This window comes from Bactrocera tryoni, unplaced genomic scaffold, assembly GCF_016617805.1.
Source record: "Bactrocera tryoni isolate S06 unplaced genomic scaffold, CSIRO_BtryS06_freeze2 ctg7180000182913_QRY, whole genome shotgun sequence".
NCBI classification, from domain to species: domain Eukaryota; kingdom Metazoa; phylum Arthropoda; class Insecta; order Diptera; family Tephritidae; genus Bactrocera; species Bactrocera tryoni.
The window spans coordinates 1-72089 of NW_024393695.1; the positions used below are offsets into that span (position 1 = coordinate 1).

Consider the following 72089-nt stretch of genomic DNA (forward strand, 5'->3'; position numbering starts at 1 on the left):
CACCACGTCATCAACACGATTTATATTCGTTCAGGTATTAAAGGTATTTAATTTCTAAGTGGTGTTCGCGCACGCTTTCAACGCATTAATTTGCTATGGTTATTTGATAAACTGCCTGCGAGCATGATTCATGCTTAATCCTATTCATAACTTATCTGGTCCTTCCTGTTTCATCGCCTGGTTGCCGCAGAAAAAAAACAAAAAGCAGACCGTTGGAATGGTTAGACGGCATGCGAAATACGATACTGACAGCTAGAAATAGGTGAGAGTGAGATGTTTGTAAAATTGTTTATTCTTAAACACTGCATTTGGTTTCGAATGGCATGTGTGGACAATGAGCTTATTATGTACTTACCAGTGCATGCGAATGCCATAAATAACCATGCATTTAGGTTAATTGTTTTTTAAATGCCTTTAGTTAACTTCAATAATTTTTGAAAGGGGGAAAATAATGCGAAATATTATTAGATTATTTTCCATATTTTAGTAATTACAAAGGGGAGTATTTTATTTTAAAGTATTTTTAAATTTATATAAATATAAGTATATTTTATAATATTCATTGTGATTATTGTAATTAAATTCGAAAAGTGAATTTTATGAACTTGTGATGGTTATTTTTGAGAAACGAAAATTAGTTGGTGAAATTTTAGTTTGAATGAAAAAACCAAAATTCCTATGTGAAATGTATGGGAACCTAAAAAAATATAGCGACCACTTAGAGTTAAGCTACAGCGCCTGGCTTGATGGAGGATTTTTTGTTAGTCAATCACTAACATTTGAGAGGATAATAGTTGAAAAAAGAATTAAAATTTTTTTTTAAAGCATCCTAACGTACATATGTATATTACAAACCAATACACTTAAAGGCATTTATATTTGTTTTTGCCTTTTCTGATATTTACTTGATGATTTTTATTGTAAATTGAACCGCAAACAAAAGGGAGCGCAATCGAAATTGTCAAAGTTTGCCTTCACTACACTTAGTGGAGCACTTCGTACCCTTTACTACTTTACTTGTAAAAACCCTTCTCAATTTTGACGATATTTTTCTTTCTTCAGTTGCTTTTTTTTCAGTTTTTGGATTCTGTTGCACGCTCCTTTCTGGTCGCGGTTGAGAGAAGTTGCACTTTATGTACACCGTAGTAAGGATGTTTACAAATTGCATGTCTTTATATTGTTGTTTTCAAATATTGTGTCGCTGTCCTCGTTGTCATTGTTTTAATAGCGTTTTGTAAGGGAGCAGATAACAGAGTTTTATGCAATATCGCACTAAGTGAGCATTTTATGCACTTATATTTACAATGTCATGTAATATTTGCAGACAGTGTAACAACCAGAAAGAAGGAGATTTGAGTTATAAAAGAACAGCACTTTAGAATCGGAATATCGCTTTGACAACGACGAGTATCGCAGTCGATGGAACAATGAGCTGTATGAGATATACGACAACATTGAAATAATTCGGCGAATTAAGAGACAGTGACTATCCTTTCTAGGTTATGTCTTCCGAGTTGACGAAAACACTGCAACTTTGAAAGTATTCGACGCAGTACCCGCGGAGGAAACAGAGGAAGAAGAGAGCCATTGAAAAGATCAAGTAGAAAAGGACCAGGCTGCGGTGTCTACGCCAGTAAAGAAAAAGAATAGTGTTGCAATCTAGGTCGAAGTCGTAGACTGCTCCGAGATGAATTTCATAAAGGTTGTCCAAAATCCCTTTTGGTTCCGAAAACCATTGATGCTGTGCGCAAACTGTTATTATAAGACGCAATAAACTGTTTGTGTTTTCAGATAAGCACTTCCGAGCATATGTTTGCCTGTTTTTTGAAAATGTATCACTCGAACAACGCACAACAGTAAATTTTGAATTGCTTGCCGGTTGTCTTTTTAGTATTCAGGAAAACCAATCATTGAAGACGGAACAAACATCACTCTGACTTTTGGATGAAACAAGTGCATTTTGCAGCACTTAAAACATCACTTTGATGAGTCATATACCTTATAGTTCTGACTTGGTACCGAACTTATTTTTATTCCAGTACGCAAAACATGAACTTATAGTTTAAGGATTTTCGTTAGCTGAAGAGGCGGTTGATGCGTTCATAACACATTATGATTAATTTCCTTAGCACTTATGCTTCATTAATTTCGTATACTTACACCCGTGGTATTCAATTGCAACAATTGAATGAGATAAAGCCACGCTTTCACACAATGGCTCTTTAACATAGCATTTTACAGCGCATTGTTACAATTAATTATATTATCTCTAACCTTTTCAAGCCTTTCCTCAATGTTGTTTCCATTTTATACCGAACACTTTTTTACCCGCTTTATTGTTATGTTTGGATTTAAACATTTGTGTGCTCTGTTCAATAAGCGTGTACTTAATATGTTATCGGCCGGTCGGTCTTATTTCCATTCGCTTTTCCTCGAAGTTTTTATAAATCTGTGGCATCTCTGCACTTTCATGTGGAGGGGGATAAAGCGCAAAAATGCTTCTTAGAATGATTGTTATGGTATATTCGAAATATATTGAATATCTTAAAAAAGAAAGAATATGATAAATTTATTGATTTATTCCACAGAACTTCAGTTATTATATAATAAATGAAAGAAGAGAACTTGAATAGCCCAAAGTACACATAAATTATTATTTTTTCAGTTCTTGATTCATGATTTTCATTTCTTCTTCGTCAAAACTAATCGAGTAACGATATACTTAGCACTATTAAACTCAACGATTTGGTGTCATGGTGACAAAATATGTCAGGAACAAAAAGTATAAATGCCTGATCATCGAAATTATACTTGAAACACTGGCGGATATGTAATGGAAATAGAACAGAATTTGAAATTAAAACTTTATTTGGATTATGGCTTAAATTATAGTTGTTCAAATAAAAGGCAACTGAAATGATTTAGTTAAAATTATAACCACAGCAAAATAATCTGTAAATATCATATTTAATTATGTAATTTTTCTTTAATTTTTTTTTTGTTGTCTTGGCAATACAAACATAAACAGCTATGGATTTTTCCACTAGCATATGATACAGCCCAAAAACTTGTCACAAGGCCAATAAACTTAGCACACAAAATACATTTTGTGGGACCTCGGCAAGGGGGTGATTTATTGTCGTGCTTTTAATTGGCCGGCAGGACGGCAATCCAAATACCTATGCATATTGCTTCTGTTATTTTTAACTTATTTTGTGTCGTTTAAAAAAGAAAATACTGATTACCTTGGATTAATGTGCACTTTACCCGTAAACATACTCACCCAGTCTGTCGCATCGATTTAAAACATGAATAAACTTAAAGATATTTGCAATAGGTATTGAAGTTAAAATAGATGTGGTTACGTACTTGTCTATTTAATGTTAAAGAAAACTTGAAATGCCATTATGGTATCAGCACCACATATTTAATTTCGAATATAAATATATAGTTCATATCGGCACCTAAAATCCAAATCATATCATCAAAAAAATTGAAATTGATGCTTACGACGTCATATAAAATATATGTATGTAGAATAAAATTTTGTGTTTTCTCTGTCAGATATAACCAATATATAACCACTTTATAAACAAAAATCAAATTTTTTCAATATTAGTGCTTTCTATTAAATCGTTTTTCTTCGTCTGTAAACTTACGAAAAGGGATGTTACGTTAATTTGCATTTTAGGTGACGATATGTCATACCCACAAGAAAGTAAAATATTACCCGATTTAAATCAAAGCTTATAATTAGAATTTAACTTCAATTACTGCCTCCCAAAAAATATTTTAAAATGATTGTATTGCTCGTTTTAAGATAAACTGACTGTGAATTAAATGCAGAAGTATTCAGTATAAAACGAAAAAGTTTTACAAACTTTTTAACTGCTTCATAACTTGCAGCATGTGAAACATATTTAACGCGCATATATGCAACAAAATATTGGCTTATGTTATTTATGTGCTTACGCAGCAAATGCTTAATATCACGCTCCAGTCAACACTTCTCCTCATTTTCCATTAAGCCTGAACAGCAGCAGAGGTAAGTGCCCACCCGCTTTGCAATTTATGGGTAATAATAAAAGAGCCGGCAAGGCTTCACAGTTCAACGGGTTATAATGATGACACTCAACTGGAAAAAGCACGAAGGCTGAACGTAGTTTAACTATTTATAAATGGCAAAAGGGCGACAACGCAATCGGAGACTGAAATCATGCGCGCTTCAAAAAGTATTCTTGTAAATTGTAAGAATCACAGACGAGATGATCATTTTGAGTTCCCGTGAAATTTTATGGGGACTAAAAAAATTGCTACGTTAGAGGTAGTAAAATGCCAACTGTTTTCTCTGAATCTCCTCTTTTTGTTACAAAATATCCTTTTAAAGTAAATCTGTGATGGAAAAAGTTTCACTCTTTCGACCAAGTTTTATTCAAGTCTTAAATATATATATTTTTTCTCACGGTTTTGTTATTTGAATACTATTTATATATTGTTAGATCCTTATATTGAAAGTGTTCATAAAACATCCTGCACCTGACCTAAGATTTTTTATTTATAAATCAATAATACTAGAACGCTTTAAGGCGCATTAAATTAAGTCCGCTTATGAATGAGCAAATACAAGTATGTGGAATCTAAGTAATTCATTCTTAGAGTTTTTGGTCATTGCACTCAAACTAATTACAATTACTTTATCACTCACGATTGCATGTTACATGCTACATAAACACTTACAAGAATGCTTTCAGGGACTTAATTTCAAGTGTCACCTTAGCGCAAAGTTTAGAAAGAGCTGTTTAACTTTTTAAATGCTTCACCAGTGAGTATTTGAAACTTTTAACATTCTATTGTTATTTTCCCTTTTGCTGATTGCACTAGAATAAGCCGGGGGATTATGAAGACGAGCTACCCACACAGGTATTTTTCAGCATTTCGCTCTCCGAAGCAAAGAAAATAGGTGAAAAGATACACAACTTCATATATATTTATACAGCCGGTCAGCGAAAGGTTTAGCTCTGATAAATCGGAGTCATTGCATTTTACAATAAAGTTCTCAGCGCCATTGCTCAGCATACCTTTTAATGCAATATAATTATAACTTTTATATGAATTCCGTGTCTACCTCAGGGATTTGAGTCAAAGTCGTTTTTATATGTAAAATTACATTTGAAAGAAAATTTTCTTTGACGCAAATGACACTTTTTCGAAACAATGATCGTATGACAGTGTATCTCAGAAATGTTTATCAGGAATCTACAACCAGAGGTCTGTGCTCATTACTTTTGAGGTGTAATTTGAAGTTCTGAGCAAATTTACGTAAAGTACTAGATCTTCTAATCTATATTAGTAAGTTTTTTTGTAAAAATATATTTTTTATATGAATTAATACGGAAATATAATAATTTACTAAATCAATTTGGGAAAATAAAAACCCAAGCAATATCACTCATACGCACTGCCGCAACTGCGTCGTTTTCCAAAAAATGTGTGATATTTAACCGACTTATGCCCAACTTATATTTATACACACATATATTTGTTTGCGCCAATATAAAAGATGGCAAGCAATTGTACGAAATCTTGAATCGTGTTTGCTTGTCTTCTAATCTCTTGCACAGGCATATCCTTAACCACACTCCACACTTTACGCTTCACTTTCAATCCTCAGCCTTGCAAAATGTATTCACTGAGCGCATATATATACACTCGCTTTTTGTACTTTCTGCTTCATAGAGTGTGGCACTTGCACATCCAACTTGCAATACGTACAATATGCATAAATTATTTAAGTGCCGAAAATGGATACCCCGGTTGCTAGATTTTACATCAAAGCGTTATCTGGCATATTTACTTTTGCGTGAACACCGTTAAGTAACGTGAAAGCTTGCGTGAACTTCGATGCATATATTTTTACTCCAATTAAATTGTTAACATACAAGTATGAACACAGCCTTTCGAAAGCCCATATATATGAAGGTACGTCGTTTCAATCTCCTTTTTTATTACAAGAATCTCAATCTACTTCGCACAACTTTTAATTAGGTTTTGGTATCTGCAGAAAAATGTCTCACAACCAAAACTAACTGACAATTGACAAGGCCTTTAAGTAACTTGAGTTCATTCTGCTTTGAGTGCGGCCACTTAATTAATATTAATTATTTACGCGCAGAGAACTGACTTGCCTCCTGTCAACTACAAATTCGACATAACGTTTCACCTATATATTTTTAACAGAAAATTTCACCACCTACACGCATTCTGTCGTTTCGTAAGTGCACACTTTGTAAAGCAAGCATTGCTACGGTTATTTATGCAATTAATCTACTATTTCATTTAGGACCAATGTCAACAGGTCCGTAAAAGCTGATGTAATCATTGGGCGGCTTTTACTGGCTCTTTCTTTGAATTTCTTTTTGATGTGACCACTTAAGAACTTGCAAATAAAAGCACCTTTTGGTAAAATGAATTCAAAAGTCTGGGGCAGGCTATCTCTCAAAATTCGTTACCATTTGCGACACTTGAAGTGGGCTTTCGCGCTGTCTCATTTCTTTATGTTGTTGAGATGTAAAGCTCTTCTTATTTTTTTAGTTGCCAACTGCGAATTATATCTGATATTTGGTTATTCTGAAGAGCTCAACTGTAAATGCGGGCAATAACTTGCATAAGGTCGCTTAATTCTTTTTCTAATTGTATGTATTTTTCCGTTTTTTTCCAAATTTTGTATACATTTTTAATGTTGGTCCTTTTCATGCTTTAAATGGTGACCAAGTTCCGTGAAATGAAATGTCAACAAAGTTTGAATTAATATATTATTTTATATACTCTACTTTACTCTTAATTTTTTTGTTGGAGATACTCTTATACAGTCAAACAAAGTCGTGATGATTTACTTATTTCCGCCATATCATTAGCAGAGAAAAGGACATAAAAAGAATCTTTCCCTTATACTAGTCATTTAACTGTACGTATCACGAAATGCAAAAAAATTTTGGGATCGATTCCTTATCTAGCACCAAAGAATGACCAAACTAACTTAAAAGCGCTCATTTAACCTTCTCAGTAGAAACTCTTCCTTGAGATTTAGTAATATATTTTCCACATATATAAAAAAATTGGCCAGATGATTTAAATATTTGCGGTGGTCACTTTTCTCCATGACTTTCGATAAAAGTTTTATGATCCCCGAATAAACTGTTAGAATGATCTTAAGAGCTTTAGAACTTTTAATTTACGACTGTACGACTGTTCAGTATTGAAACAAATCTGCAACTAGCGACGTTTGATCTTTTGTGAAGGTACCCGTAAATAATATTCATTAAGTATACTAAGAAATGTGACGTGTCAGACAACCATATCAGTAGACAAAGTTTTCAACAATGGAATAAGGAATTCGAAACACGTAATCCCATTATTGTTAGAAAAATCGTGTCGCATTAGTCTGATGTGAGGGAATGCCATCTACCCTGCACGTAAAACAATGACGACAATCTGGTTATTTCTGAGCTGCTAGTGTGCAAACAAATATACAATGCTACTAAGGGCGGAAGTATGTGCAAGTCACTGTAACAGCAATTTTAGTGTTTTACCAATTGCAAGTTTACTTGTAGTCACCCGGTGCGGCAATCAAGTCGGCTCAACGGCGCTCAGCTCAGTTTAAGTGCTGGTGTTCGAATGCAACTCATTTGCCTCCACCAATTATCGAAACAACTCTGCAAACATAAACCAAACCGCACCTAAACGAAGGACATATATTATTCAACTACGATTATGCTGGGCCTTATACGCTGGAAGTTTTCCTGTTGCTGCTAATTTTATTGCAATCATCTTTATTGCAGCAATTATATATTATAATTACTATTCACTTTTTAATAGTTTTCGATGTCGTTGCTCTATTTTTATTACTTTATTTCGCTTAACTGTTGTTGCAATTGCTTAATATTGGCAATAAAAATTTCAATGTAACTGTACACGCAGTTGCTATTATTTCTTTATTGCGGCTATTGCATTCAACCCGGGCAAAAATTTGTTTACAATTTATTTATTTACTATCGACTTTAAACTGTTGAATTGGCTTCAACATTCAGCTTTATGCCTTCAAGTCTTAAACAAAACACCCTATACATGCCAAAGCACAAACACATCCTACAAATTCACGTTGCTGTGTTGTCTGTTCGCAGTTGAAATTTGCTAGAAGCAATTAATTGGAGAAATACTTCGGTCAAGGAAATAGTCGGGCATTATGCACAGTTCGATGCGAAATCGAGTTTCAAGGCTTATAAGTGCGCACATGCGTTCACTTTTTTTCGCGTGTGAGGATGTGTATTTGCTTTTATGGCTATCTCAGCAAAGCATTATTTACTCGCAAAATTCTAGCGGATTTGTTATTGGCAAAATGTGTGAGTGATTGGCACAGTAATTGGCGACCCGCATGCAGTACTATGACGCCATACGCCATCTCCACTTTATTACTGGAAAACTACAAATATCTTCATCAAGTTTTTAGTATGAATCCATCAGTTTTGAAAAACTATATAAATTTTGATCCATTTTAGAATAATTTCACATAATGTTGTACTTATATATAAAATATTATAAAATTTACGCAATTTCATATGTGTGAGTCCAGTACCTTGCTTAATTTTCCAAGCTTCACGACATTGTTATAAATTTATCAAACGCAAAACCAATTTAAAACGGCAATATACCTAATTAAAACGTGCCAACGGAATACTTTACCACAATTCATCCATCAAAACCCGCATTAAGACAGTGCACAAAGAGAACCATTGCGCCCCGCCTTCACAAATTTACCTCAATTAAGAAAATTTTGCACCGAGTTCATGATTTCTTACAGCGGTGGTGTTGGGCATGGCTATGTGGACGGATACACGCTTCGCATCCATTAGCCTGAAAATGAAGAAAAAAGACAGAAATGAGTTACGTGCACATTCCTGTCTATTGTGTTCTACTCACAACTGATTGTTGTTGTTGTTGCTGTTTTAATTCACGTAATCATTCATTTTAGCTGCGGGGTTTGCAGATCCACGCAGTCATTCATAGTTTCTATTGTATGGAGAGTTGAAAAATCACTGTGTGCGGTACTTTTGTTCGGTTATTTAGAATGAAAGCGAAATGGGTTGAATTGATCCGTTAGTTGCTCTATTGATTGTCTGCTAACCGCATACGATTCGAACATAGTATTCATACTTACATCAAATCCAAGATGAGATCGTAATGAGTATGCGTACAGTGACATAAATGGCAATTTCTAAAAGAAACATTTAATCGTTTTATTAACATATTTCCTTAAAATATATTTTTTGTCATGCTTATCTCAACCCAAAATATATTAATTTATACAAACCAAATAAAAACCGCAAAAAAAATTTACTTCGGCGAATTTTATTAAAGCTTCTTTTCTCATTTTCCAAGTGACATACATTTTTTGAGCTACGAATGCATGCTTATTTCTGGAACGTCTAACAAATCTCAAATTTATGAGAACCAGATGCCAATTTTCCCTTATTCATGGCTAAACTAGAAAGAAAATTAGGTCAAAAGGGTTAAGTTTGGGAAAGAACTTAGTTAACTCCTTATTCACTGTCTTAAATTATGTAGAGAATAATATATGCTCCCTTATAAACAAAAAGCTTTTAAATTATTCCTTTATTGCGTTATTATTGTCTTTTCATTATGACAACACAGTCAAATCGCATGCATAAAATAACAGTAAAACAGCAAATAACATCTTCTTTGATGGCGTAGAAACCATTTACGCGGTTATAGCCGAATTAACAACAGCGCGCAAGTCTTTTCTTCTTTTCGGAGAGTGACGCCAATTGGAGACTCCAAGCGAAGCCTTCTCCACCTGGTCCTTCCAACGAAGTGGAGGCCTTTCTCTTCCTCTGCTTCAACCGGCGGGTACTGCGTCGAATACTTTCAGAGCTCGAGTGTTTTCATCCATTCAGCAGAGAACATACCAAACTTTGAAATGCCGAATTTGCACCTTTTCATAAAAGAAAACCCCACGCATATCCAAATAAATATCTGTAGAACGTAAGGTATATAATTTTGGAGTGCAATCAAAAATCTTCTTCTCTAATATTCGCCGTTTAGTTGCTCAATTGTTTGTTGCACACAATTTACATGCCAAAGCAATCAATTTCGACCAAGCACACACATAAACTCCTTTACATTGTTCTGCCATTTCATATTATTTATTCTTTTCTTTAAATATCTTTTGTGCTTCCTTCTTGACCGCAGTCCTTCCTAAAAGCACAATTCACTACAAACAAGTGTACAACAAAAAAAAACGGTAACTTCGTACCCTAATACCTTCCACATGTGAATTTCGTATAAGATATCTTTACCTTAATTTTGTCTGGTCTGCAAAGCTAATATAGCCTGTCCAGGGTAAATAACGGGACCAGCAACAAGACGAACCGAAACCGGCCGTAGCGAAATGCTAAATGTTTTGGTTTACATTTGGGATGTATTGAGTTCAATTAAAGTCTCATGTTTTTATAAAAAAAAAACAAGCCACCGTACATATATCTGAATATGCTTACATTGGTATACAATATTGTGTGAAAATAAAAATGTATTTTATGCCTTCTGTCAAAAGGTTTGCCGTTACTATGAGACTGTAATAGGTTCATTAAACTATTGTAGCAAAAAGAGGTGTCGAAAGGAGAAAATGTTGTATTCGTGAATTGATGATAAGCCTTATAAAGTCTGTTGAAATGCAAAAATTCTTTCAAAAGCACAAAATACTTTTTTTTTTGGTTTTTCTAAAGTAGGCGAAAAGTATTAAATCGACTTTGCGGAATATAAAATAAATTGGCTGTCTGCCAGAATTGCCTTGACGTGCACATTTATTCTCTCAAGTATTAGTATATACTCATAAAAAAGCATATCGATATATGTATGTTATACAAATCTCAGTAGAACCATATTTCCCGCCATACACGCTATCACTACCACCATTCTCTTGGGCGGTAGGCTTTATTGTCTTAGGCAAATAAGATTTTGGGTATCCAAGCACATATTCGCCGTATTGCAAATAAACAAATTTGTGTGTTGATTTTTAGTAGGTTGAAAGAGCTCTCAATCAGAAATAAATTTGTTCTAAGAACTGAAATCAAACTGATTTCCACAAGATTTTCCGTCTGTGTGATCGACTTTTGTGTGGCCACATGTTTCTTCCATTGTGGAGGTTAGTGTAGTTATTAGCAAAATATATGATAGCTGGATTTGTAGTGGCATCGCAGCCATGTTTAATATACATTTCAGTCTCAGTAGCAGCATGTTAATTTTTAATACGCGTGAAGCTATGATCCATAATTTGTTTATCATATTCAATGTTTGTCGTCTACCGCCAGAGCCATGTTGCTTTCAGCAATATTTCGGCGAACCACTCACAAATCCTCGTAGCTCTCAGAAATCGTGAAAGATTATACCTTTTGAATACTAACGATTTTTACAGACCAAACCTCAACTTTCTGAATTACTAAATGAACACAGAAGCACAGAATATGATGCAGTGAAACTTTAGCACAAATATTTTTAGACACGGAACTCATAAAAAAGTGTTCAGTAATTACATTAATACAACTATATGGCTTTTATTACAGTTTCTACAAGCTAAATCACGTCAGGCGCTATAGGCAAGTGGAGTAGAAAAGATTAGTGAACGGAGAGACGACGCGACTCAGACCAACAGAGGTAAGCACAAATGCAAACAGGAATTGAGTGAGCATAGAAAAAATTCCCTCAAAGGGTTATACGCCATCGCCACATGAATTTGCATACTTTGTTGGAAATAGGTAAGCACATGTTTGCGCTTCTATAAAAGTCAGTCACATCCACGCAGACACCACACCAATAAAGTAAAACATAAAAAATGAGGTCTAAAAGCTCATGTTATTACAAACCGCGCTTACATTAAAGTTGATTAAAGCATCCATAGAAAATTGCGATGCAAATTCTAACAGAACGGCTCACAAATACTGGTATATACATAGTTGCCTGCTAGTTAAACACGCACCACTTTGCGTAGCAAACAAATAGAAAATCACGAGCAGATGGATGCAAGAGGTGGCAACGAGTAACTGCGGAGTGAATTTCTCATCGTAAAATTTTTGTAATTCTATGTAAATGCCACTGCAATGAGAATTAGAGAGTCTCTCATTCATTGTGGCTGAGTAATTGAAATAATGTTGGAGTTGAGCTGCGCAAAGTTAAAGTATTTTTATTGCGAAATTTAAACTTCTACGAAAAATTCGTTTGAACAATTTCAATTAAAAATTTTATTCAAACAAATTTAAATTTTTCAATATAAATTTGATCCACTTTTGGAGTAGTTGTGGTGCAATTATAACTGAGTTGTGATTTAAATAGTGCAAATTATTAGGCATAGAGAGATAAAAGTCTGGTTAAATTAATCTTTTACTTTTCTTAATTACCTAATTTTTTAAAATGAGCACATGCGAATATTATTATATTAATGTTGTTATTTTTATTTTTGTATTTTTTGGGCATGCAGCCAATTACGTACAATAGATATATTGTATGTATATAAGCAGTTAATATTTTATTTTTATCAGATAAACGAAATCACTTAAACTTTATATTTTCAGAACCATGTATATGAAAAAAGTATACACATTCCTTACTTAAAGCTTGTTCAGATTTTCATTTCCATTTCCTGATTCGCAGAACTAAACAAAAATTAGTAAATTTACTCTGAGTGTATAAATTTAAACTTTGCCGACTTTTTCAACCTGCTTCTGGAGAATATAGTTCGAGCCGCAGAACTGAATAGAGAAGGTACCATCTTCTATAAGAGTGTACAGCTGCTGGCGTATGCCGATGATATTGATATCATCGGCCTCAACACTCGCGCCGTTAGTTCTGCTTTCTCCAGACTGGACAAGGAAGCAAAACAAATGGGTTGGCAGTGAACGAGGGCAAAACGAAATTTCTCCTGTCATCAAACAAACAGTCGTCGCACTCGCGACTTGGCACTCACGTCACTGTTGACAGTCATAACTTTGAAGTTGTAGATAATTTCGTCTATTTAGGAACCAGCATTAACACCACTAATAATGTCAGCCTGGAAATCCAACGCAGGATTGCTCTTTCCAACAGGTGGTACTTCGGACTGAGTAGGCAATTGAAAAGTAAAGTCCTCTCTCGACGAACAAAAGCTAAACTCTATAAGTCGCTCATAATTCCCGTCCTGCTATATGGTGCAAAGTCTTGGACGATGTCAACAACGGATGAGTCGACGTTGCGAGTTTTCGAGAGAAAAGTTCTGCGAAAGATTTATGGTCCTTTGCGCGTTAGCCACGGCGAATACCGCATTCGATGGAAGGATGAGCTGTACGAGATATACGACGACATCGACATAGTTCAGCGAATTAAAAGACAGCGGCTACGCTGGCTAGGTCATGTTGTCCGGATGGATGAAAACACTCCAGCTCTGAAAGTATTCGACGCAGTACCCGCCGGGGGAAGCAGAGGAAGAGGAAGACCTCCACTCCGTTGGAAGGACCAAGTGGAGAAGGACCTGACTTCGCTTGGAATATCCGCCACGTAGCGAAAAGAAGAAACGACTGGCGCGCTGTTGTTAACTCGGCTATAATCGCGTAAGCGGTGTCTACGCCAATTAAGAAGAAGAAGTATAAATTTAAATTTGCCTTCTGCCATCGTCAAGGTAAATGCAAATTTCCATTTATTCGATAGCAACGAATTTCTCACAAAACAAAATGAGCTAAACAATCTGCAAATAGCTGTCAGCAACAGCTGCCCCTTTCTTTACGGACGTTAAGTTAACTATACTACTCCATTATATGTCTATTAGCATGTGCCATGATATTATGAGATTCTCTAATTTAACCTTACCACAATTTTTTTCATTCAAGCATCTAAGGTTTGAAGTTTCTTATAAAGGAAATTCAAGCGCAACTTGGTCGAATCCAAATCCTGCAGTTCAAATGAGTTTAACATGAGCACCGGCTGCACTATTTAAATTAAAAATTTGTTACAGTTGTGCACTTCATATGCTGAGCAAATATGTACATGGTTCTGCAGCCTCTTCGATCTTGTCGGTACCTACTACATCACTTAACAATCTTGAATTTCTACGACTATTAACAAACAATTTGAAAAATATGAAGGTCAATAAGAAAAATCGTTAGGTATGGCTGCATTGAAGCTAAAATATTCTCCACAAGTGGTGATGAGGCTATGTCTAAAAAAAATGTTTCCAAGTGGTATAGTGAGTTCCAAGCCGGCCGTGAACGTGTCGAAGACGAAGAGCGTCTAGGGCGACCATAAACCTCAACCGACGAAGCTCACGTTCAACAAATCAAAGATTTGGTTCTGAAAAACCGTCGATTAACAATTAGAGACCTTGCTGATGAAGTTGGCATATCGAAAGGCTCAGCCAATACCATTTTGAAGGATGTTTTGGTCCTCAAGCGCGTCAAATCTCGACTGGTACCGAAAACATTGAATTTTTTGGAAAAAAGGCGTCGCGTTGAAGTGTGTGAAACGATGCTTTCCGACTACCAGGGTGTCATGAAACGCATTATAACTGGCGGTGAGACTTGGTCCGATTAATCGAGCGAATATCGTGCCAAAAGAGAGCCCAGACCAAAAAAGTTTCGCCAAAGTCGCTCAAAAATCAAGGTCATGTTGACTGTTTTCTTCGATTATCATGGTGTTGTGTATTATGAATTCCTTCCAACCGGTCAAATAGTCAACAAGGAATATTATTTGAACGTTATGCGTCGTTTGCGTAACGCTATCCACCTAAAAAGCCGGAATTGTGGAAAGACAATTCTTGGTTTTTACACCACGATAATGCACCATCCCATACTGCCCTCGTAATTCGTGATCATTTCGCCAAAAACTCAACCCATATCGTTCCGCAACCACCGTATTCTCCTGATCTGGCGCCGTGCGACTTCTGGCTGTTCACTAAGCTCAAAAAACCGCTCCGGGGACACAGTTTTTATACGATAGAGGAGATTCAAGCCGCTGCGAAGACGGAACTGAAGGCCATCCCGGAAAGTGACTACAACCAGTGTTTCGAAGATTGGAAAATCCGTTGGCATAAGTGCATTGCGTCGGGAGGGGATTACTTTGAAAGGGATGAAAATGATTTGGAAGAATAAATAAAGAATTTTCAAAATAAATACAATGTGACCTTGTTTTTTGGGCACAGTAGTATGTCGACTGATGCGTTAGAAGCTGCTATCTTCATCGATTGTCCAGTAAGAATTGCTAATTGCCTATCCCGTAGCAGTGTGCACGAGTGGTTTCAATATTTTCAAAGTGCCGAATCAGCCGAAATCATCATTGAAATTTATGGAAATGGAATTGAACATCTCCAAAGCATCGATTTATTGCATTTCGAAAGAACATTTGGGCTTACGAAAGTTGTGTGCACGGTTTGTTCCACACAATCCAGCCAACGAGCTAAAACACTCATTCGACATGTTTGTGTGCCGTGCACAAAACTGTATTGACGCAGAAGGAGACTTTATTTTTATAAAATAAATTGATTTTACCGAAAAACCCATTTTTTCTGTTTTGTTTTTTTGAAAGTCTTGTTTACTTGTATGTAAATTCCATATATAGGTATAGCCGCTATTACTCTCATAGTTTCTGCAGCAGTACGCTTCATTTTCCATGGGGTAAATATGTATTTAGTCCATTTATCGGTTATCAGCTATTTTATTTTGAAAAATATAAATCGACAGAATACGAGCTAAGTTAATAGTAACTGAAAAATCTGCCAACATCAAGATTTTGTAATGATACTAACAAAATTGCTTTGTCAAATAGGTTTTGAAAATAATTTAAATGAAAGTTTCTTCTTATTCTCTCGAAAGCGACATTTAATCTTTTTTGTTAAATAATTGGCTTCTATTAGTAAAATAACTTCCTCCCAGATTTACTTTTTCAATGGTATTTTCCTTAATAATATCATTTAAAAGTAATTTGCATAATATTTCACTACAATTTCACATATTGACTGATTTATACAAACCGCAGATTAAATTAAGTCAGGCAGATTATCCATCATGGCTTATAAGCGGCGGCAACCTGACGGCTCTATGTCCTTATGATTATTTTTATCTCTCTTTCTCTCTTTCAAAATTCCAAAAGTGAACTCAGGAATGTTGGTTAGAGCAATTAGCATTGATATATTGCTTTTGGCGTGTTGTTAATTAAATTATGATTTGCCGCAATTAACTTTTATTTTTATAAGCGCTCTTCAAGTCATCTTATTTGGCGGAAAGTGATTGTGTCATTCGAAAATAGAGATATGGTTTTGACAACCTGCTCTATTCTAGAAAGTTCACTTTGTTTAAGTGACTCACGTACAGCATGTTCTTCAATTTTATTTTTAATTTATGGTACAACCGTTGAAGTCGACTTCAATACTTCACAAATCTAGGCTTTGTTGATATCAGCAAATGCCCGAGAAATCTTCCAAAATCATTAGTTTATTTTCCTTTGCTAAACGCTTTTGACCTTCCCATCCACTTTCAGATCCCAACAAAAAAACACCTTGAACTGAAAATACGCATCTACCGCTCATGCTCTCTAAAGCATTTTTGCCACGGTGGCAAACATTCAAAACTCATACATACATTGCACGAGTTTCTGATTTTGGTCCTAGAAGGGAAATGCGACAACCTCGCAAAACGCAATGGCACAAGTGGCAACATAGCACTTTTTTATAGCATTTTTCTGCAACAATTTCTTGGCATTGCCTTAACTCCGTTGTTGATATGCTTGCATGTTTATAGACATGCATTTACGTGTCTATTTTCTTTCCTAAAGTCATTTCTTGAATGGTTATATGCTCGATTATAGCCATGTTCATTTATCATATTTACTTAATTATATTTCAGAATATATTCAACAATAGGCCAGAAGTTTGTTGGGTGAGGCCACCAGAAACGTTTATTTAGATAATTCTTTATTATTAACCACAAACTCAGGCATTATAAAAACTTTTAATTCCGCTGTATAAGAGTTGTTTCAAGAATATATCTGTAAATAATATGTGTATGCAGGCGTTAGCTCATGGTTTGAAAGCAAATCTGTAAGCTTAAGTTAATACTTGCATTGAGAGTAATATTATTTCGCTCAACTGTGATATTTTCAAGTCCGCTGATGCTAACTGTGATGAAATGCGCTCACCTTTTTCAATACTACTGCGAAAGCAATAATATTTCTTTCTCCGTATCGGAAGTTTCTGATCGATTGCTCTTAAAATGAAGAGTAGAAGAAAGCGAGAGAGAAAGAGGAAAGAGTTTACTCAGCCTGAGAATACGGGAATATCAAAAATATCTCTGGTATTTCTTATAAGAGCTTTTATTACAAGATATATATTTATTAATATTGTTCATTTAGTTCGACGTCTTCAGGCGCAACAAAACAGGAATGAATACTTCTTTCGGGTAGTGAGCACTTTTGTCCCCAACGGTCATTTTCCTCGTCATATAGTGATACGTATGTCTTCCTAGGAAAGAGCTTGCCAGTAATAGCGCATAGTTTATTGTCTAGCAATACGCAAGCTATAAAACCACCGTAAACTTCCAAAGAGCAAATCTGCGAAATTTTGTCAAGAATATTTAGATTGACATCAAGCGATAGGCAAAACTCAACTTAACATACCTTGCACCATATGTTTCGTTGTTACGAACTCCCAACCATCGGAAGTCGTATATCTGGAAATAAAAAAAAAAACATTGAAGAAAGAATGCTTATCTCTAAACTAAAACGACAAAAGTGACATTTCGACACGTTGCATAGTCTATTTATAAAAAAGTAGAATTATTCTAAAGAAGTCGCTGACAATGTCAAAGAGTTAGAGTTTTCTAAAGTCAGAGTCATTCAGATCATAACGTATCACTGCATTCCCTTCTTCTTAAATGTAGAGGAACCTTATTTTTTTATAACCGCCAATAAATTATATTTGAATGTAAAATATCTCCCTTCCGCCTTTTAAATTTCGCGGCTACGTAAGTATAAAGCGCTATAGAGCTTCTATCTGGCAATACTATACATCTTTGAAAGGTCTTGACATAACCTACAAAACGACGCTAAGCATGATTAGCGGACGACCAGTGACGACTAATACCGATCAAATCATGGAAAACATCGAGTTAGACCGGCGTGTGGCATCTCGTGACTTCGCCCAGAAGATGACACATTTTTAAAGCGGATGGTGACTGGCGACGAAAAATGGATCACATACAACAATATCAAGCGAAATCGGTCGTGGTGGAAGGCCGGTGAATCGTCCCACACACTGGCCAAGCCGGGTTAGATGGCCAGGAAGGTTTTGCTGTGTGTTTGGTAGGATTGGAAGGTAATCATCCACTTGAGCTGCTACCATATGTTCAGACGCTTAATTCTACCATCTACTGCGAACAATTAGACCGCTGCCTGTTTTTGCCCATAGCGATCGCCATTGTTGGTGTAAAGTTGAACTCAAAAGTGATTGTCCGAGTTCTTCGCAAATAAGGAGGGGGCTTCTACGAGGGGTATTATGAAGTTTCCGTTTAGATGGAAACAGATTATCTAACGAAACGGCGAATATTTGAGCTACATCCGATCACTGAAACACTTTTTATAAAACGTTGAATAAAGAGCAAAAAAGCGGAAGGGAGATATTTGACAACCTACATATTATCATTCTTTAAAATAGTTCTATACCATTGCTAATCAATTTCTATACTCGCGTATTCTTGCCACTTATTCTCAGCTTTGTTATATTGCAGCAGCTTGGGATTCATCTATTCCAAAAATATTGTCATACATTAATTTAAGATTATTATATTTGAATATAAGCCACAGTGTACGCTTACCTCTGTTTCCTCTGAGCAAACCGCCAGCAATGTTTTCTTCATCAGAATAAGCAGCACCGATCCCACGTGGTTCTGTAAATCGCATATTTATTTTTGATCGCGGTGCAGGCTTTCTGATCCACGGCCAGCAGCTCTCAACCAGGTAGTGTATGTATGTGTGTCAACAGAAAGTTCACTTCGACTTGGGTAAGCTGGCGACAAGCTATTAAAAGTAGCAGTTGTCCATGACGCTCAAGAACATTGTAATCGAACCAACGGTTAACGGCATCGAAATCATCTTCCTCACGAGTTATATTCAAATTATCAGATTCCAGAATACGTTGCATTTTTTCAACATCGAAATTTGGAAACTCATCGCTTTGGCTGACTAGTATTATCAGAAATAAAAACGCTTTTGTGAGACATTACGTGTATATTTTTCTACTCACCTCCATGAAATTCTGTATTTCGTATTCTGTGATTTTTTGCCTAAGAAGTTCACATTTCGTTTCACGCTCCAGCGTGTAAGCACCCTGTAAAGGGTATTCATCGATATGTATCATGAGGTAGTCCACACAACTTGTAATCGTCCAATTGCAAGACGATTGCTGCTTTCAGAATGGCACCGATATTGTTAACGGTAATGAAGATCTGTCCGATGTAACAAAGGGTAATTAGACGCAAAATATCGCTATCTACATCACTTATCTCTAAGACAGTAGTATTGTTTTGACAATGTCTTCGCCATGGCAGCAATCGTTTTGCAATTGGACGATGCCATAAACAGTTGTGTGGACTATCATGACACATATCGATGAATACCCTTTACAGGGTGCTTATACGCTGGAGCGCGAAACGAAATGTAAAGATCTTAAGCAGAAAATCATAGAATACGAAATACAGAATTTCATGGAGGTGAGTCTTATTATACAATTTTGTTTCTGATAATACTACCTCATGGCACATATCGATGAATACACTTTACAGGGTGATTATGCTTCCATACAACTTTTCAAGGCATGACCGTAGAAACAAAAGGTTTTGGACGCAAAAACATATCGCTATCGATATCATTTATCTCGATGACGGGATTATTGCCTTGAACGCCATTGGAAAGGTTCTCGAAGTAGGGACCCGCTGCTGCGAGTATCAAACGATGCGCGGGTACACTAAGCAACCCAAAAACTAAAAACATTAAGTTATACATATAATTTAATGTAAGCTGAGGACAAAGTAATACTTACAGAGCCGTTGGGCTTGAAATTTTAAATGTCACATCGGTCAGAGACTGTTCGTCGAAGAAGCAAATTTTTCGCCATTCATTTCTCCATCAAGCGGTTCTGCTCACTGTAATTAATTTGTAGAGCAGGTCTTACTGGTTACTGAACTTTCCTTTCGTAATAAAAAAATGACAATATTAAACGGAATGCTTTAAATTTGATATGTATATAAAAATGAACGCATAACTCAACAACGCCCGGACCAATTTGGCCAATTCTTTTTTTTAAATGTTCGGTGAAGTACAAAGATGGTTTTTACGGCAAAAAAAAATTTCAATAACTGCCGGAAAACCCCTAAAAAGAGATCTTTTCTTGATGCTGAATGTTTTTTTTTTAGTTCGAGAACGGATGCACCAATTTTGATGAAATTTTCAAAGCATGTTCGTCGTGACTCCGGGAAGGTTAGGAAATTAGAAAAAATTTAAAAGGTACTCTTCATGAGGAAAATCCGCAAAATTGGAAATTTCCAAAAAGTAACTTTTTTCACACACACTTTTTTCCCATTTTTTTTTGGTTTTGTTTTTCAGTATTTTGATTTGTAAATTATTTGAATCGTTCAATTTCGGTCGCTTACTTTTTTATTCCGGCTTTTCAAAAGAAAAATTATTGAAAATTATTCAGGGAAAGCTTTATGTGAGTTTCAGACGAAGTGATCAATTACAAATTGAAATTTGTTACGAAGCCACGAAGAGGTCGCGCTAATATCGGTCGGCGGGTCCGTCAACACCCATTGGCATCCCAAGACACATGACCGAGTACTCCCAGGATGTGGTGACATATGTGTGGAATTATAAATCGCGGTCAATCAGCAAGCGATTATCACGATGTCACAATACTACTTTTCAAACAACAGTTACAATGTTTGATGGATTTTATCTTGAAGCAATTTATGTATATATGGTGCAGTCAGATGCTGGATGTACTCTGTTGAGTTGCAAAAGAGAGATTTGCCGCACGCACACATTCTTCTTTGGATGGTAGAAGGTGGTTACACCAGCACAAATTGATGAAATCATTTCTGCGGAAATTCTTGATGCAGAGAAAGATCCAGTATTATACGAAGTAATGAAAACCAATATGGTCCATGGACCTTGCGGACAACATAATTGCACTTCGGTTTGTATGTCTACCAATAAATGCAGAAACACTATCCACGTGCTGTTTTTTCGGAAACACGACCTAGAAATCATGGATATCCACTCTATCGGCGCCACTGGCGACAATGGCAGAACATTCAGCACTCAATTTAGAAGAGTAAATATCGAATCGACAACACACGGATCGTACTATATTCACCATTATTGTCTAACTCACATTCAAAACTCATATCAGTGTTGAATATTGCAGTTTGGTTTATCGATAAAATACGTTTGCAGGTACGTCACCAAAGGAAGTAACCCGGCAGGTATTGGTCGTGAATGATACAGTCGATACGTGAACTGCAATAAAGCGCTTTTTAGGGTATTTACTTTTGCAATTCATGAACGTTTACCGACTGTTGTGCGCCTCGCAGTTAATTTGGAGAGTGTATTTTAATACAGAGAATACAGTACAGTCAGTGGAAACACCGCCAGCAACAAAATTAACATTTACGAGTTTTTTCTCAACTTTCGTCAGTGATCCGTTTGCGAGAACTACCTTCGGTTGCTATTGATTAATGTACGCGATTCAACTTCATTTGAGTCATTGCGTGTTGTGAATGGTACGATGTATGCAACTTTTTGAGAAGCATGCCAGCAATTACAATTGCTGCAACATGATGATCCATGGAATCAAACGATGGACGATGCGATAGCTACTTCGCATGCCACTGCAGTTCGTACACTTTTCGCGATGATCATTTTGACATATCACCCTTCAAATTCACGTCAGTTATGGGATATGAACAAAAATTACAAGAAGACAATTTACATCGTATTTGCTAAGTATTGGTAATTGGTAAATTCCGGTTCCTGCCTTTTGTCAATTCACTTCAACGAAAGCTGAACTCATCACGAATGTTTATCCGAACATTGGCTAAATTATCGTAACTACCATTGCTTGAGTGCACCCGCAATTTTAGCTGCCAAAAATATCGATCTTAATGACTTAAACTGGAAGATTCAATATCAAATTCCGGGGGTTTTGCACTCATACAAATCGATCGATCGTTTTGTCAAGGAAAACAACGCCGTGAATTATCCAGTGGAATTTCTAAATTCTTTGGAGAGGCTTGGTATGCCTCCGCATCATTTGCGTCTCAAAGCTGGATCTGTTGTTTTTATGTTTCGCAATCTGCGCTATCGAATACAAGGGGGCAGAATGCTTGATTCTACGAATTCCTTTGAGTTCTAACGATTTGCCATTTCAGTTCAAACGTATTCCGTTTCCAGTGAAAATTGCTTGACAATCAACAGGACATAAGAATAGTCGCATAGAGTGTGGCATAAATTTGGAAATGCTATGTTTTTCACACGGCCAGATATACGTGGCGTGCTCACGAGTTGGAAAACCATCTTTTCTGTACACCGGAATAGAAACTATAAAATGTTGTTCATCAAGCCGCGTTACATTGAAAAAAAAAAAAATGAAATGATAAATTTAACTTGCTTTTCATTTAAAAACACATAATTCCACCCAGGACAACGGTTGCGGGGTCAGCTAGTTTTAAATAAAAAACTACATCGACTAAGACGAAATATAACTAAAAAAAAAATCCTGATGTCGTGATTAACGATTTAAATGCAAATACTTCGCAAAGAAGAGCAAAAACAAGAAAAGCCGTTAACTTCGGCTGCACCGAAGCTAATATACCCCTCACAGATGCATTTATTTACTATGTAATCAGTTTGTATGGAAGCTATATGCTATAGTTATCCGATCTGAACAATTTTTTCACAGATTATATTATTACTTTAAGCAGTAATCCATGCCAAGTTTCGTGAAGATATCACGTCAAATGCGAAAGTTTACCATGCAAGCAGTTGCTTCCGATCATTCAGTTTGAAAGCAGCTATACGACATAGTTAACCGATCTGAAAAATTTCATCGCAGATTACATTGTTGCCTTAGAAAATAATCTATACCAATTTTTTTAAAATATCTTGTCAAATGTCAAAGTTTTCAATACCAACACAAAGCCTTTGAAGGCGTCGAAACATTTAGTGATGAATAATTAAATATTTGCGTTTTACTATATTTACAATTTCTGGGAACTTTTTTGTGTCGTTCCTTCTAATTTCGGTTCGCACTGATTTTGTCAGCTACTTTAAGCAGGCATATATCTGACTTCCAATCTTTTTTGATAACAGCTGCTCAAAATTCCGTAAACTTTGTAAACAGGGAAAGAGAATGATAGAGTAATGAGAGTAAATCAGAGAGTTTCGCATGATGTCATAGTTTCGATTAGCGGTATCACGCGATTCATCACAGGTACCAAATTCTCTTTTTTTCTCAATTAGAATTAAATTTTAATTTATTTCGTTTACAATGACGATCAATCTAATTTTTTGAATAAACTAAAATATGCTTATCACACGAGCGTTTTAGGTACCCTCCTCGTAGAGTTAAGACTTCTGCATAATTCTTATACATATGGAAACATTTGTACACTCGAGGTCATGCAAAGCTAACCGCCATACTTTCTTAAAATTTGTTTAGGTCTTTTTGGTTCGTTCGTGATTTCTTTCAATTTTCTTTTTTATTCAATTCCAGTATAGTAATTTTCAATAGTTTCGATAAATAACATATCATTAACTAATTTTTAAATAAAGTGTTGTCAAAATTGCTCAACACTTCAAAATTTTTAGTGACTATATGTATGTACATGTGTATACACATGTAATATTTTTATGCCTGTATGTACTTACATATTTATATAATTTGTATTAGCTACTAAGCGGTTTGCCGATCTTTAAGTCCGAACACGGGAGTTCTATTTTCTATGGCTTCACAAAGGACTACATTAGGCCACGTGCGATCTCTGATCAGCCATCTAACCTAACCTAACCTAATGTACATATATTTGGTTGCACGTGTCAACGAAGATTTCACATGAAACAATGAGTGTAGGTACATGTCATATATAATTTATTTGTAAGCTGTTGTTTCACATTTTTTTTGATACCCACATAATTCCAAACGTAGATAAGTGCGACCGCATGGTTTTTAAGATATTATCAACGCTTTTCACGACCACAAATATAGTATATGTATACATATACATACATGCATACATATATACATACATATGTACGCATTTAGGTGATAATACAGCAAAAATTTTATGAAACTCAACATTAGGTATGTCAATTTCTACACACGTGTGTGTACACTTATGTGCTTTGATAGCAACTCAGAACAAAATAAATATAAAAAAACTTGAAGGATGACTTCTTTTAGCTATTCAACAGCTCGAGTTATATACAACTGGATATATTTTTGTTCATACTTACGGATATTATTGTAGTATAGTACAATCTGGACATGAATTGTCGGCAACTGATATAACTGCACTGTTCAAAACGCACAATTCAAATAAAATGAAATCGTTCGCTTTCCTACTCACGCTATACAGTAGCTAAAACACTTTTGCAAAGCTGAGCTACTAAGTATAACGGTAACTTAGAGAGCGATCTCTTAGCGCTCTCGTAAAAATAATATTTCTCTGTCTCTGTGTTGAGACATTTAAATTGCATTGCTTAACTTAACGGGGCATCTCGACAGGATAAAATTTATAGCATACTAACTGTATTGCCGTGCCTATCACCTGGGGAGACTCCACATTACTTATTGCTTACAATATATAGAATACTAATTAATTTGCCATATACTGTAAGCTATAAGCTGTCACTTCAGCAGTTTCACAGGACAGGTTTTATTTCTATGAAAATTTTGAAGAGGCAACATATCCCATTTGCACATATGCCGACGGCATTTTCATTTCGGTAGTATGAAATTTAGAAGAGCGAGCATTAAGACGGTTGTGTTATATTATAAAAATAAAGTACATTTTCAAAATAACATTTTTCCAAAAAATTAATATTTAGTTAAAATTGTTAAGTTACGGAAAAATTATGCAAATTGGGTTGGGAATGAGCGGTCTTAAATTTAATAAACTTATACAAACATAAATCAAAATATTATTCCTCAATTTAAATTTATTATTTTAATTGGTATATAAAGTTTATGCCGCAACTATTATATAGTAGTCCAAAAATATGACTTCTTATTTTTCCCAGAAATACATTTGTGAAAAAAGGATCTTTATTCTTTTATTATTTTCCACTAAAAGATTTAAGGAGTTCAAGAGCTAAAAACGTACGCTACATCAGCTACCTACCCGACGGCATTTCGCATATGATAAAATAAATTTTTCAAGAGCTCAAAGCATGCGCTACATCAGCTACTCTACGCCTTTGCGCAAATGATTACATTATATTAGCAAATGCCCACATACAGATTTGGCAATGGCAATAGCAATATGTTTGACAGTTAGTATGCTATAAATTTTATCCTGTCGAGATGCCCCGTAAGTGACCTGGAAACGATCAAAAAATTCCAACAACGTTAATGCGTCAGTTAGTGACCGACTAAGCTGCTAAGAACAGCGATACTTAGATAAGTGATCTCCTTGCGATCTCGTAAAAATAATATTTCTCTGTCTCTGTGTTGAGAGATTTAAAGAGCATAGCATGGCTTAGCCTAAGTCCCATGGAGACGATCAAATGATTTCAACAACGCTTTATGATTCAGTTAGTGACTGACGTTACGACCTGCCGTATTGAACGAAATTTACCAAAAGTTACGCCTGTAGTGAAAACGTAGGAAACAGTTGTACGCTTTTGGTTTCTGTCAGGGACTGGTTTCTACGGGAATATCCAATTTTATCAAAGGAAGAAGTCGTGATGAGTATTCATTTGCATTGAAACAGCAACACTGCTCAAATAAGTACAACAACAACGATGTTATCACTACGGAAGCACGGCATGTCGCTCACTAAGTGAAGCAGTAGACAGATAAGAAAACACTTCGAAAACAGTTTTGTTTGTTATTATTTGATTCAGTATTGTTTGAGCACGCGTCAAAAATGAACGCCAGCACAGGGGAGATACGACGCATTTTACATTTTGGCTTCGATAAAGGCGAAAACGAAAGACAGACGTGTTTATGGTCCTAGCACCGATACTAACAGCCCATCACGAGCAATATTTCCGATTTCTTCAATTCCGTTCCGATAATTTTGATGGCAAAGATGCACAACGCTTTGAAAGTCAAATTGTCGAAATCATCGATAAAATAATGGAAATCGACGAATCTGACCGTCGTTGAGTACCTAATGAGCTAAACATTGCGGAAAAACAACTCTGAAACTATTTGAATTCGGGTGTCACACACAAAAAAACACCCTATGGAACTCATTTCCACTTGAAAATCGCAATAAAAATGATCCGGGTTTGAAGTGGATGTTTACTGCTGATGAAAAGGCGATCCCGATAACGTCCAGCAAAAACGTACGTTGTTGAATCGCGTGGAGCTGGTCAAAATCATCAAAAAGAATTCGGAGTGTCATCTACCATAAACGCTCCACTACGGCCAAACTCATGTGGTGAACACAATTAGAGCGACACGGCATGACTGCACGACAGTTAACTGCAAATGGCGTCGTGAAGCCTGCTACATGAACATTTGTAAGACGCCAGCAACATATCAAACAGCTGATGTACAAAGTTTCGTGGCTTGTCGTGTCTGCATTTCGTTGTTGCCATACTAAAGCCTTTTACTTCAACGAAATTTTAATATTTCGCTCAAAATGAAATGGACTTATTTTTTAGAAGATAGGTAGTTTCTTTCTAATTGTTTTGATACTTACACTTTTAAGATGTTTTACCTTTCAACTTGTGCGCTGAACAACTGAAAGACTAGGGTTTACTTTGTCTTATTCCTCAATCTTAGTTGCCGACCAACTTCATTAGTAGCAATTTGCCAAAATTCTGAAAATTTTAAATTCTGCTTGAGAAGTTAATGCCTTTCTTCACTTTCATAAATTTTTCCATGTGCTTCTTTTTCTTTTAAATATCTTTGAAGTTCAGTTATGGGCGCTTTTCCTATTTATTATTGCTTTGCTGGAGGGAGGCCCAACATGCTAATTTCATAGTTCAGTGTATGTATGTTATAAAAGTATTTAACATTTTAAAGAGTTGCAGTTGTTGACTTATATATGAATATGATTCGAACGCGCAAATTGCAGTAGAATGCAATTAGAAATCGTTTAACAATTTTGTAATAATATTCATTTAAATTATGAAGCATTAAAATCGATTTCACACTCATTGCTGAACATGCTGTAGCGAGCGTACTGTAGGCATACTGCTTTGTGAATGATGAATTGTTGCGCTCCCATGAAGTCCGCTAAGAGAGCTTTAAGGGAGCTGGGGTGAAAACTGGACATCCCATATCTCGGGATCCGACCAAATTTAGTACGTGTCATTTTTCTTACATTCTTGTGTCACAGTGTGAAAATAGACGAAATCATACAACTAACACGCCTACTTCCTATATTCCTTCAGTTTCTGTAGCATGTTTTACTCACAACGGTGTATTTTCATGTATCATTCATCGAGAAACGTCGTCAAAAATATGTACATGGATAGCATCCAAACGAATAATGTTAAATGCTTTTTTAATTTTGAACCTTGTAGTGGGGGTATCCACATACACTAGGAGATAAATATTGTAAAGTTTTGGTAGAACTTATTTAGCAAAGATTTATCTGACAAATTTGCCTAGTTATTTTGCAAAAAAGTAAAGAAGGGCTACGGGTACAACCGAACATTTATACTCTTGCAACTTGGAGGCATAAAAGCTAGGGAAATATCTTAGGATGTCAAACGTCAACCATAGGATCGAAATCCAAGCAATTTTATGTATACATATACTATATATAACTCATACGCTGACCGATATATTCGGCATAAAGATTATTAAAAATAAAACTCTTCGTATGTAGTATCGATCCGATTTTATCTATAATTACTATTATACCACACCCTAAGAAAATATACTTGGGTTGCGTTAAGGTACCTCTCATATAATCACCAATCATATGGAGTAAAGTCAACCGAAGAAAACAACTCTTATAATAAGTTGCCCTGTCCACAAACTGAACTTTTGTTCGCACAATAAGCAAAGAAGCTCATTGTCTTTCGCAACACCAAAACGATTAAGCGATGATTAGGCATAATTCAACTTACTAACATTATTATCCATTTTTCAGGATGATTTTTGTTTATTTTTACCATTTTCTTGTCGGTTTTCTCTTACCACACCCGCGCAAATTGCTTTTTCACCTGTTAATAGCATCCGGTAATTATCTGTTATAAACGATTACACGCAATCTTCATCGAGCGAATACCGCAAGTAGTGATGCCAACAAATAAGCAAATTTACCCAGAAATTATCTAAGCTTCATGATTAGCCAAGCTCATAGTTTTATACCAATACATCATTGTCCTTTGTAACTATATCGGAAGTCAGGTTGCCTTAATTAAAAATTTTTTTTTCTTTTCACGCAGCAGCTTTGAGTTAATTAGTTTCAGCCATATATATGCGAGTTGCCCTCTGAGTTTGTTTCTCTCGCAATTATATGCGTACAAGCATAATTTGGATAAATTTATAAACTTTTTAAAGGAATGTGTGAAAGTTGTTCCACAAGACATGAAGGTATTTCAATAGCTTCAATATTAGTATATGTAATTATAGTTTTTGTAGAGGAAAGTATACCTGATTTGGGAGAAATTATAGAATTAGTTAAGTGTGTGAGAAATTTCCTATAACAAAGTCGTCGAATTGTCCCCAGGGAACAGGCAGTCAAGCAAATAGCTAGCAGCAAAACTCCTCTATTTCGGAAAAGCTTAGTCAAGACCGTCCTAATAACGCCAAAAAATACAAATTATACATAGCAGAATAAAAGTACACCAGTGGATTTCCAACGAAATTAAATCCCATTAACACGCGTTCTTGTAAATTGCGTGTCAACACAAAACTGATTGCGGAACCAAGAACACTCTATTGCCGTGGGCGTGAATGCTTAAAGCAGTTCTTGGGAGCACTTAATTTAATGTCAAGACAGTAACGTGGTCATGACCTAAATGCAAATACTCACTGTTTTAGTGCTGTCGAGTGGTATTCGGAGATGTTTGACACAGCCTTAGGAGAAAATTGCTTGCACGTATTGTCAGGTATGTATTTTTAAAAAAATTTAGTTTGATTCACTTTTGAGAAGAATTTATTTGTACTGGAGTAATTGCAGTATAAAATAAGAAAATCATAACAGTGGAGGTATTAAAGTCAAAGGAAATGAAATTCGTGCAATGACTGGTCAATTTACTGGCATATGAATTCAGTAATCGACTTATTTTTCTTCTCTTGTTTCGACATGGAAAAGTTACATACACATACTGCCCTGCATATTTGTTCCCAATGATAGGCACTGAAAAGCTGTAAGTTAGTCCGACCACACAATGTAGCAGAAATTAAAAATAAGCAACAAACCAAAAATGAGCAGAATAAAAGCTCTCTGCTAACACATACACGAACATTTACAATGGTATCGAAATTAATCCGACTAAAATGTTTTAGAAGTCCACCACTTTCCGAGCCATTGGTGTACATTGTCATTTGCCTTTTTTTAATATTTATTCCGTAGAGAATTCGATAACATCTATACAAACACCAGCCGGAATGAGTTTGAGTGAGAACAACATGAGGATTACACCAAAAGCGGCGCGTACAAAGCCAGAAACCGAAAATCATAAAAACGAGTTACGGGACATCTCAGCTCGTAAACCATAATAAATGGTAGCAAAGCGATTATTAAGTGCAACATAGAAGGTGTCATCCATGCTGCCAAGTTATATTATAAAAAGCAACGTCTCAATCTCATAAAGAAAACATGAAAAATATCTTCAACCAGTCAACAATCATTTTAATAAGTCACGAAAAGCAAAATACAAAATCATTCCAGTTAGCACACTATGCTTTCCATAAGTTTACTTGTATATGTTGTCAACTAAGCGATTGTTGCAACTCACGAAATCTTTGAATGAAATTTGTATTGCTCAGGTTTTACTTTTTTCTTTTGCGAAATTTTATATGACATAAAAGTGTTGAAATGTGCATGTTCACGTACACGTAAATATATATTTCAAATTTAAATGTATACTCAAACAAACAAAAAATTGTAGTTTTTCCGAATAAATAAGAATTATTGAACTTCTTTGAACTTGCACACACTTTCGAACAAACCCACATACGACATAAATCTATTCGAGTTCTATTCATACAAGTATATGACAAAAGCCTTACTAAAGGGTGAACTATTTTAGGGCTCCCTACTTTTTTAAGGAAAAAACTAAGAAACTTCAAATATAATGGCGAATGTTTATTTTCATTCGGAAGAACATTCTTAGGCTTTTACTTTTTTGGAGATAATCTTTTTCAAATGTTGGCCGCGGCTACGTCTCAGAGGGTCTATCCGTTCAATTTTCCATGACTCAGTCGATGTAATATCACTCGATTTTGGTTGCCGCATAGTATGCTCAGTGGGTCGATTAAGTTGAGGGCGATTCTTTACAGAACGTAAATTTTCGTAATAAAGTTGAACGGTTTATAAACGTTGTTATGCTTAGGTCTTTCCACGGTGAAATGTCAAAAAATACTGAACAAAAATAACATGACAGCTTGACACGACTCTCGCGTTCGACTATATGTCAAAAAAAGGCTATTGAGGAAAGTACCTCTCTTTAGATCACCCGTTACGACTCAACGAATTTATATGTAGGTGTGGTAAATTCCACATAGCCATCATTGCCATTTCGTACTGTTTGCGTTTCGCTTTATTTTTCAAATTTAAACCTCTACAACGAATACATAGTATGCAGTCGTACATGTGTTAGTTTACTTATGGATTTGTAGTTTTGACACTTGTGAGACATGGAGCCATCGTTCAAAATCAATACACTCCAAAATAAAACAGCAATAACTACTATATATTTCTCTTATATGAGAAAATATTTACGCTGACTGTGAATAATAGAAATCCAGCTCTGGTGAGAGCAACTGCAACGCAATGAGTAAATACAATTTGTTAGATTTAATTTAAAAATGCATGTCCATTTGCGTGGAAATATTTACCACATTTTTGTAAGTAAATTCAGCATACCAATGAAAAAAGGCTGCTGGTAAGTACCCCATGAGGTACTCAAGCTGAATATAAAATTCTATTTTAACAATAAATCAATTTCTAACTGTTGTTGTTATTTTTGTTCCTGGAGCATTTCCTTGAACCGCTAACTGGACGTTATGTGGATCGTATCTGTGGAACTTTGTGAAACTCAGTGTATGTGTTTTTTGTATGTGGCTTGTTAACTGTATGTAGTATTGGAAAAATAGATAAAGGGTCAATACGACACTCAACTCTCTTATTTTCCTGAAGGAATTTCTTGGACTTTGATTCTGCAAGTTTTAAGATTATAAAATGTTCGATTACAGTCGAATTTTGTACTAATTAAACCCGCGCCTCTTTCTTGTACTCTACTTAACAGCCGTCGCTCATTTAATTATGATTTAAATAATTATCAACACAAACGTTTTGAATTAGAAGATATTATTTTCATCCTTTTAGCCATTTTGTTTCACATTCTATCCTACGTTGTGACCTTCGTCTAATTAGATTTTGCGCAAAGAAGGAAATTCGTTACCATAAAGTCGTGAAAGAAACATCATATATGAAAAATTGGTAAACTTCATGCGAAATATAATACCCAAAGGCGTGAATGAATGAGTAAAAAAGATACTATTTAATATAAGGATTCCTTAACAGTTTACCTTACATCGACAAAATCTACTTACTTCAAATTAATTTTAAAATCGATCGACGATTCGATGAAGTATGGTAAATATTTATGCTAAATTTTGTGTGCCACTTTTCGGCTGGGAATATTCCACTTAAGCACATAAACACTTTACCACACCGCGGTCAAATTATTTACGTGACCGCACTCCAAAGAAATTCATTGGAAATATAAACACATTGTCGTAAGAGCGTCCTGCAAACCGAACTAAGAAAACGGAAAATATATAACTAGACAAAAGAGTAAAGCAATTGCATCAGGTGCATTATAATTGAATGGTGTAAATCTCAAGGCTTATCACCTCGAAAGAAGGACAGTAATAGCGAGAAATTTTTGGAAAGAAAATGTACAATGGAATCAATTTTTCTTCTTCGATATGTCGTTCTTTGATTTATTCTACTTATTTATTATCTTATTACTTAAAATTCGTTTCATTTTATGTAATGTTTCTTTTAATATAAATGTTAGTAAGTCAGGTTGCAACAATGTCCTCAAAAGAATGCCGTCTTATAGAATTGTGGACTAAGCGAGGTGTTAACGAGTAGTTGAGTCAAGATATATTTTTAAAGATTGAGCAGGGATGTCTCCTTTATTAATCCGCTCCTTTGACAGTCTGGTTTAAGTAACCGGAACGGACTTGGATATTTATCCCTTCTAGGACTGTCAAACTCAGAACCATGCCTCGAAATTACTTTAGGAATATTTTTTTCCGCTCGTACAACAACACTTCTCCATAATTAATCATACATATATGTATGTTTACTGACCAATTTCTAAGTGGCATTTATACTAGTGAGATGTCATCTTAATGCTAGTTGATGTTTACATGTAACAAATTGATAGTTTTGAGTCACTTCAAATTTTCCATGACAAGGTTATTTCGATATATTTTGTTTAGGGTTGTGCTTCTTCTAAAATAAGGTTTACTCATAAATGTTTTTTACTGAAAAATTAGGCTGTTTTGATAATTGTTTGTTTGGGAAATTGTGGTGAGATATACACATATACATACTTATAGTAATAAATATTTTTCCCACACAACAAAGCCCATTTAAGTTTGTGTAAATAGCTACAAAACCCCAAAATAAAATTTTTTTTCGCACACTGCAAATGTTTATGAAACCAATTTATTATTGTTTTGTTTTTAAAAGCAAATATTTCCACAATTTAAATTTTAAATTTACAATTTCAATTTTAATTTTTTAAATTTTAAATAACTTTTAAATAACTAATGGAATCATACCTGCGGAATAACAAATTTTATTAACCTGTTTGATGTTTCAGGTGTTGTAAAAATTATATTGAATGGCCATTATTTTGTTATTTTTTTGAAATGTAGTGCAATACCAAACAATTCAGCACAGTCACTTTTTAGAATATGCCGCGCAACTTAAATTGAAAAAAATGCATATTGTATGGAAACTGTTTTTAATTTTTTTGACGGTACTGCACAGTTGCCGATGCCTATTCTACTTTAAAACTCTTGCTTGGTTTAACGAAAAATATTTAAAGCTATTTAAAAGCGCTAATAAACTGATCCTTGCAATTTTTTTTTTAATATATTTACTTGGATACCATGATAAGGCTGTACTACTTTTGCTAAAAAGTTTTTAACACCCTGAAGGAGGTGTCAACGATCCTGTATGGTCAGCGTGGCAAGCTGTCAATCATCTGTTCGTTTGTCCGTTTGTCTGTCTGTATCGATCCGAAATTTTCCAATTCTTTTTTCACCAAGGAGCTGCGCATTTGTTAAAATCATCGATTACGGAATGAATATTAGTCTAAGGCTTAAGGCATTACAATCTCCAAAGAAATTGTTCAGATCGAGTCACTATATTCATATTCAAAACGCAAAATTTATAAATTAACCACTGTTCGGCAGTTCAGTTCTTTCATAACATTTTCCAAATTATTTTTCCATATAAGTTAATATAAATTTTAAACCCAGTAAACGAACGTACGTATTTCGTATAAAAAAAATAAATATTTTCAAATAAATGTATGCTTATATGTATATCTAAGGTATCACAAAATCTGTGTTGCAGCCATTCGTTCCCATAGCAATTTTGAACATCTGACATTAAATAGCAGTGCTAGTAGGTAGTAGTGTCCAGTACAGTGTTCAACACACGATAAAAAACTATCGGGCAAAGTTAATATGGAGAAGGTAGTATTTTAGAAAGCAATTGAAAAATTATATTTAATTCATTATAAGGGTGCAAATGTAAGATTTTTGGATTTGCTGATTGCTCCACGAATATTCCGCGACCTCCGAAGTTTTAGTATATATGTTTAGATAAATAAATTAATGCATTTTTCAAAAATGAAACCACTTTTTATATCTTCAATTTTATCAGTCAATAATCACAACAAAATTTAACCTATTATTGGATCTACCAGTGTGAATGTTTTTTTTATAGTTTAATATAAATTTTTTCCATAACACGCTAAATTTGTAGCTCCTTGCTAAACTCCCATTATTTCCATCCAATAGTACGTCCTGTATTGAAAGTGTGCAATCAATTAACTTTTGAGTTTACTACAAAAAATCAATTTAACAGCAGAAAATGAAATAAAATTCCCTCCAAACTATTTGTTCAATCAGTGCACAACTTACGTTCGCTCGTTAGGGTCATTCCCTTCAGTAGTGTTGTTGTAACTCTCTGAGCTTTCTGCAGCACACACCATAACAGTTGTAACAAATTGCGGCACTTAATGACTGGCAATCGCTAAAATTTTTTTTATTGCAACAGATTTCGTTTTGTTTTTACACGTAATGCAGATTTTGCAAATTGCAAGCGATTTTACCCGATTGGCTCAATAGTATTAAACTTATGTATATACCAGGGAATAAACACACTCAAATTGCAAAATCCGCTTAAAAGAAAAACACCGCTTTGAGAGTCGTGATTTGAAGAATTAAATAATAACTTAATATCTTTGCGCTTCATCAATAGAATTATAAATCGTTGCTTAACTACAATCTACAATAAATAAAATGAATGTGAACCTGTATGTTTAAATATTTATATGTGTATATTTGCTATTCGATTTTCAAGATATCAAGAAACATCCTCACTATTTTGTGCATTTCCTGCTTCACCAATTTCCTATCTCATCTTTCCCTTACCTTGTTTCTTTCATCGCACGAAATGCGTCTGTGTGTACATATGCTTTGCATTTCCGTTCAAATTGCCACAATAATACAAGTGAGTGTCCGAGTCTGAGTGTTTGTTTTTGTACACTCGCCTACATTGCTCACGTGCTTTTAATTTTTTCTGCTTTGTCATTGCGGCATTGCAACCTGTTTATAATGTTGCAAGTCAGGGATTACTATTGCAGTATTGCAAGTTGGGATATACTCTTTAAATTAAGAAATTCATTTCGTTATCGATGAAAGGAGTGCCAAATTTTATATATAACAAAAACCTTAAAAAGAATATATTTAAAACTGTACAAGACTTTAATCAAAACATGAATTTTAAACTTAAACTAATGAAGTCTACTTAGAGCACTTGCATCGGAGCAATCACTGTCTACCGATGGTATCTAATTGAATAATTTTTCATGTGAGCGACATTATGGCCTTCAGAAAGATGGCGTGATTGATGGCTTCATTATTATCCTCCGTTCTGAAATAGCGAATATTCCTTTCTTTCTTCCCCAGCGGCAAGCCTTGCACCTCCAGATACTTGTAATAAGCTTACTAGGAACTTGTTTGCCTTACTTGTAATTTTCTCTAACTCATGTCTATTGACTCCTGACTTTTTACAATTGAATTACATTACACTTTGAACTTTATCACACCACCACATCAATTTATGGTCGTTTGTTATTTGAAGAATTTCTCATCTCTGCCTCCCTAAATCGCATTTCTTCTATTATTACATTTTCTCTCCATTAATTTTCGCCACTACTATTTCATAAACTGACGCCCGTATAAATCAATGTTGACATTCTTCATGAGTTCATTAGCCCATCACAAAACCTAAGGCATTTCTTCTTCATTCGGTCGGACCGTTAAGCAAGTGTTGACACATAAAGCAATTTATCACAATTAAAGAACCATTCACTATTACCTTTACATGTGTAGAATATTAAGTAAAGTTTGCGGTTTTGATCAAAAAATATCAAAATTTAATAATAACAAATAGTTAATTTATAGTTAGTCAAGCTCATTCCAAACAAAAATTCAAAGGTTTATTGACACTTTTCATATAGCCTATGTAAGTGAATTAATTTTGACCTGACTGGTGCTAAAGGGCCGTCAAATGTTATAATACTATACATTTTTTTATAAAATATGTAACTACGATTTTGTTTCATTAGCACAAACAGCACATACCTACATATTTTGCTTGTGTGCTTTAATTAGCTTGTCTGTGGCTATACACAGTTACACAAGTCCACCTTATTGAAATTTCATATTATCTTTTGTCCAACAACATTGGCATGATAGGTTTAGAGAGTTCTTAAGTAATTTAAGCCACTTTTGATATAAACTAAAATGATTAATATTGTACCTACTGTTCGTGTGACCAACCGTTGTAGTTAAAGCTATAAAGAAGTCAACACATATAAATTCGTAAAGAACATACTTAAGAACCAAATTTTCCATGACGTGTAGCGGATTTCGTTCGTAAAGTTCAATATACTCCGTAAGACAATTTATCAACGTTATGGCAATAGCTTAGCCGTATTATCGATTACTATTTCATAAAGCGGGCAATGAACTCTGGATTAGACACTACTTTAGCACAGAGAAAAGTTTACTATATAATCATTTGAATATGACGTGGTTGCAACAATTGTGCAACAAACAGCTAAGTGCAACTAAAATTGTATTGGCTGCACTTAGTGTAATGTAAGCGGCACTTCAACTACTCATGAACACAAAAGTACAAGCCTTTGGTTAAATATTTGTGTGTTTGCGAGTGATGTTTTGTTTCGAATTTATTCAAACGATAGTTCGCTGTGGAATTCGCATTACTACTTGGCTGTGGGCCGGAAATTATGTGGTGTGCTTATGTACTTGTTACGTGCTGATTGTATCAAATCACCGGAAATATGTGGTTATTTGATATATGATTATATAAGAGAATTGAACCGATGCTTGCTAAGTTTGCAAACTGGTTATTTCCGTATTTTGTTTAGTTTTGATACGTTTGGCATGTTCACTTTTAGAAATTTATCTGCATATGGTAGTTCATAATAGGAGACATGCTGGTTTTGTATCAAAGCGGCAAATATATAAGGAGTTATTGTCTAAGATACACCGGATTTTCCAATAGGGATGTTATGATAACAACAAAATAAAGAACTGCTGGAAGTAATGAAAATATTGCTGCCGTTCAGTGAAGTGTTGCTGTAGACCGAAATTTCTCGATTCTAAGACGTTCTCAATAATTGGGACAGTCTAAAACCAAAACCTGGCGGATTTGGGCAAAGGATTTGTGCTTTCATCCATATAAAAGAGTTCTCTTCCATGTCATGAATTTGCTGAATTCGCCTTGGAACATCTTGAAAATGATAACGATGTTTTTACGAAAATCATTTCCTCTGATGAGGTTCACTTTCATCAGAGTGCTGCGCTAAATCAACAGAATTGTTCATTATGGTGCAAATCCTCTAATTGTTCATGAACAACCATTACATTCTCCTAAATTGACAGTTTTGGTCTCGCGGAATCATCGGTCCATTGTTCTTTCGAAATGAAGATGGTAACACTCTTACCTTCAATAGAGAGCGGATTACATCTGTTAACCAACTATTTACGGTCGCAATTGGAAGAAGTTCATTTTGATTATATCTGGTTACAATAAGGCGAAGCTACCAGCTACATAGCAATTGCAACAACATGATTAATGCGAGAAAAATTTGAAAATTTGAATTTCCGGAAATTGTGACATTGAATGGCCTTCAAAAAGTTGCGCTTCAACGCCATTATACTACTTCTTGTGGGCTTATTGCATAAGCCAGACTCTCTATACGCGAAAAAAGGCAATACTTGATTTAGTGAAAACAGTACTCTAAAGTTGGGTTCATCGAATTTTTTACTGCAAAAGAAGGCGTGAAGCCATTTGAACGACACTATATTCAGAACTTAACTGTATTGACTGTACTTTACAATAAATATAAAACATTTTAATTTCCTTAACAATTCGTGTGTTACATAATCGTTTTAGACCCACAATCCCTATGCAAAGTTGTTCACAATAATGCATACAACATTTGCCGCATTCGCGACTTTACAGAAAAAAAATCGATCCGCTCTAGTAGTTTTTCTCCTACTGATTGCACTTTTTGGCATTTCTGGTGAAACCCTTGGCGCAAAGCAGAGGAAGCAATAATAAAAATGAAATTGTCAAAGTTTTCTTTCAATATCACTTGGTCTTTTTAGTTAGGAGTTTTTCACATGCCTTTTATTTTATTTTTTTCATAGTTTTTCTTCAATTGTAGTCATACATTTAATCGTTTTTTGTTTACTTCTTTTTTTCTATTCTACTGCCTCTTAAGCGATATTACATATTTGAGAACTACAGCAATGGAGTTTGCTAGAATTTGTCTTGGTATTGGTGTTTGCAAATACTTTATTGCAGTTTTTGTTTTGTATTGCGTTTATAAAAGAGAGTTAGCAACTGAGCGCTAAGCGACCAGTTTGCACCATTACATATATATACGTATACTGTATTGAAATATTATAGAGTATAAGGGTCAAGAAGACGGAAATTCGAGTTGTAAAAGTGCAGAGTTTTGAGATCGAATTGGAGGGCCATCTGTCGATCTAGCTACTTTTTTACTTCATCTACCTGGAATTGTTTACTAACCTAGAAATAGCTCGAGGAGTTAAACTACATGCTTTTGAGTCAAGTCTTATCAGTATTTTTGAAAAGTCATGCTACATTGAAATAACCATATAGGCATTACTCCTTCCAATGATTTTTTTTTACGTTTTCAATAATATTTACAAAATATTCTTAGACCAACTCATTGTTGCTGAGTCAGTTACTTCAATTACAGTTATACTAAAGTTTTCACTTGGTGAAAGATAACAGCTGATAATCGTGAAAGTGTACACATTTATTGAAGTGTTAAGTGATTCCAACTCTTGCATCAGATAATATTGCTTGCTTTCAATTTACTAATTCAAATCGAAACGGTTTTACCAATTAATTTCGATCAATTAATTTTCAGACTTTTTTCCAGGTTTGTTATTTTGTTTGCTTCAGAAAACGGAAAAATATATGTTATTGTATAGTTTGTCAATGTAAGAAGTCTTTTTTAGCATGTGAAAGGTGGTCAGTTGTGGTCAAAATATAATATAAAATCTGCTTGTTTGTGTCACTAATAAGTGGCCTTCAGGTAATGGTGAAAAAATTTCAATCAAATTCAAACTCGAACAGTCCAACCCTTTAACTCGTCTTTTCCGACCTATTCGGTTTAGGGTTACACCTTTTCCTGCACTGAGGTTGTAATTAAAGCACTGAAGCCTTTAAACTATTGGCGACTTGAGGCAGAATGGTAGTACATTTTGTCAGTTGAGCAGAAAAAAATGAGGATCATTTAATTACAAGAAAACAATTAAGAAGACTGTGGAGTTCATTCAACCCATTTCCATAACCTCACGATTAGTTGCAGAAAATAAAGGTAAGTCTTAAGTTAAAAATTCCTTTCACTTTTTATTTTTTTTCCAAGATCTTTATGCAGCATTTAAGCCTGGAAATTAGCCAGAGAGAGCATTTGGTATTTGTTCAGCTTTTTAGCGACAAAATTTGCGACGTCCAAAGAGATAAAAGTTGGTGCTTGAGAAAAGATATACAATCCCTTACAAACATACAAGCAAGTCAGCGAAATATTTGGCGTTGCAAAACTTGAGTTGTTTCAAACAAGTTTAAGTTCGTATTTTTCATCCACAGTGGTGTGAGTGTTAAAGTTAAATCGTTTTATTTTTATAAACTAGCAGGACAAGGTAAATCCAAATGTTTTGGCACACACACACTCACAAAAACGATTTTATTTTGAAGCACGTTATATTGCACTTTTGCATTTGGGAAAATATAAGCTGAATTGTCACGCAGAACACTAATTTTAAACTCTTTTGTTGGTTAAATAGAGGATATGTTGCTTGATATTGCACAGTTTTTCTAAGATTAGCTATTTGTAAACAAAACTGTTCAAAACTTTGGAAGTATGTTTGTTTGTGTGCTTTGAATATGAGTATTTCTATATATAGAAAATATTTATATTTCATTTCCTACAACATCCGGAGTTAATAGACCAAAATTTAGTACAGGTCTAAGGTTATTAGCTAAATAAGGAAAATAATTCATTCAGTTAGGCATAACACATGTACCCAGTGAACAAATGTAATTACCTTCTATAGTATTCTGGTTTTGGGTGGAAGTGAGCCGAACGCTATTGTAAAAATATACAAATTTATCATAACTTTAAGACGTTTATGTTAAAATTCTTGTCTGCTATACGTCGAGTGGCATTACAATTTCGGCTCCAAGGCAAGTATAGCGTTATATAAGAAGAAATTTTTCGAAAACTAAAGTAAATACGGCATAACAAAAACAAAGGCGGGAATTACCAAAGTGAAAAAAAAATCTCCCTAATTCCACATTATCTAATTAATTTTCAATTCAAATTCAAAATTCGAACCAGTCATGTCAGAGATGTTATTTATCACCTTAAACCGATCAATAACTACATCATAAAGTGGGGATGTTCTCGTTGAATGTGGTGATTCAAACTTTTCGTTGCTTCGATACATATCTGCATACAAAGGCACATATGTAGTTAATTCTTGTGGTCTGAAGTGAGCGTTTGTTTAATGACGCCTATATATTACATGATTTCAAACATATATTGGTTTGCACGTGTGTATATGAATTCAAGTGTTCAACGGTGTCATGATGGTTATTCAGCTGAATGCTAATGCTAAAAGCAAAGATTGAAACAAAAACATTTTAAAAAGCCATTAGAGGACGTAAAATGCCGATGATAGCGAATAAGTGAACGCGATTGTAACAAGTGGCATTCTTATTGTCGCTAACAATCAGTGCATCGCTACCATCGAGACAGTTATTACTCGCTTTGCTTTTGTTTTGAGTCAACATTTCAATTTTTGCTTTGGGGATAACGCGGCACTTGAGTGATAAGAGACTCCAATTTTTTTGGTTTCGTATGAAAAACGCATGAGATAATACAAATTACAAAACTTATATAGCCAATGTAAACATTATCTTATATAACATATCTTATTATAACAAGTTTCTTCAAACTTCAGTGCGTAACTATTTTCGGGATCATAAAGCCACTGGATCCATACTTTTTTCAAAAATGTCAAAACCAACCTTCAGGGATTCAGTACAAAACAAAACTGTTACAAAATACACTGTTTCAAGACTTAGGGAAACATCCATTTTAGGAACTGCGCCTATTTATGCCAGCACTCCCAAAATCTTCATTTTTGTTCCACTAATTGAAACCCTGCAGTTTAGTATTAATGATACAACCATTTTCCTAAGATATTTTTTTTTTGAACACGTTGTTGTCATCCAGCACAGTGAAAAAGACATCACGCGAGTGCACGACTGCAAGCGACAAGCTTCATTAGTTACCACAAACAGTTTAATGTTAGTTTTGCCTTTACTCTGCCGTCTACGATCCATTCATCGTTTTTAGAAATGCATTTGCTACTGCATTTACTCTTTCATTCATTTAATTTTACCAACTATTTCAGCTAATGATGATTGTGATGGAATCCGCAGAGCAAATGCTGTCAGTCAACGTGCTGCTATACGGAAATGAAGTTGAAACCAAATGTGGTGAGCTTGAATACGAATGGTTCAGACATAGCACATACATGGCTCCATACATATGTACATATTAAGTTAGGTTTTCGCGACGGTGAAGTGATGATGAGCTAAAAGAATCAAGTGAAAATTTGAAGGTTGTGAGTTGCATGTGCATTTGACATATTGTGTCTGACTTCAGAGAGTTTATTTTCATTTAAGAGTCACATTTAGCTGTATTTTACCTTAGAGGTAATGCTTGTTGGTGAGCAACAACAATTACTTTGTTTGGATTTAATGAAAACTTCGTCAGAAACGACGTTAATATAACTGATAGATATTGCTAATTGATGAGAGTTATTTGTATGTGGCTAAAACACTCAGGCAAACTTTCAATTTACGTAAAATTTTTTGTATCAAAAAAGAATGATTTATATGTTCTATTCTTGAATCAAAACCATAAAGGAATTGTATAAAGAATCAACACCTGCGGACTGCCGAAATCCAAAAAAAATTCGGCCTGTTAAACAAAAATAATTTGTATTCAAAAAAACCTTTTCAGCAAATTTTGAGACAAAATTTTCAATTAAAACAATATCACTGAACAAATTTTTTTCTCCGTAATATAAATTCATCACCTACACATTTTCGGTCTCCACTAGCCACATTTTACACATTCTTCTTTTATACTCAGTTAATCTACAAACGTACTTGCCGCGTTTTGCTTTTTTCTCTCTCATCGTGTGTCTGGTAAGGTAATTTAATTATGTGACGGCATTTTTACGCTTTTCCTTTCCACTAACTTTTTATTCATTCCCTTCCGTACATCAAAATGTTTGATATTATAGAAGCAGCGGAGAATACTCACAAAAATTTCACATGGTAAGATCGATTGAGAAGTTTGGCTTCAATAAATATTTTAAAGAAATCGCAGCACATTTTTTCTTATTTTCTAGAAATTTTCATTACCGTATACGTGTAATTCAACATCATAGCCTATTAGACGCGTCACCTCCTTCCTATTCATGTGATTTTTCCAGGGTAAGGTGATTGAATATTTGGTTATTCTGAAAAGCTCAATTGTAGTGTTCGACGTCTGCTTTAAAAACGTTCTTTTTACTTTCACTTTTTATCTCTATTTGCTGTGCAGCTTTTGTGCTCGCATTTTAATATTAATTTTTTTTCATTAGAGAGATACTCGTTGTAAATATATGGTTACATAGCCAGTTAATATAGCATCTTCATAAATATTGCTCAACATTCAAATCGCAAGCGGTTGAATAAAAAGTATGTCTGTTTTAATTAATTTAACTTCTTTAATATTGAAAATTATTACACAAAAGCAACCAATTTTAATACATTATTATTCTTCTTCTTCTTAATTGGCGTAGACACCGCTTACGCGATTATAGCCGAATTAACAACAGCGCGCCAGTCGTTTATTATTAAAATAATTATTAGACCTTCACATAAAACTGTATATCCTTCTCTGTCCACAATATCCAAAGAATCTTAAACTTAGTGTAAGAAAACTAAAACCGAATTGAGTCAACATATTGCTATGCCAAATAGAAAATATTCGCCATGAATAACGCTGAGAAACTACTCCTTTTACTAAAAATGAATTTCTAAGAGCACCATGAAGGTAATAGTATGTAATGTACAGAAAAAAGGAACCAACATCAGGTGTAATACCTTATGATCCCAATAGAAAAGGTGGTAAATTCCGCTTTTATTCTATTATTTGGCCTGATAGATAATCAGCTATATCTCCGTTATTTGCCGCTTTTCGTAGAGCTGTACACTCCACTTTACATGCTCTATTAATACCCTGTAAAAGGTATACCTTAATTCTGTTGTTCGACATTGGAAAATACTAGAAAAATCAAAATCAAGTAATATTGGATATGCCGCTCTGGAATGTCTTTCTATCCTACTCGCAACCAAATAAAAACCAATAGAGAAAGAGAACTCTAGCAATTTCTTCGGTGAAAAAACGCAAAATGCCTGCAGTCACGAAATCAATGGAAATATTTCCTCATCGCACACAAACATTGACCGAATGTGAACGTTTTTGCACAAAAGTGCACAATGTAAACTGATATGGTTATATGACGATTTGAATTGTTTTTTATGTACTTTTCACGCATATACATATACTGCTCTTTTGTCGTTATACCCTGAACAGACAAAACATGTATATAATAAGTGATCGTCATGCTGAGGCATGTCCGTCTGTTTGTCTATATATACGTCAACTTGTCCTTCTGGTTTTGAGATGTTGATCTGGTAGTTTTCACACATAATTTTCACAACAAAAAGTTACTTATTTATCGGAACCGTTATACAAACTGAAAGATGGAAATAAAGTGATTGTATCAATAGGTTTTTCATTTGACGAGACATCATCAAGAAAACCACATGGATTTTTGTGTAAAGTGGCCCTGCAATCTGCAGAAAAAAATTTCAAATCGTATTAGCACAGCCTATAGCAGTCATGCATACATTCTCACTGGTCAAAATTAAGTCCTTATTTGGAAAACTTTTATATATGTGAAGGGTATTATAGCTTCATTGCAACCGATTATATTATTTTTTCTTGTTGTTATTCAATGTTGTGGTTTGCCTACAACTTGTGTGTGCAAGCCAGTTTCTTTTTTGTTTGGAGCAACGGCCGGTGTCAAAGCCAAAGGGTTCACATATGCTACCAAAGGCTATTGCATTCACACGCTTTGATCAGTCCAGTGGAAGATTTAACCAACCGGATGGAGCTACGAAGGAGTGGCAAATGACCGGACGGCAGCATGAAACTTAGCGATGTCTTATTCCTTTTATGCGTAAAAAAATTAACAAATATTAATAGAATTGTAGTTTCCTAAAGTTTAAATAAATTTAATGATATTTTGGACAATGAGTGGTATTTCACCGATTTTCCTTCTGAAGGTTTGTTATGGTTTGTCTAAGTCTACCATCTATCACTTCACTGAGCCTCATTGACTTCTGCCGTCACTTCTAACACACAAAAATAAAGGACTAGTATTCGGGAATTGACTGCGGCGAAAGTCCACCGCTTCAAAGATTTTGAAAGTACCACCATGGGTACTGCGTCAAATACACTCAAAGCTGGAGTGTTCTCAACTCTTAATACCGTCGTATACCTCATACAGCTCATCCTTCCAACGACTGCTATACTAGTCGTTCCCAAGGCCGACTCATCAAATAACGTCCATTCCCCTGCAGCCTATAGCAGGACGGAAATAATGAGTGACTTATAGAGTTAGGCTTTTGTTCTTCGAGAGTTGCCTACTGACTCCGAAGTATCCCTGTTGGCTAGAATTTTTCTGCGTTATATTTCGTTGCCTAGTGATATACTGGTTATTAATTTTACCTACCGACCCTTTTCACCTCTTAAAACTCATTGCATTAGGACACATTCCTGTTTCTATTAATATGCCGCTAAGCTTGAAACCAAATGAGGCTATGCTAATATTTTCAACTTGATTTTAAAATAAATATACAAATTAATGTTAAATTCGAGCTGGCTTGCTGCCCGTAATAAGCAAAACGCTGAAGTGCGAGCGTGTTTCAACTACAAAACGTTACATTACATACAAATACATAGAAGTAAGTATTATACAGAAGTAGATAGTTTTATATATAGAACTCCCGCCTGTGCTTTATGACGCTGTAGAAACATGCACTTAAAACAACCATGAATCTAAGTATGTGTATTTGTAAGTCAATAAATACTAGGCGCATAAAAGAAGTAATATGGTGCGCCACGCAGGTCACGTAATTGCAACAGCTACATGCTATTCCTGTTGAGAGTGCTCTGCCAATTACAATTATACTTGCTCCCCCGATGCATTAGTGAAGTCGACTCAGTTCAGCTCTGTTGTGTTCAAGTGCACGAGTGCGGCTAATTTGTCGTGGACGGCCATATAATCACGTAGGTAAGCACACCACAGGCCGCAACTAAACAGAAGACAAAGAAGTTTCGCGGTGACGCGGTGATTCATTTGCTGTAGCATATTTGTTGTTGCTAAAGCTAACAGAAGCTTGTTGTTAACTCTTTTGGTGGAGCAAAATTGCTGCAATTCTATATTTACACTTGCCTCTTCTGAATCACTGGGAATTGTTGTGGATTTTTATTATTTGATTATCTGAAATTTTGTGGGGATGAACTTACTTTTTTTAGAATCTGTGAAATTGTGGCAATTTAAAGCGCCATAAAAAAATAAGCTCGTAATTAAAAATTCTTCAACAGCTGCTCATTCTTCTTGTGATTGTGAAATATGAAGTTAAATATGACCAGGAGAGTGTTAATGTGCTCACAATTTATTTATTTCTCATTGTCTTTTAAGCGGCTTAATGGCCATTCCAACCACTATTTCGTATAACCTCAAGGTAACTGAGAGCAATTCAAAGCAAATATTATCAAGCTACAAATAAAGTAATGGGTGAGCGTTAAATGATACGAAGAAATGAAACAATTGTTCTGAATATGTACACTGTGGGTATTATTTTGAGTGCATAGCGGTCTCTTAGAGTACCTACAATATTTTTGTAAGATTATTGCTTTCTTTTGGGAACTTGAGATGGTTTTGAATCTGAGTTAGTCATTCAGAAGGAGTCTAATTAGTTTTATAATATCTTCTTCCCTATTACCCAAATTCTGATAAATTTTGGATCGTAAATCCGCTTAGCTTGTTTTTTTATTTGATATTTTTATACTCCAAGTTTCATGTGGTAATGCATATATTCGAATAATATTTTTTTAAATTTATCAAGACCGAAAAGCTGTTTAAGCTTTTAAGCTTCCATTCTCACCAATTAGTATAGACTTACATATATACAACTATTTAAAAAGCAATTCATTCAAACACTTAATTAGCTACTGCCATAAATTATCCAAATATTTTTTAATCTTTAATCGAAGCTTCTTTCTACACATGTATCACTAATAAAATTTCAATCAGCTTTTTGGCCAATAACCTTTTAGTAACTGCACCAGGAGCTAGGCAGATAGTGCACCATAGATTACAAACATCCGGTAATAAAGAAAGATACAACAAAATATTGAAATAATTGACACTACTCAATAAATTTAAAAGAAAAATTTGCAACTGATATGCTTTAAGAACTGTGAGGCATTTGAGGTGTTCTGATTAAAAATATGAGTTCAAGTGTTTTCCATCACGTACAGCTAGTTTTGTGATTTTAGAAAATGGTGGTGGTTTGGCCTCTACACCCCTTGACTCCCAAACTAAAAATCCTACGTGTTAAAACATTTTTATACTCTCTCAACAAAGTTGCTAAGAAGAGTATTATAGTTTTGTTCACATGTCGGTTGTTTGTAAGTCCTAAAACTAAAAGAGTCAGATATAGGGTTATATATACCAAAGTTATCAGGATGACGAGTAGAGTTGAAATCCGGATGTCAGTCTGTCCGTCCGTCCGTCCGTGCAAACTGTAACTTGAGTAAAAATTGCGATATCATTATGAAACTTGGTACACGTATTTCTTGGCTCCATATGAAGGTTAGGTTCGAAGATGGGCAAAATCGGCCAACTGCCACGCCCACAAAATGGCGGAAACCGAAAACCTATAAAGTGTCATAACTAAGCCATAAATAAAGATATTAAAGTGAAATTTGGCACAAAGGATCGCATTAGGGAGGGGCATATTTGAACGTAATTTTTTTGGAAAAGTGGGCGTGGCCCCGCCCCCTACTAAGTTTTTTGTACATATCTCGGAAACTACTATAGCTATGTCAACCACACTCTACAGAGTCGTTTCTTCAGGCATTTCCATATACAGTTCAAAAATGGAAGAAATCGGATAATAACCACGCCCACCTCCCATACAAAGGTTGTGTTGAAAATCACTAAAAGTGCGTTAACGGACTAACAAAAAACGTCAGAAACACTAAATTTTACGGAAGAAGTGGCAGAAGGAAGCTGCATCCAGGCTTTTTTTAAAAATTGAAAATGGGCGTGGTGTCGCCCACTTATGAACCAAAAACCATATCTCAGGAACTACTCTACCGATTTCAATGAAATTCGGTATATAATATTTTCTTAACACCCTGATGACATGTACGAAATTTGGGAAATCGGTTCACACGCCACGCCTTCTTTCAATATAACGCTATTTTGAATTCCATCTGATGCCTTTTCTGTATAATATATACATTAGGAACCAATGATGATAGCGGAATAAAACTTTACACAAATACGGTATTTGAAAAATATTTAAATGACGGATAATGAGATCTTGATTATCACTTTATCATGCGAGAGTAGAAAATGTTCGGTGACACCCGAACTTAGCCCTTCCTTACTTGTTATTATTATTTTCGGTTTTAGCTGCCCAAAGTTGACCAGAAACAGCGTCTAACTTCACAGTCGCAAAATGACTGTATATTAGTGAAATTATCAATAATGTGGGTTATTAGGTCTTCACGTGTTTTTACATATTCCGATATGCAAATAAAATTATTAGTTCCGAATTTGGATTTCAGTTTAGCTCGACTGACTTGGCATTACAAAAGTTTAGTTAACTTGTAATTATTTTATCACCTAAGGGTTTTGCCAAATCGACTGAGGCCTGGTGCCTACATACATATGTATATACACTATATTCACATGTGCTTACATGCCCAGAAGCAATGAATAAACTAGGAGCGACTTACGTTGATATACTCAATTCAAAATTTGCAGTAAGTTTTGATTACTTATTAACATGATAAGTAAGAACTGAACATGAATAAATTTAATTTTCACTTTTCGGTCAAATATTATTTTTAAATTGTCAAGCTTTTATGTAAGAGGCATTATTATGTTACAAATATTTTTTGTTCCCTTAATTTTCTGTCTACAGGAAAACAAAATTATTAATTTTTATATTTGTGGCCTAATATAAAGGGACCTGCTAGCATTATTTTAGTATCAGTCGTTTAGAAATTTTTTTGAAAAAAAAAGTTAAATACTTCTCTGCGAAACAACTTTTAACATATGAATATGAAAATGTTGTCTTTTCAAAACGGAAAATGCCAAGTAGGAAATTACAAAAATACCTAAAAAATTGCTTCACTCTCAAATGTAATCACTCAGCCAAAATCTCTGTAATGGATCCTCCAAACACACTTACTTATTTGTTTTTACACCGCAAGCGTGATATATTCTTTTAACGAGCGTCAATGTGTTGAGCGCAAACAACAAATAATGAGCGCGTAAAGTCTCGTATGGCCAACAGCACCCTAAAGTTGCACACAATAAACGATTTTGGAGCATTTTCTAGGACACACAAGCACTTTAGTGACGCTCATACGCCCTGTCGCACCGTATTGCGAACAAAGTTAAGAGCTATTGGTAAAGCATAACACGCGCTGCAATTGTCGTCAATTGTTGCCAGCATCAGCTAAAGTTTGATGCAAATGAACTCGATATGTGTATTAAGTATGCAGCGGTGGCACAGATAGAGTGATTGTTCATTCTCACTTATTGCATTGGAATATTTATGCTTTTATAAAGTGTTTTTGAGCACTCTCGGGAAAGATGAATGGCACTTTTAGAAAATGATGAGCGATTTTCATTACTTAAGAATAATTACTAAAGACTCACGTTACAATACTCTTGGTAAATGTTTTGAAGTGGGCTTGTGGGAGATGTAGAGTACTTGATTTAAGATTTATAAACATTAATTCTACTGGTTTTACTTACACATGTCACAAATACGTAGAGGATTTTCACTAAGAGCGCAAAAAAAGTTTTTTTTAAATAAAATGAAAAGTTGCTTTCGAGTAAATTCCCCGCACTCACCGTTCGGAAAATGAGCTTGGTTATTTAAACACAATTCCGCGAGAAATTTCACAAAATATTTTTATTATATCCGCGAGAAAAGTTGTATACAAATTAAATTAAATTGTATTGTAAAATAAAAGAGGATGTTCGCACAATGGGCAAAAAGGCTGAAACTCGTTATTATCAGAACTCGGCTTTTCCACAGCGGATCGCAAAAAGAAGTGTCGAACTTGTTCCTCCGTCCCTTTTGTTCCTTTTTGGGTATGGTGGAAAATGTCGTGGTATCGGAGTTATATGTGATGTGGATTGTAGGTGTCGTCGAGATGAGTGTGGTGAATGTAGCGTGTTAGTGACGTACATTTTAATGCGGTGAATGTTGAATGTTATTGATGCGGGATTATTATTGTAATTAGGTGTTCGGTGTGGAAATGGCGCTTGCGGATTATGTGTTGTGTACTATAGTTATATAAGTGAACTGATGCATATAACTGTTTGATAGTGAAATTATTTCTAAGGAAACCCTCAGCGACTGGCTTCATGGCTCGTATTCCGCTGACATTTTCACACAACCACATGCTGGAGCCACTTTACCGCAGTGATAATTCAATTTTAGGTATTGCCCACGCAGATCGCTTTCTGTGAGCTCAATTGGCCGGCCAGCTGTTGAAAACTATGAGCGAAATATTGCGCTGCGGTTTGGAATTTCACACCGACCAAAGTGGAAAACTGATTTTACAACCGTCCGTATATTGGAGTGATAGCATATGTGTGCAAACCAAACAAGAAGCAAGTGAAAGCTTTTGCATATTAGTAATATTTATGAGAGTTTTTGAGAGCACACCCTGCATAGCTCCGGGCTGTGTGCTAAAGTCATTTGATGCTGAGGTTGCCATCGCTCATTCGCGTTGCGGCTGACGGTGCGACATGACTAACACTAACCCAGTTTTGCTTTCGGCCAAAAGCAGCAGGGAATAACGTTTTGATTGTCTGCGGTAATTAAGGGGGAGATAACAGTTTTATGACTTATTTGGAATTTAAAGGTATACTTTATTTTCCCCTACCTGCATTTCTATTTAATTGTAATATTTAAAATATTACCAATGAAGATGTTATAGGATAATATAAGGATATATAAAGATATCAAGGCTCTATTAATTGTGCTGCCTTCACCAAGTTATCGAGTTCTAAAGTGTTAGATTGTATAAGTTTATATAATAATTTTCCATATTAGCAATTTAATCAAGGAAATTAATCTCCATTAACGGAATGAACGAATTCTGTATAATCTAATTCCTGGAATAAAAAAATTAATTGTACGAAGTACAAAGCTCCTTGCCGAAAACATTAGGCCATTGTTTATTTTTGCATTGGCAGCAATTGAAGTTTAATACTAAAAAGACGCGTATACACCATGTTGTCTTTCTGACTTGTTGTATTTTAGTTATTTGAAATTTGATCGTGAAAAGAAAGAAGTATTTGTAAGTTTGAGCCGGAATTTACTTTCAAATTTGCCTGCTGTCATCAAGGGAGATGTAAATTTCTGTTTAATCGCTGCCAACGAATTTTGCAGAAAATGAACTAAATATTTCCACAAATAGTTGGGCGCGAAATGATGTTAAGCGAATCAAAATGAACGCGTGTTAGCAACGCCAAAGACGGCAAATGTCAACAGAGTGACAGCAATAGCAAATGGCGTTTATAAAATCAACAGCACCAGTTTCGCCGAAATACTCGTCGCTGCACTCGCATTTATTTCCATTCCGAATTTTGGATAATTGCGCTGGCAGTTGAGCTTCACGCTCTAATTCAATTGCCAGCTGCAGTCATTGCACTCGTTTCTGCAGCCGTTACCTTTGGTGCTTCATTAAGTATTAACGGAAGTTTTTTTTACCATATTCGCATTTTGTGACTGACGCACAGAATCAAGCCTTCAAAAAAGTCTATATCAGTATATACAAAGTAAATATAATATCATTCTAGCAGATTTTTCTGCTCAAATATAAATCGTTTTTGTTTTGAATATTCTTAATAATGACATTTAATACCAATTTGCATAATATTTCAATAAAATACACAAAGTGACTAATTTGATTATAATTCATCCATATTTCTACACGGCACACTGAACTGGGACAGGAAAATTATGGTTTAAAGCTTATTAGCTGAGCAAGCCCTTAAGCTAAGAACTTTTATGATGCCTCTCTCATACACTTTTACTTATCTGCGTAGGCACCCCAAAGTAATTGAACATATTTTTTCTTGCTTTCGATGAAATATATTTGGTATGCCATGCTTTGGAATTTTGCAGGAGAGTGTAAAGAGGGAGTATTAAATTTAATGGGCGCATTTTGGTGAGCTGTTGCTCGGAGTAAACTTTTACTTTTCGAAATGATGGTACAAAAATGCAAAAATTTAAAACATAGTGTTAAGAAGAATAATTTAGAATATTTTAATTTGATTCCAATTGTGCAGTAAGTATGGTCCGATCTAAGTCAATTCTTCGATGGCCGCACCATTGCTTTAGGTAATAATTTCCGGCAACTGTCGTGATGTAATCGCATTCAATAGAGGTATTCCTTATTCCCAACATTCAGTTAGTACGACAGCTAAATCCTATATACAAGTGCATATGTGGCGACACCCATATTAAACATATCTTTATATTTATTTAATTCATGCATTCACATGTTAATACTAAGTTCATTTATATTGGTACAACTAATGGTTAAGTTATCCTACATTCTACTTTACATAGTTATCCTAAGAGTTGCAGTACATCTTTCTCTCTTACATACATTAATTAAGCTATCATAGTAATGCATTTTATATTGAAAGCAGCATCCCCTGATTATTGTTGATTACCGTTACCTAATTAAGCATTTATGATATTAAATTCTAAATTGGTTATCACATCGTCCAGACGTATATTAATAAACCACATATATATCGGCGATTCCTATAAAACACCTTCTGCGTGAGAAAATGAAATGTAGTGAAACAATAAAATGATAATTACAAAATCATTTAATTTGCAATAATTTAGTTTTCTGCCTAATCTTGCTACGAACTGCGATAAGCGATAGACTCTTATCAGTGAGTCTAACGAGAATATTGCACAAGTTCTCAGTGATGCATCATACAAGTGAGCAAAAATACAAATCCACAGTGAGATATCATTGACTAAAATCCAACTGGTTCGTAAAATATGTACTAGTTAACAACAAGCATTTCCGAAAGAAATCGGAAATTTTTATTTTCACTAAAAACAAAGACATTGCTTGAATAACTCATTTATCTTTTATTTTCTGCTTTTAGAACTTCGAAAAAAGATCGGTTTGCAAGAAATTATTTTGTTTACTGACCCAGTATGAAATATTTATTCGTAATATATACAAGTATATATAAATAACCAAATTGACGTTTAAAAATTCTTATCGCTTGTGAGAGAAAACTACGGCTTGTGCCTACGGTTCATATGATTTGTGAGTGAGAGTAAAGTAATTAAATGAATTCGCTACTGGGTAAACATTCTACGTGTATGTAATATTTACAGCTACTTATTAATAAAAATATGATCTATAAAATTTGCAATAAATTCATTTGAAGTTTTACATCAGCATCAACTGGACGCGCCCACACCTGAACATAAACGCAACGTTTTAATGATGGATCGAGCACAATACGTTTTTTTGCTCTTTCTTTTGATGAACTCCTCCGTATTTACTGCAGGTAAGACATCGGTTCAAAAAGATAATACAAATTTCAATAATTAATTTCTTCAACTATTATTAATTTTTGTTCTACAGATCAAGACCCATTCATTAAAATTGGTAGCAAGTATTACTTAGTGGTGTTTAAGGACTCAGAGGTATTCAAACAAAAACACCTTAAAGCCATAATAATTTTATTCACATTGCCTTTCCATTGTAGTTGAATTGGTTCGCAGCTGCTCATTTTTGCCGTTCTCAGGACAGTGAATTGCTGACGATTGAATCGTTGGCTGAAAAGGAAGCTTTGTTTTCGTACTTAAAAAATGTAAAAAAGTTAAATTATATGGAAGCTTGGACAAGTAGCAACGACTTGTCGGTAGAGGGACAATACATGTCCCTGAATAGGGGACGTCCAATGCTCTATACATTCTGGGCGAAGGACGAACCAAACAATGCGTTAAATGCGGAGGATTGTGTACATGTTGTGCTAAAAGGTGATAGCTTTACAATGAACGATAATAGTTGCCTTAAAGGACAAGCACATGTTATTTGTGAAAAGGGTTCAGCGTCAAATGCTCGTGATCCCGCTCCAAAAGAAAAACCAAACTGTGATAATGTGACAGAAAGTTATGCTTTAAAAAAACTCGTTGAAGTATATCTAAAATATGAAAATGTATTTAACTGCAGAGAATAGCCGTCTGTAAAACTACTTGAGAGTTTTTTGTTAATATTTTTCAAATTTGAATAAAATATCATGTATTGGTCAATTTTATAGATGCTTTTCGTAAAAACTAATTTCTGTTAAATAGTTAAGCCGATTCATCTTATTCGAAAATTTTTAACTGTGTAAGTTACTATAGAGATAGATTATATAGATAACTCAAAAATTTTAGCAAAGGAGATCGCAGTAGCAGGATGAAGTAGCGGGCAAAATATTTAAAAAAATCGAAGCTGTAAGCACCAAATTTACCCTGCGCAAATATTAGAAGAACTCCTATGTATGGTATGAAATTGAATCAAGGAGTAATTGATAAAATGGGATAAAATTATGTCCTAATAACTTCTTCGTAGTATGCATTATGAGCACAAAGTGCCAAAATCGAAGCAATAATGCTCAAGCCACTAGGTATCAAATATATGGATCCTATGTAGTGCCTGCAGTTGACTTTTGATCGAAAATATCGGTCAATGTGTGAGATATAAAAATTATATTCAGACAGAAACCTTCCCAGACAATAGTAATTCTGTGTATTGAAAATGCATTGAATCGGGTCAATACTTCCCTGAACTTCCATATACCTAATATAAAGATAATCGAACTTTCGCATACTACTCTGATCAAATTGAAAGGTGAATTTTGTCCATTTCATCTCCTTCAAAGTAAACCCCTCCCTCTACAATAAATCTATGCCAACGAATTTACCAGTCATCATAGCACTTTGAAAAATCGTCCATGGAAAAATCCACAGAGCGTATAAATTAAATATTGAGGTATTGCAGTATTAATATTGCTTTCATTGTTTGTCTTAAAGAATGCAACAAAACGATTAGTAACTGCTGCCATTTATGAATGCATGCATTTCTTTGAATGGAAAGGGTGTGAACTGCGCGATATAGGTAATCTGTCGGGTTTGTTTTGATAGTTATGCATTGACCAAATTTCGGCCTGATTTTGTTTATAAAAAAAATTATTGGTCAAAAATATATATGTATAATATATAATCCCTTAAAGGAGGATTATTATATTAGCCTTATAGGCTTATGTGACATCTTAGCTCTCAACCATGAAATGTAGCGTTTAGAATAATATCCTTCAAAACCTTCTCTTGCATATACATATACATTTATATACATGACTTCACGTAAGGTGTTGTAGCTTTAAAATAAATATCAACCAGCCAACCACATTTTCAACAAATAATGGAAGAAGGAAAACAAAGTCATTGCTGAAAATGTACGCCTTGTTTTGGTTATGTTTTATGTGTTTTACTGCTTTTATATGGGGAGAAAACACAAATATTATATAAAACATACATACATACATATGTGAAATAGCTAAGAGTATTTGGAGAAATGATATTCTCTACAGTCGCTTGCACACGTATTATCTACTTACATTGTTTCCAATGGCTGATTTATCATTTCTTACAGATTTTCAACGAACAAAGTAAACACTTTCAACCGATTGCATTAAAGCTATGAGAAATTTTCGTTTACACTTGATTTCAATTGCTTCCTTATTCCAGCTGAGTAATTTACAAGTATGTATGTATGTAGTCCAAGTCTTCCTTCTTAGCACTCACATGTGACAATTTGATTCTTTTATTGGTAGTACTTATTGATGCACATAAATTGCTAAGAAGGTGACAAGTGAACATTCCCGCTTGTGGTCAAAAACATCGGCAAAGGTACTAGCAGTAAAGGTGGGGAAGAATAATTTTGCTTTAAAGAAACAGCCTGATTCACTAAAGCGCATGCTTCTAGTTGATGATAAATAACAATTTACTTGGTATTTGCCAAATAACAAATTTTCATATAGGGAAACCAAGGTAGTAAGTATATAACCAAAATCCTCGTGAAGTTTATATCTAATAAAAGTAAATCTGTTCTTGTGAATGATGAATTTGGCAACTTACATTTACATAAAACTAAAATCGGTGCAATAACAGTACATTATTACAAGCAAATACCATTAATGCTTTAAATGCTTCTCACAAAATTCAGCAATAAATTTAAGGAAATTTGCACATTCTGCGTATTTTTAAATCAGTCATAATAACTATTTTTAAAATTAATAAAAAAATTAATAACTTAGTTATGGTATAGTATAGTATAGTATTATTTTTAACCAACGATATTTACATATATTGCTCACTCACTTATGATATTTCTTAACAGAATTATGTTATTTAGTTAAAATAAATTAATTTAAATTAAATTAATTAATAATAGTTTTTCACTATTTGACTTAGGAATATAGTATACTACAATTTTACCGCCTCATGCGCAAACAAAACACTCATATTATGGAAAACCCACAAAGAAGTCACTGTTAAATAAAATATTATTAGTTCGGATAATGATAGGTAAAACAATGTCAACAAATGAGGCAGTAAAGCCGCAACATTGCAAAATCGCCCGACTATGAACAGAAATCCAAAAGTCACATATAGATTTTTATATTCACACACAGTGTTACGCCATTGACCTTGTTTTCGCAATTAATTTAATTATTATTTGCACTTTGTGCAAATTAACATTTCCGTGTCAAATGCATACACCCAGAACCATTTTAATTAACGCCAGCCCAATTACTGGACAAACTCATAAATATGTATTGTACTATATGTACGTGTGGCATTCGCATAAAAGCCAATTTAATGGTTCTCAATTAGTACAGTGAATTTTCACAAATAGTAAAACAAACAAATAAAGACAACTTTGTATTAAGCTTTCTGCTGGCGATTAACAAAAAATTAAGCAAAAATATTGCGACCGCCAACGTCAGTGTGCTTGTATTATTTAGTATACTATAATGAGTGCGATCGATAAATTTCTTTCATATATCCAGTATTTTATTCTATCTGATCGCCACGCCCATTTTTTTACTCCTTCCACATACCACATTTTCTTAAAAATATATAGTACAATAAATATTCGATTAACGAACAGTAATTTTTTAATATTCTTTTGAAATTTTTGTTTAGTAATTTCCCATTTCCATGTTGTAACCTTCAAACACTTTCACTTTTTGCGAAGGAAGCGTCTATCATTCATTTGAGGGCTTGTGTACCCACACATGAACCCATAGCCCAACGCATTGTAGATAACAGAAACTTTTGAGAACAAATTGAGCAAGGCTGAGAATATATGAAAGTCTTAATTCCTCACATTATATTATTATATGGTGTGCGTAAGTGGGAGTAAAGGTGCAGCAGAGATCATCGTAGGCTGTATAGTTCCAGCCAGTAAATTCATAAACCATATACTTTTCGATGTAAGTATATTTATCCTTTAAATCTTTTAGCAAACAAAGATTATGAGTATGTGGTCGGGTTTCGATCCAGAGATTTTCAATGCAAAGAAATTCAACGTGTCAGATATCTTGCATAAAACCGATTATTCAGAATTTTTTAGTAAACAGCAAAGTACTTAAATGCATGCATACATGATGGCTCCATACACAAGAAGTACTGAAAACGAAATTACAGCAGAAGCGTCTGTTAGAATACATGCTATGAGTTTGTCAGTTTGTTTTCGCTTTTGTCTTGCAGCACTTCCTTGACGCGATTACTGGACATAGAGTCTGTATGAAGATATGTTGCGCCGAGAACTCTCTACTGACTGTGAACAACAAATGTAACGAGCACAGAATTTATACTTCAGAAGCGATTGGTGCATTCAAGTGTAACGTCTGGCATGAAGTTCTCTGCCACTTTTTTCTATTTCTACGGGTATAAGTATTTATGTACATGCGGGAGGTGAAGGCCTTACCATTGGACCTTGATAGTTTTGGTTTGCCAGTGTAGCTAAGTATGCCTGTGTGATGTGCTGAAAATGCACAGGTGCAGAAATGTTTTTCAATGAAGTTGCTCAACTAGGCAGAAATACTGTTACTGCCAGTTTAAGAAGACACAAATACAATATTTCTATTCAATAGTTTTGAATTCCAAACTATTTAACAAAGATGGCTGGTGAAGGCGGATATGTAAACATAAACAAATTTTGTTTCTTATTAATCGCCACTAATATTTAAAATTACTTTTTATTTTATATAATTATCTTTAATAAGCACTTTTGTTAAGCAAATTGCTGTCGGTAATGCAACGTTCTGTAAGAACATGAAGAACCCATACGTCCAACTTCGATATTAATGCTATTGTTTCATGTGGTTGCGAACGGTCGTGTTAGCCAAATTTAATATTTCAGCAATTATTCGAATTGTTAATCCATTATTTGGATCGACCAATGATTATTTTTTTATCAATATCGGCTTGAAGAGTCCTTCCATGAAGGTGCACACCACCAAGAAGGAAATTGTTGGAACGAACCAATTTTGGCAGTTCGGTCGGCACTTTATCTTCGTACAATTTACACAACTTTCACCTTTTTGAACTGCAGTTTTACCCTTTATTATTTAAATATTAAGCTGTAAAAAATGTCGAAATTTAAGAAAATAGTTTTACAAACAAGCCTTTCTATATACTGGCAAAGGCTGCTCTTGTCATCAAATGAAATTATTTAGTGAACGACCCAATAGCAGTATACTTATTATGCTGATATTTAATTTATCGCTTATCCAATATAGAGCACAAAATAAAAATAATTATAGTTTGTAGTTAAAGTAGGCCACTAAGCGCTGTATCCTTAAATAATTGCTGCAACATACCTTAGAATTATTTGCCATAAAATTTTTTCGAACCGAATAATTTTTCCACAACATTTCGATACACGAGTGTATGCCCGTATTCTGAGCCCTTAATTAGATACTCGATATCAAAAAGTCTGTACTTATTATTATTATTTGTAATTTATTGCCCCAAAACAATTATTTCTTTTTTGCATTTACTCAACTGGGGGCTCCGAGTACAAAAAGTTATCAATTCACCTCTCAACTGGCGAAAAAATCAATTTAAAAGCGTAGAATATACACACATAGGTTTTTGTTAACCATCGCACAATCAGTGCAAAATTTACGATTGCTCGTTTGACGTTACATTTTTGTATATTTGTGTATGTGCGTTTTGGTCTCTCTGGGCTTTATGCTGCGCTACCTCAACAACTGCAAAAAATTGCTGCACTTTGTAATCGGCAATCACTAGAACTGTTTTTTATAAATTGCAGGAAATTCATTGTGAGGTGCTTAATGGTAAAGGAGCCCGCGGCCACAGCAATGAAAGGGTAAAATTATACATAAAAACTACATATTACCTCTGTATGCAACATGTTGCAAGAGAATAAAAACATAACAATATTATAAAAGTAGGCAATTATTTTATAAAATATTTTCTTTTTTTTTTTTGAAACTTCAATATGTTTCTATATCATTAGTATATATAAACGTCATCAACATTTACATTTTACAACAACAACATAATATGGGATAAAAGCATACTTTATTCAATGCTTTAATTCCACAAGTAGCTGAAATAACAGTGCTATGTCCAATATTTTATAAATCAAGGTTTACTCCTCTACTTTGGCTACAGTCCCTAACTGAATATCACGTAAAATATTAATACACTTTGATTTTGGGTTCCTTGTTTGTATCCCAGCCACTTACCTACACGAGCTCGAGTTCATCTCGCCGGATCAATTGGCGGCGTACTGGCTAATACTTCAGCAGCGTCGGTAGATATGGTCCGGAATGCACTTATTACTCGAATTGCAGAAAGTCTATGCAATTATTTGTTTAGCATATTACTCTCAGATACTTCAGTTGCTGTGAAGTAATCTTGCACTCCCCTATTGTGAGCTTTATTATTTTGAACTGAGGCGTGCAGTTGCAGTGGAAAAACAATTTTAAATTATATATAACATTATTATATTATATAAAGAGTTGTCATGTATAATTCTTATATGAAACGACTTCGCAATAAATAGGTATTCTACGGACTTACGTGTGCTCAGTTATTTGAGGTTTTTTGCTTCCACAGTTTCCCCGTTAAGTAGAATTCACCTATGGCTTCTATGCGTTAATTTGGGTCACGCCTTTTCAACGCCTTTTTTAACACAACGTTATTCAGGAATTATTCAGCCTTTCCAGTTTCACCAACCACTTGCCGCAACAAAATCATAATTACAAATAATAAACTTATGGAATGTTCAGATAGTATGCAATTTGGTGCTGGCGGCTGCAAATGATGCTGACTATGGAAATAAGTAGGTGTGTATAATCGTTCGATAAATTCCATTTTTGGGGGAAACTTTAATAACAAATTAAATTACCTATGAGGTAAAACATTTTCACGCTGATTTTGCCCAGTGTACAAATTAAAGTTACTTGCAAAACGTTGTGGCTTACTATTTGCTGGGACATATACACATAGACTTACATAGTTTTGTTGGCAATAGCGAACATTTATGGTCAATTTGACAAAAATGTTTGTCACAGGTCACAAAGATGTTTATTCATACACTACTATATAACTTTGAAAACGGTAAATATCTAAGGTAAATATTCGCTTATAATGTAGACCCTCATATACTAATTTGATTTAAATGAAATTGGCATTATATCAAATGTTAACGAAAGGTTGAGGGTTGGGTCATAAAGTGTTAACTATCAACAGGTTAAATTACACATTGAGCAACGCCCATCCCTGCTACCTCCGGCTGTTGTGAGCAGAATTGTTGAGGTGGAGAGTTTACTGGAGTTTTTAGGAAATTACTTTTGCTTTAAGTATTCAAATTATTTGCAAGTGGGACTTTGAGGCTAATAAAAATGTCACTACTATATAATTTACCAACAAATACGCAATTGTTGACACATTTTTGTTGTTTGCAAATGAGTTCTGCACATATTTACATAAATTAAATGAAGAATAATACAATTAAAACAAGAAAAAACGTTAACTTCGGCTGCACCGAAGCTAATATACCTTTCACAGGTGCATTTCTTTTAGTAGCTATGGCTTCAGTTTATACGGAAGCTACATGCTATAGTAATCCGATCTGAACAATTTTTTCGGAGATTATGTTATTACCTTAATCATTAATCCATGTTCATGTATCGCAGCTATATGCTATAGTAATTCGATCTGAACAATTTCTTCCTAGAAAACATTGTTGCCTTAGAAAATAATCTGTGCCAACTTTTGTGAAAATACATTGTGAAATGTGAAAGTTTTCCATACAAGAACTTGATTCCGATCGTTCAGTTTATATGGCAGTTATATGTTATAGTGGTCCGATATCGGCAGCTTCTTGAAGAGAAAATGACGTTGGCAATATTTCAAAACGATATCTTAAAATCTAAGGGACTAGTTCGTATATATACAGACAGACGGACAGACAGACAGACCTAAAATTATTTGCATAAGGAAATATAAAAATGTGGCTAAATTAAAAGTATATCAAAATACCTGTACTATAGTTTGTGCTGCAGAAAATACGGACAATGATAAGATGATTTGGTGAGAGATTTGAAGTAAAAGTACAAAAGTGCTTTACGAATTCACCGGTTCGTGTTAGGCCAGAATTATTGCACGGAAAGATTTATACTTGTATTGAAGTCTAAAAAATACACGCTTCCAAAAATAAACTGAGTCTTTGTAAATTCGTTCAAATAAACGAAAAAGGCATGAAGTCATCACTAATTCAACTTGCCGAAAAGTTCTCCGTTGAAACTCACACAGCTAGGTAGTTGTTAAACTGAAGAATTGAAAAAGCGATATTAGAAGCAGTAGTGAGTTTATTTTTATGCATTTGTAAGCAAAGTACACGCAAATGCATGGTGCGGAAGCATTTTATGCAAATAGATGTTTATTTGCTTCCTAATTATTGTTTGCGCTAAGCAAAGCCAGCCGAGTGAAACTGTATTTAAACATAAACACTTAACTAAGTGCTTACATACAGCTACAATGTCATCACTTTTTACACACACATATATATTTATATACATATGCTGTAACCCGTAAGAAAAAAGAAAGTTACGTGGTCTGTTTGATATGTGTTGCGTATACGTGACATTTATATTTAATTGGACATGTTTCATATTTATTTGATTAGCTTACAGCCGCATGAAAATCTCATATGTATGATGACTCCGTTGAAATTCTCTGATGATAATTCGTTTTCTGAAGTTAAATTAAAGTAGTAATTTTTATTTGGTAATTTAAAGAATTAACTTTCCATTATTTAGCGCTTTAGGCATTATTAACTACACGGCATGCAAATACCAATATTACTTAAAAATTGAGCTCAATATTTAAGTATGCAAGAATCGCTGAGCTTAAAAGTTACAATTGTTATTTTTTTTCGGATAGAATTCAAAGAAAGGATAAAGCAGTAATTGCACCAAACATTTATTTTAGTTATTTTAAAGTGTGATGGTTGGAATACTCCGGATAACTTTTAAAACGGTCAGCTGGTGAATACTTGAAACTTTTTAACACGTCATTGTTGGTCCTAAGATTCGGTATGTTTACCTTTTAACTATTTTTTATAACGGTTTACCCTGTAAGTGTTTGAGCTTCGGAGCTGGCAAGCACGAGCGACACGCGCAGGTGTTTGCTAGCTCTTTAGCATCAAAGTTTCCGCTATCCAAGAGGAAAAACTTGAGCTGTTTCAATTTAGCGCTGCAATGCTGACCTGACTTTTATCCTTTCAGCAAACAGTTTGAGGCTCAGTGTTTGCAATTCGCTTTGGCAGTTGCAAACCAAGCCTGCAACGTGGCGACACTGCAATGCAGCGAAAACTTTTATGTCACGACATGTTAAAGCGCTTTTATGCCTAAACTGGCGGAATAAGTATGTAGATCAGATGTTTTTAACGCATTCAAAAGAAAGCACTTGCTTTCAGGCACGTGAGGTTTTTGTTGTGCCTTTTGACTTTAGGATTTCAAAAACCCAGTTATTTTGCAAACTCTTGGTTTTATTAAAGGGAGGTTGCGGCACCTGATTTAGCACAGGTTTTGCGCGAGCCTTGATTTAGTTACATAGTCCTGCTGAACTTTGTGCCTTTGAGTTTTGAATGTAAGAATTATTATTTAAATTTGGAAAATATTCAAAACCACTATAAGTAATAAATACTTTGTGTAAAATAAATAAAATCTCGTGCTGTCCGTCGACTCTAGGGAGTGGCATTGGCGCATGCAACATGGCATACGTGCAACATGCACGCGCCGGTAGGCTGACTTTTCGCCTAAGCGCTACCCAACGTACTTTTATACCTTCACCCGAAACTCGCTTGATTCTTCCCACGTTAAGTGACGTGACAGCTGCGGCTTAACGCGATGCATATTTTTTATTCAGTGCCTGACATTTAAGTGTGTATGTGTAACAAATGCAAGTTGGGTTGAACAACTGCATCGTAAAAAATGTGAAAATTGATTTCGAACTGCATGGGCACATATCGTCACCTGAAATGCAAAATAACGTATCATCAAAAAATTCGAAATTGAATGTCTTATAGATTACGCTTCACTACTTTAAATTACTTTCATAATATTACATATGTTCAACATTTTCTGGTTCTCCGATCAAATATAAACTAGTTTTAACCAATATTAAAATTTTGTTTCACTCATGTTCCATTTTATTTCGTGTTTCATTCATACCACTGTAAATTTCCGAAAATGTTGTTACGTTATTTTGCATTTCAGGTGACGATATGTATAATAGATTTCCATATACATAGCTATGAAATGAATCGGTGGCGGATCGGTGTACATAAAACTGGATATTGCAATTAGAAAGCGCCTAAGAATCGATGAAAATTTACGTTCCAGGATATTGTCATCATAATTATGGTCATCTGAAGCGAACGTGTTTTCACTCAATAATAATCGTTATGGGTATATTACATACATTGATTTGCCTGTGTTTGTATATTCATTTGTATATGTATATTGGGATAAAATGATTATAAGTTTCATGAGTCGAATTCAACAATCAAGCCATAAAAGAACGTAGGACTCCTTTCGCACTGAATAAGTGGACGCGAGGGTAGCAAGTGACAGTTTTATTGCCGTTAACGCTACCCTACAAATTTGTTTGTTTCAGTTTTGTTTTGAAAGATAATGCCATTTTTGTTTTTTGGCGCAACGATATTACACAGCCCTTGTGTGTTTTCGGTGCTGCGGAACGTATACGTAACTCTGAATACGTGTGAATAAAACTTTTTGAAAGATTAATAATATACTTAATTGCTAAATTTGGAATAATGCTCATTTCTATGGCTAAGAAATATTATTTAATAAATATAATAACATTCAATCGAGGAAAGAGCGCGAATTATGTACATACTTAAAGAACAAATTCTAATACTAAATATATGTATTAATTTAATTTAGTAAGTATACATTCAGTTTAATTTTTTACGGCGTGACGGGTAGGATATGTAAGTAGATGATACTTTTTTGGCTTGACAACGCGAATGGGAAAACTTTTAACTTTTCACATCATATTCACAGTTTAGTGATTGACAAATATAATGTAAAAGTCATTAGAAAAGAGTCGAAGCACCCACTGATAAATATATTATGTATGTCTGAGAATTACAAATGGGTTATATCAGGTCTCTAATAATTTTAACAACTGTTTCGAGGATTGGAATGTTGGCAAAAGTATAATGGGGCATCTCCCTAAGCAATGAAATACTTTGAGGGAGACGGCAAAGATTTTAAAGGCTAAACTAAGCAATTTTTGCTCAAAAGTTTGTTGTTATGGCATATATGTATATTCCATTACAACTCTGTGGGAGACCAAAAAGGGGCTTGTTTTGGACTTCAAATTAATAAATTTTGTAAATTTTACCTGACAAGCAATTTGGGTATTTATTTGAACACAAAACTAGCTTCTTATGGGAGTTTTTTGTGTTCTTTGTCGCCACAAATAAAGCATTCACTTAAAGGGCTGTCGCAAATAAGATTTTCTATTAGCAATAATTAGACGATTAATGCAAAATGCAATGTTACGTCGGGATTTGGCACCGAATATAGATTAATAATGCAATTACATTTGTGTAGTCTGAGCATTAGCAAGATTGCTTTCAGCCAATTTTGTTAAGTACATATTTTATAGTGATATAAAATAAAATAAAAAAATGCAATTAAATTTCATCTTTTATGCACAGTTGCGAAGCTTTCAACCACAATTTGGCTTGAAAGCAATTAGCAATGCTGTCAAACTAATGAATGTAAATTACTTGTCTGAGATAATAATTCCGATTACCACCGCGGTGGCAGTAAATGGTAATCGCGAGCAACCACACAACCACCTGGAAATAATTAGCAAGGGCCTTGCACATACGCATTTTGAATATTTATACCCTGAACAGGGTATATTAAGTTTGTCACGAAGTTTGTAACACCCAGAAGGAATCGTCGGAGACCCTATAAAGTATATATATAAATGATCAGTATGTCGAGCTGAGTCGATTTAGCCATGTCCGTCTGTCTGTCCGTCTGTCTGTCTGTATATATACGAACTAGTCCCTCAGTTTTTAAGATATCGTTTGAAATTTTGCAAACGTCATTTTCTCTTCAAGAAGCTGCATTTGTCGGAACGGCCGATATCGGACCACTATAACATATAGCTGCCATACAAACTGAACGATCGGAATCAAATGCTTGTATGGAAAACTTTCACATTTGACAAGATATATTCACGAAATTTGGTATATACTATTTTCTAAGGCAACAATGTAATCTCCGAGGAAATTGTTCAGATCGGTTAACTATAGCATATAGCTGCCATACAAACTGAACGATCGGAATCAAGTTCTTGTATGGACAACTTTCACATTTGACAAGATATATTCACGAAATTTGATATATGTTATTCTCTAAAGCAACAATGTAATCTCCGAAGAAATTGTTCAGATCGGTTAACTATAGCATATAGTTGCCATACAAACTGGACGATCGGAATCAAGTTCTTATATGGACAACTTTCACATTTGACAAGATATATTCACGAAATTTGATATATGTTATTTTCTAAGGCAACAATGTAATCTCCGAAGAAATTGTTCAGATCGGTTAACTATAGCATATAGCTTCCATACAAACTGAACACATAGTTACTAACAGAAATGCACTTGTGAAGGGTATTTAGCTTCGGTGCAACCGAAGTTAACGTTTTTTCTTGTTTTTACTCATGTCACCAAGATTACCAACGCATGCGCGTGAACTTTGTCGTGAAAGTTCTTAGTCTAAAAGTTTCTCGCCTGTCACAGAGGCATTAACGAAAGTTATTAAAACACTTCCATATATAAACTTGTTTGTACATACGTATTTGCATTTAAGTGAAATAATTGTAGATAAAAGTGAATAGGCGTAGGTACGGTTCAGTTATGGACAACTTCAATAACCTTTCAAAAGAAAATGCTTCCGAGTTTGCTTTGTAAAGAAAACGTAATTTGTTCTTTAGGCATCATTGATAGGAATCGTTTGTATTTTTGAAGGATATTATAGCTTTGGTGCAAGCGAAGTTAATATTTTTTTTCATAGTGAATATAATATTGAATATAAACTGTGTTGAAGTAAATATTTAAGCTGAATCGGTAAGCTTTGGGATTTTGCTGCTGCAAACTCTAAATGTACGCAATAATAACTGCTGGTCACAGAGTAATAAAAATAGGAGCGTGTTTACTCTGACTCTCTTCCCTACTACCATACTTCTTAGCGACAAAAATCCACAGCGAAATGAGAGCCTAACTTTTAATTTTATTATACAAACTTTAAATTGAAATAGTTCCAGCAAATTTGGTACAAAACTTTTTAATTTTAAAATTAAAATTTTTTTTTACTTAAAAAATACGAACATTCTCTTCATCGCTTAGCCACGCATTTGCTTTCAACTCATTTGCATTTCAGCGGAGTTTAAATGAAACTTCAAACATTTTATAATGAGAACTAGAATATGTTTGCCACACTACAACAACCTCGGGAATCTTTTTTTAGCTTATGGTTTTCTATTTGTTTGTTACTCAAAGTGTTGAGTATCTAACTAGCAAGTAACTGCATTTGAGTATTTGTGGAACACTTCTTTTGCGCTTGCATCATTATTTTGTAGGACTACAGCGAAGCGCTACCTGCAAAAAATTTAAAGTAAGCTAATTTTTTAAAGATTTCATTACTTTTTAGCCGCAGCGGCTGCATAAAACTAACTACTCTTCGAAAAGAAGCGCACATTTAGGCCCACATATATTCACATGGTTACCTGTTTTAAATAAAGTATGCAAATGCATGTGGCAAGTGCGTATGATCCTTTGAGCTCATAACTATCATTGCTATTTACCTTCTGTGTGCTTAATTCAGCCGGCCTACGTTTTGTAGTCTCTGAGTTCAGTCAACTTTTCTTCTCAGTTTGCCTGAAAACATTTGCCCACAGCGGTTGCAATGACTTACTATCTAGAAACTGTAATAAAAAACATTGCAGTTATATACGTGAAGTTGCCGTAAAGTACAACAAATATTTCCATAAAAATTATCGCTTTCTTTTTGTTTACTGTATGGAAAACATTTCTACAGTGGTAAGTTTTGGAGGGTATTCCATTTTGGCCGTGTTAATATTGGAAATATAAGACGCTGAAAAAATATTTTTTGATCTAACTGAGAATAAGGCGATTTATCATTTCAGTAATTCTAGTTAGGTCTTGTTGCAGGTAGTATCAGCAATTTTTCTAACCATAAATAATGGCAATGCGGATGTTGACCAGCGACTACCTTTTAAAATTGTCGCTGAACTTCAATTGCGAGTGAAATTGACTTAAAATTAGTATACTCTGTAGCAACAGGGTGCAAGAGTATAAAAATGCAATTTAATTTTCCAAAAAGTCTTTCAACATACAGGCTTTTATTGGTGAACCCTTTATACCATACAACCAAACATACATATATAGTAGTATGTAGTCCATTGTAGGATTTACTTGACTCAAATTCCAGCAACCACCGCCACAGGGCTAACACTAACAAACGGAAGCAAAAATCACACTAACACCGATTATACAAGCAGACCGCAATCGCACAAAAAATTTCAACAACCAGCAGACGTATTCATAGCATAAAAGGTATTTGCAATTCTAAGCATTAGTGCTTTGGTGCCTTTTTGTCTGTGTTGTTTTTGAAATGGAGATGCGCTTCTGCGCTATATTTCTTTTGTTACTCGGTTTTACAACTGTCCAAGTGAGACTATGATTTTAATTAAACGGATTTGTCTGACGAGAGTTCAGGGTTATAATTAAAAGGTACGTGCAAGGATTTACTTATTTAACATTGGCTATAGTGGAAATTAATAATGTGAAATTTATATCGTTGAGTATTCGGAATAGTGACGATTATTTGATATATATAATATGTTCATATCAATTTATACACGTATGAAAAAAGAAATAAGTAAAACATTCAATTTTAGTTAGAGTTATAACTTTATTAAGCACTCCCCCACAATTTAATATAAAATCACTGATTGTCTACTTTTTATTACATATAGTCAAGAAAAAACATACGCAGAGCGGCAATATGAAAACGCTTGCAATGGTTAACATATTATATATTCTTTCGACAGATTTCAGATTTTATGATAACACATATTCAGTAAGGTATACTTCAATTTGCTGAAATATTACTGGTATTTACACTGTACGCAATAATTAATGAAAATTCACAAAAAAAAGTAGTGTAACATTTTTCCATTATACTCAATTAGCCAGCCAGTGGTTAAACTACGACGTTCTTTAGCAACCGTTGACGACTTGTAAATTGCTTTATGGCTTTCTGTTTTTATAAAAAGTGTCACAAGCAGCTGTGCTATTAATTGCATCCTTTATTTATTATGTACTGGAAAGATGGTAGTGGCAAGCGCTGCATTGTCTTTCCTTGGAATTATACCACTCTGTCCTTTCCTTCGGACTTTCAATTATGCACTGTGGCAGCTTCTTCCTTCATCCCATGATTACCATTATACTGTTTCTCAGGCTTACGATTTAAGCCTTGATTCGCGGGCCAAGGAATTTACATAAATTTATTAATTATGCGCATCGATTATTGGAAATGCTACCAAGAGGCAGCTGCCCCACATTCAAGTGCTAATGGCCGGTTATTCCAAATATATATGAAAATTCATAGATTTTTGAAGACAATACAATGTGGAAATTTATTTGACAAGATGCATGTGAAGTTGAGCTTCTCTTTTCTACTTTCTTCTTAACTTTTCTGACTTATTTCGACTTTTATTTGTTCTTGCCATATATGTATATGGATATACTACAGTACCAAAAAATAGTAGGATCTTTTTAATTTAAAATGCGCACGAAAACTCATACGTTCAATTATTTTCTTTCTAGGTTGTTATGACTGTCAGTGACATTTGTACCAAACTTCACATCAAAACATTTATTTGTGTTTAGCAATCTTCTTCTTCTTCTTAATTGGCGTAGAAACCGCTTAAGCGATTATAGCCGAGTTAACAACAGCGCGCCAGTCGTTTCTTCTTTTCGCTACGTGCCACCAATTGGATATTCCAAGCGAAGCCGGGTCCTTCTCCACTTGGTCCTTCCAACGGAGTAGAGGTCTTCCTTTTCCTCTGCTTCCCCCGGCGGGTTGTGCGTCGAATACTTTCAGAGCTGGAGTGTTTTCATCCTTCCGGACAACATGACCTAGCCAGCGTAGCCGCTGTCTTTTAATTCGCTGAACTATGTCGATGTCGTCGTATATCTCGTACAGCTCATCGTTCCATCGAATGCGGTATTCGCCGTGGCTAACGCGCAAAGGACCATAAATCTTTCGCAGAACTTTTCTCTCGAAAACTCGCAACGTCGACTCATCCGTTGTTGACATCGTCCAAGACTCTGCACCATACAGCAGGACGGGAATTATGAGTGACTTGTAGAGTTTGGTTTTTGTTTGTCGAGAGAGGACTTTGCTTCTCAATTGGAATTTCAACCAATATCTGTCGCATTCACAATATGCGTCTGATTTAGCTTCGTGTGACCACTGCGTATTCAGTAAACTTACACTACTCTCCGGGGAAACCGTTTTGAGGCAATTGAAGATATTAAACGCGGATCGCTCCGCGTTTTGAAGGCTTCTCCTGAAATTGACTTTAACAACTTTTTGTACAATTGCTTAAATAATTTTGGTTTTATTAATCTGTGATATGCACTCACATTTGCAGCAGATTTAAGTTGCATATCTCAATATTTGAACACATACAGGACCGACTTTTTAGACATATATTGGAAAATATGTATTGGCATTAACACTAATTATACTTATGTATTTGTATATAAAAAGACATGATTTAATTGCCTTTTGTTATTAGAAAATATTTAACAATGTTGCCGCAAAAAATATATAATATATTCTTAAAAGTATTTAAATTTATTTGTAAAAAAAAACAAAACCAACATAAACAAAAAAGAAAACTGTTGGGAGCCAACAACACCCGGTGCTCCGAAGCGGTCCCCCACCTAAGTACTAACCGTTTTCATTGGAAACCTGTGTTTACTTGTTGCCTTCATGCAACTACCCACAGGAATTATTATTTTCCCCTTCATTTATGTTATTAATAAGTAAACATATGTTATTACACACCATACACGAAGCTGATTGCCGTAAGCAGATACGTAAAATCGATCATAGAAAACTACTTTCATACACATAGAAAAGAATGTTGGTGTACAGCAGAATATTGTTTTTAATTTACCACCATTTGCATTTGAAATTAGTTTATACTCGTATAATGTTGCCTTTAATTATATTCAATGTAATTGTACAAATGCAATCATAATATGTATAATTTACTAGAAAACTACAATAAAAATTTTGTGCTACAAAAATTCGAACGAATCATGATTTATGTAAAAACCCGTTAAAATTCATTAATATTTGTAAAATAAAGGGGTTGTTTTACATATGTAAGTAACTATTATAAAACAATTCATATGTCAGTTTTAATGTGTATGAGAAGGTGTAAATATTACTCCAAAATATACAAAGTTCAATAACGGTCAAATCTCTAGTTTATATCCCAGATAAATTTATATATATCTTTTTGTTCTATAGTAGAGAAATGTTACTTGCATTAAACACATTTTTGCCATTATTGTGGGGTTGATTGCAACTGAAAGTTGTTATTTCGCCTACGAGTGGTACAAAGCTTTTAAAGATGGTCGGGACATACTTCGTTCTGGACGACCTCTTCAACTTATGAAAATTTTAAAAAGGTGCAGGATTAGATACCCGAAAAGCGTCAGGCTAGTGTAACAGAAATGGCAAGGGAGCTGGAGATCTCTCATTAGTCCGGCTCAGCTCTTAGTTTTGTCTTTGCCGTTGTGAACTGAATAGTCCTGTACGTATGCTTCGCATTTCCGTGTAAATGCTGGTAATAACAGCCGTATACGTCGTCTCTTTTTTGAAACTTTGTTTTTTCGGAGCACACATGACAAAGAAGTACCTAGAGTATTTCAAATAGTTTCCTTGTTTGTCACCAGATAATCTATAGATAGTAAGAGCATGGTTATGGATACTTACAGTATATCTGAACTAATTGTGTCACATACAATGCATTCAATCCGCTTTCCCTCTTCATACTTTGTTTTTGGAATGTGTGTGTGGTTCTCAGCTCTTAGTTTTGTCTTTGCCGTTGTGAACTGAATAGTCCTGTACGTATGCTTCGCATTTCCGTGTAAATGCTGGTAATAACAGCCGTATACGTCGTCTCTTTTTTGAAACTTTGTTTTTTCGGAGCACACATGACAAAGAAGTACCTAGAGTATTTCAAATAGTTTCCTTGTTTGTCACCAGATAATCTATAGATAGTAAGAGCATGGTTATGGATACTTACAGTATATCTGAACTAATTGTGTCACATACAATGCATTCAATCCGCTTTCCCTCTTCATACTTTGTTTTTGGAATGTGTGTATGGTTCTCTAAAGGAATGTTATATTAGGCGATGTAGGCGCGCTTAATGACATTAATGGCAACATGTTCATGGTGACATCGCCCACGTGCTTGGCTTTCTTGCAGTACTGTCAAGTTGCACACTTCATTTCAT

General features: G+C 34.6%; 1 protein-coding gene and 2 long non-coding RNA genes across 4 annotated transcripts; 1 reads left to right on the forward strand and 2 right to left on the reverse strand.

Annotated features, from left to right (window-relative positions):
- Positions 1-17382: 17382 nt before the first annotated feature.
- Positions 17383-18937, reverse strand: LOC120779330. The gene is made up of 4 exons (XR_005705648.1): positions 18900-18937; positions 18748-18827; positions 17704-17756; positions 17383-17637 (listed from the first exon to the last, which is right to left on the reverse strand). It is a non-coding gene; the product is annotated as an uncharacterized LOC120779330 (long non-coding RNA).
- Positions 18938-18943: 6 nt separating this feature from the next.
- Positions 18944-24677, reverse strand: LOC120779329. Of its 2 annotated transcripts, none has more exons than XR_005705647.1 (4): positions 24592-24677; positions 20123-20270; positions 19833-20047; positions 18944-19266 (listed from the first exon to the last, which is right to left on the reverse strand). It is a non-coding gene; the product is annotated as an uncharacterized LOC120779329 (long non-coding RNA). The 2 variants fall into 2 exon arrangements; XR_005705646.1 differs by having other exon boundaries at positions 19833-20063.
- A 28482-nt stretch (positions 24678-53159) lies between these two features.
- Positions 53160-54109, forward strand: LOC120779328 (C-type lectin 37Da-like). The gene is made up of 4 exons (XM_040111529.1): positions 53160-53190; positions 53261-53383; positions 53461-53522; positions 53585-54109. Exons 1-4 carry the CDS (start codon positions 53160-53162, stop codon positions 54056-54058), a joined length of 690 nt encoding a protein of 229 aa, XP_039967463.1. The 3' UTR covers positions 54059-54109.
- The last annotated feature ends 17980 nt before the right edge of the window (positions 54110-72089 follow it).

Excerpts from the sequence above, each read along its gene's own strand:
- LOC120779328 (XM_040111529.1), top strand. The coding sequence starts at position 53,160 with ATGAATTCGCTACTGGGTAAACATTCTACGT. Across the intron at positions 53,191-53,260 it reads ACTGGGTAAACATTCTACGT|TTTTACATCAGCATCAACTG; the intron begins GTATGTAATATT and ends ATTCATTTGAAG. Across the intron at positions 53,523-53,584 it reads TGGTGTTTAAGGACTCAGAG|TTGAATTGGTTCGCAGCTGC; the intron begins GTATTCAAACAA and ends TTTCCATTGTAG.